Source organism: Oryctolagus cuniculus, chromosome 6, assembly GCF_051225735.1.
Source record: "Oryctolagus cuniculus isolate XC-2025 breed Fujian yellow rabbit chromosome 6, ASM5122573v1, whole genome shotgun sequence".
NCBI lineage: Eukaryota > Metazoa > Chordata > Mammalia > Lagomorpha > Leporidae > Oryctolagus > Oryctolagus cuniculus.
In genome coordinates, this window is record NC_142872.1 from 79,883,358 (window position 1) to 79,949,953 (window position 66,596).

Consider the following 66,596-nt stretch of genomic DNA (forward strand, 5'->3'; position numbering starts at 1 on the left):
ATATGTTTTCATTTTTCTTAGGTATATTCTAGAATTGTAGAGTCATAGAGTAGCTCTATGGTGAACTAGTTTCCAAAATGGCTGTGCCACTTAACATTCCTACAGTGTGTGAATATGCAAATCCAGGTTGACTGACTCCAGGAACTATATTTGTAGACACTACACAAATACTAACTATATTCACATACTATATTGAAATGATTTAGAAAATTTTATTATGGTAAAATAAGCATAACTCAAAAATTACCATTTTAACCAGTTCTAAGTATATGTTAAATGTCATTAAGTACATCATATACATTGCAACAATTACCATTATCCATTTCCAGAAATTTTTCATCATCTGAAACTGAAATTCTATACCCATTAAACAGCAATGCCCCAAGCCTTTGGTAACCATAATTCTACTTCCTATTAATTTACCTATTCTAGATACCTCATATAATTGGGTAATACCATATTTGTCCTTTTATGTCTGGCTTATCGCACTTAGTATAATGGTTTCAAGGTTCACTCATGTTGTAGCATATGTCAAAATTCAATTCTCTAAAAAATTTCTTGGGATGGGCATTTGGTGAAGTGCTTAAGCCACCACGAGGGAATCAGAGTGCCTGGATTCAAGTCTCAGCTCTGCTTCTGATCCAGTTTCCTGCTATTGTGCACCCTGGGAGGCAACAGATGATGGCTCAAGTACCTGGATCCCTGCCATCCACGTGGGTCACCTGGATTGAGTTCCGTGCTCTTGAATCCATCCAGTTCAAAAACATTGTCATCATCCTAACAGGAATCATATCCCACCCTCGTGACCTCATCAAATGAACTCATCATGACCTAATCAAATGACCTCCCAGGAAACCCTCCTCCAAATACCATTGACATTTGAGTTTTGGGGTCAAGTTTCCAACACATAAAATTTTATAGGTCGTATGCAAACCAAAGCAGTTTCCATGGACTTCCTATATACAGGATGGTGCCACTTGGGGAGAGAGAGAGTTTGACTTCTCCCTTTCCAGTCTCGATGCCTTATTTCTTCTTATTGCCCAATTGTTCTTTCTGTTACTTTGCATACAATGTTAATAGAAGTGTTGAGTTCAGGCATCCTTTTCTTCTTTTATCTTAGAGGAAAATCTTTCAGTCTTTCACCATTAAGTGTTAGCAGTGGGTTTTTCATAGATAGCCTTTTATCATGCTGAGTTTCCTTCTATTCTGTCAAAAAATTTTGTATGTACAATTATATTTGTTTGTAGTTTTCATGTGATGTCTTTGGAATCCATGAAATAACAGACAAACAGAATGATTTGGAAGTGTTCCCTCTTCACATATTTTTAAAAAGATTTTGTGAAGAGTTGATATCCATTCTTGGGTAAATGTTTGGCAGAATTCACCAGTGAAGCTGTCTGATCCTAGGCTTTTCTTTGTTGGGAATTTTTTGGTTATTAATTCTCTTTATTTGGTACACACCTTTGCAGCTTTTTCTTTTCTTATTATATTTCAATAGCTTGTGTCTTTCTAGTACTTTATCCATTTCATCTAGGTTATCTAATTGTGTATGTTGGTACAAGTTTTCACAATGTTCTCCCGTAATGCTTTTTATTTTATTTATTATTTATGGTAATAATTTTTCTTAATTTTTCCTGATTTAATCATTTGCTCTGCATGTGGAAAAAGACACTTTTTATATTATCTTATAAATGTTTATAGATCATTACTTTTTTTAAATATAAGGAATCATGCATTTGGGTCCAGTGTTGTGGTACATCTAATTCAACCACCTCTTGCAAACACCAGCATCCATATTGGAGATATGCTCTGCTTTCCAATCCAGCTCCCTGTTAATGCACCTAGGATGGCAGTGCATGAAGGTTCAAATACTTGAGTTCCTGCCACCCACACTGGAGATTTGAACACAATTCCTGGCTCCTGGCTTTGACCTGGCCCAGCCCCGGCCACTGTGGCCATTTGGAAAATGAACCAGCAGATGGAAGAGCTCTTTCTCTCTCTGTCTCTCCCTCTCCTTCTCTGTCACTCTGCTTTTCAAATAAATAAATAAATCTTAAATAAAAATAAAAACAACCATACTGTTTTTAAATTTACTTATTTATTTGAGAGGCAGAGATACAGAGAGGAGAGGCAGACAGAGATCTTCCATCTGCTGGTTCACTCCCCAAATGACCACAATGGCTAGGGCTAGGCTAGGCCAAAGCCAGGAGCCAGGAGCTTCTTCTGGGTCTCCCACATGGTTGTAGGGGCCCAAGTACATGGGTCATCTTGCACGCCTTTCTCACATACATTAACAGGGAGCTGGATCTGAATTGGAGCAGCTGGGACTTGAACTGGTACCCATATGGGATGCTGGCACTGCAGACAGAGTCTTAACCTATGATGCCACAATGCAGGCCCCTAGACTAAACATTTAAAATAAACCAGAATAATAGACACACACCACACAAATGCCATAAATTTTCACTGAGTCTGCCAACATAAGATTTCTGCTTTTCTGTGCACACTTTCAAAAAGCCCTGCCTTTCCCCTCTCATACCAAGCTGAGGGTCACGGTTCTTTTACTTTCTCATGTGCAGTGTGATGTGCACACAGATTCATCATTCACAGGATATTTTATAACACAAGACAACAGGTCTCCAGGGCTGAAATTTATGATGTAATGGGTGTTGCGAATGTTGCTGATCTTAAACTTAAGGAGCAGTTCTGGTCTGGGGAGGTTGGTCTCTTTTTATGTTTTCTCCCATGTGCAGGTGTTGTATGTGGGTCATGATTAATCTTCTCTTCTGCGGACAGAGAAGGTGCTGGAGGGGAGAGTTGAGAATTTGCTCTGTTGTGCATACAGAACCATGAAAGGCAGAGAATTTGTCCATAGCCCAGTAGTTCTTAAGGACTGATGCTGGCTGGCAGTGAGCATGGCTCCTCGCCAGAGTCACCTGGCCTGGAATAAGATGAAGTTTCTGTCACAGGAAGGGGAGTCATTCATATACACGCCTGCTTACTGTTTCTCATTGCTACACATCATCTCTAGTATCTCTGTTGCTTCACTGCCTTGACTGCAGAATTTACTGGGTTTGGGGAAGCTACTGTTGTAGCCTCCTGTGCACCTCCATGTTGGCCCCTCCCAAAGTTGGGCGGTGGCCTCAGTCTCAGAGTGTGCATCTGCATACCTTAAGCAGGTATCTGGGACACACTGCTCCATGTAGGGGCCCATGAGCAGGGACTTGGTCTCATTTCCTATTTCTTGCAGAGTGTGGCCAGCTCAGCTCCCAAATGTTGAGTTGAATGGATTCTCTATGCCCTTTCCTCTTTCAACCTGTAGTATTTGGCTACCCATATGCAGCAGACATTGAGAGTGAGCTGTTGCCTTCTGCTCTGACAAACTAGAATGAGGGGCCCTCAGAAGTCAAGGGTAACAACCTGAGATACTTTCCAACAACAAAGGGCTCCAAATCATCCTCCCCTGCCCTTCTCATGTGGAAAAGTAGAAGTTTCTTCACCACTAAAGGAACTTTGCCATCTCAACATGGACAAGACTGCCACCTAGTGAACCAATGTGAACACCCTTTGGGGAATTTCTAGGTTTGACCTTGGTCCTACTTAATTAGGACAATTAATTATTTATGATTCACACATTCAACAAACCTGATGTGCTCACACTCCAGGCACAATGCTAGACATTGGAGATGCTGAAGTTGGAAAGGCAGGGCTACTTTCCTGGAGGCACACAGAGACAGGAGAAGAAAAAGACACTCATGTGAACAAGTCATTAGAACACAGCAGTGGAGGGTACTTCAAGTAGTCTGTACACAGTACTCTCATCTGTCCTTAAGGGAATACAACCTCTATCCGGGCACAATAAACCAAGTCTTTGGTTGATAGTTCTTGGTGATCAGCAAAGGAAAAAGAAGAAAAAAGACAGCCAAACCCAAATAGATTTCCACTTGACCTGAAAAATATTGTTGGGAATCTACAGGATACTATTAAAAAAACCAACATTCGAGTTCTAGGAGTTCCTGAAGGCATGGAGAGAGAGAAAGGATTGGAAGGCCTTTTTAGTGAGATACTAGCAGAGAACTTTCCAGGTTTGGAGAAGGACAGAGATATCCTAGTACAGGAAGCTCATAGAACCCCCAATAAACATGACCAAAAGAGATCCTCACCACGACACGTGGTAATTAAACTTACCACAGTGAAACATAAAGAAAAGATCCTAAAATGTGCAAGAGAGAAACGTCAAATAGATTTCCACTTGAGACACTTCATAAGTTAGATCCGATTATTATCTCCTTTTTTAAGACATCAACTTTCCCAAGTTTCCTACACTTGTATTTTCAGTAACTCTTAGCATCATAAGGATGTAGAACAAACTCTTACTTCTTGAGACTATATGCAATACACACAAGGTACTTTTAAATGTTTATAGAAAATGCATATTATGAAAGGGCTGCTTGGATTTCAAAAATTTTTGCACCAAAATAAGCTTATCTTGTAATTCCACTTTACATGAACATTTTGAAATATCTTTGTGCATAAACAGGCAAACTACTTAGGAAACACAAACCCCAGAAATTCTACCCTCACAACCTAGTGTTAAACATGGTTTGATGCAAGAGTTTTGTGGGTGGAGGGAGAAGGGTGCTGTCATTGTGGTGCAGGGGGCTAAACAATGCCAGCATCCCATCTCAGAGTTCCAGTTTGAGTCCTGGCTACTCCATTTCCGATCCAGCTCCCTGCTAATGCACCTGGGAAAACAGCAGAAGATGGTCCAAATACCTGGGCCCCTGCCACCTACATGGGAGACCTGGATGGGGTTCGTGGCTCTTGGCTCTCGTGACCATGTGGGGAGTGAAACAGCAGATAGATGACCTCTATTCCTTTGTCTCTGTCACTTGAACTTTCAAATATAAATAAATAAAAGTTTGGAGTGCACAGCCCAAATTGGCCATTTACTCTGGAGGGCTGTGAAAATTGTAAGCCTCAGCAGGCATACGCAAACTGGCATGAGCGAGAGAACCTCCTTCAAGTGGCTGCTGTGCTGTGTATGAGCAAAAAGCACACAAGTCATGGAGCAAGGGCAGGAATGGGGTAGAGCTGAGCAACCCTGGCACTGGCCCTCAGACTGCGACCAGGAAGCATGACCCTGCAGAACTCCAACTTCTTCCCTCATGCCACAGAATCTCAGAGCAGGACTAATTGGACTGGGTCTCCCTGCAATTGTGGTGGTCACAGGTGAGTCACTGCCTACTCACTTGCTTTTTGTTCTGTCCCTGAAAAATCTAGTTCATTTCTCTGGGCCAATAGGCTGGGCGCCCGCTACAATTTAGTGCTGGCCACTTAAGAAGACAAAGCAAAACCTAGCAACTTTGCTCTTAGGATGTTTCAACAGGGCTGCTCTGGGCAAGGAGTAAGTGGAGTTACTTTCACATAGAGTGGTTACAAAGGTAAGGACTGAGCCCTCAAGGAAATTGATTCAGGGCAGTTGGTTTTTTGTTAACACTTAATTTAACACCACCAGTTCATTTCAACTAATCCCTTGAAGAAAGGGAGAACAATATATTTAATATATGTAAAATATATTTATACATTAAAAAAACCATTTATTTATTTATCAGAAAGGCAGAACGACAGAGACAGAGAGAGGGAGAGAGATATCAATCTTGTGGTTCACTCCACAAATGGCTGCAACAGCCAGGGCTATGTGAGGCTGAAGCCAGGACCCAGGTAGCAGGGACCCAAGCACTTGAGTCATCTGCTGCTGCTGTCCAGGCGCATTAGCAAGGAGCTGGATCAGAAGTGGTGCAGGTGGGACACAAACTGGCTCTCTGATATGGGATGCCAGTGTTGCAAGTGGCAGCTTAACTCGCTGTGGCACAATGGTGGCCCCACATTTTTAATATTTAAAATTATGTTTATATATAGTTAAAGCCTTCTAATTTATATGCAACTAGAGTATAATCAAACTGATTGTCATTTGCTGCACAAATATAAACTAAGCCCCTGCTACTCCCAGTGTGGTCCGTGAGCACACAGTATTGGCATTGCTTGGGAGTATCTTAGCAATTCAGAATTTCAGATGGCATTCTTCAGCTTCTGAATAAAAATCTACATTTAACAAGACCCCAGATGCCTTTTCTGTACATTAATGGTGGAAAAACATAGAAGTTATGGTGCTTGCATTATTACAATACCACGTTAAGGACACAAGGGGATGCTATTCCCTCAAATTTCGTGTACTTCATGGTTGCCCCACCACTGTAAGTTGTTTTTGCTCTCTTTTTTTTCATTGACATAACACTTTACACTTTAAAGGAAAACAGGATAATACAAAAATATTACGTAGTCTATACAAGTTATGTTTTATGAATAATTGTGTCTTAAAAGGTTTAAAATCTATTAAAGTATAATAGATCTTATTTTTTTATAGAAAGACTTTTATTGACCTAAAAGCCCAGGCAAATATTTGAAAGTGATATCATATTTATGGTATAGGTTGTGCTGTAACTACAATTAAAATAAATAAATTAAATTGAAACACTTTCTCTTTAAAACGTGTGTGCTTGGGTGTGGGTGTGTGTTTGTAATTTATTTCAGGAAGTACACTCATTAAAGAAATGTGAAAAAATGTAACAACAAGGATGGCATCACTTCACAATGACATAAATAAACTATGTTGAACCTTTAACCCATTAGGCAGCATCATCAAAGACATTTAGCCAAGGTCACTGGTAAAAATGAACTTCCTGCTTCTTTCCTTTAGGATAAACAAAGAAATCTATAAATTGAGACTTCAAGCTTACAGCTACCGTAACAAGAGGGAACTGGCAACAGTGAGTTGCCCTGGCAGATAGCCTTAGGCCCGGGTCCTGGCTTTGCCACATGCTGACAGGCATTGGATCTTTTATGTAGGGTCCAAGGTTGTAGCTTTGAAGTGGATTTTCTGCCTCCAGACATTAGGATCAGTTTCTCAGAGAGAGGGTCCCAGTTTGTGTTGTGCTCTATTTATACATTATTTCTATCACCTCAGCTGATCAGCCCGTGGCCCTCCTTCAGTCTGTGCAGGGTTATTTATCTCTTGGATTAATGTATAATGCAAATGTGGATGGATGAGACACTCCAACAGAGAAATGAGAAATCCAGAGTAGTAGTTCACAGCACACAAAATCTACATGATCTTCCCAAGCCTGAAATCCCAACTCAGAATCCTGTGCGAATGAGAACGTGTGTAACCAAATGTTCATATACATTATGTGTGCACTGTATTCCAGCATGGCTCTTAAAGTACTGTTTAGTGTTATTTTAAAATTTCTATCTGTTGGCCCATGGTTATGTTCCAAGCCAGAAAAAGTGTCCTTTTTTTTTTTTTTTTTAAGATTGACTTATTTGAAATTGCCGTTACAGAGAGGCAGAGGCAGAGAGAGAGAGAGAGAGAGAGAGAGAGAGGTCTTCCATCTGCTGGCTCACTACCCAGTGGCCACAACAGCCAGAGCTGGGCCAATCAGAAGTCAGGAGCCAGGAGCTTCTTCTGAGTCTCCCACGTGGGTGCAAGGGCCCAAGCCCTTGGGCCATCTTCCAGTGCTTTCCCAGGCCACAGTAGAGAGCTGGATCGGAAGTGGAGCAGCCAGGACTTGAACCGGCACCCATATGGGATGCTGGCACTTCAGGCGGTGGCTTAATTCACTACACCACAGTGTCGGCCCCAGTAGTGTCCTAATAACGGAAGCCTGACAAAGTGGCCTACGCGTGCAGAGGGAAGTCAAGTGCCCTTGTGGACTGCTGCTTTTCAGTGCACCTGCTTCCTGGGACTGTGCTCTTTAATTCTCATTTTATAGATAAACCTAAAGACAGCAGAACTATGTTCCTTGTAGCCAATGAGTTCAGAAAATCAGAATTTAGAACAGTCTTCCGAGATTCCCCTTAGAAACACTGAATTGCGCCAGGTGCTAAAGGGTTAAAGTGTCTTCAATTATTCAACAGGGATTGTGAAATAAAGGCTTTTGCAGTTGGGCAGAGTAGCACTGGAGCCAGGCTGAGCAGTGCCACCCACCTGCTTCCGCCCACCTTCTGCCACTCTCTGGTGACTCACAGGGCAGGAACTGGGGCCTGGGTGGGGGGTTTCTGCCTGGGCTTTCTTTGTAGCTGCTCTGTGGGGAGAACCTTTTCAGGCTCTCACAGGGAGAGAAAAGTGTAGTAGGTGTCAAGGTCAGAAGTAGAATCCAGTGTTCCCAATCCTGTCAGGACACAAAAGAAAATCACCTTGGCTGTTTTTGGTTTCTAAGTACAGTATATAATAACTGAGCTTAGTTTAAATCATTAGAGATGGGAAAATGGGGGGGGGGGAGAGGAAATGTTATTTAGCAACTTGCACTGAACCATAAGGAATGCACCTCGCAAGCTATGGCTTCTTTGAGCTGGTTTGAGCCTGGTTCTGTCACTACCATGGACATAGGAGGAGAGCAGAGGGTGGGTGTTTGCCCTGATGGTAAGATGCCTGTGTCCCACATCAGAGTACCTTCGTTCAATGCCTGGCTCTGGCTCCTAACTCCAGAAACCTGCAATTGCAGACCCTGTGGGGCAGAGGTGGTGGGTAAAGTAATTGGATTCCAAGCCACCAACATGAAATTGAGTCCTGGCTCTCAACTTTGACCCCAGTCCAACCCCAGTAGTTGTGGGTGTCTTCAAACAGATAGAAGTTCTCTCTGTGTGTGTCTCTGACTGTGATGTAAATAAATAAATTAATTTTTTAAAAAAGGTGGAGCATAATCTCACAGCTAGCTGGCAGACCTAAAGAAAGACCAGTTTGCTTTCCTATCCCTGCCCTAAGCTTCCCTATATTATAAATTCCTGTTGAGAGCACATACACGGTGGAGTAGTTGAACTCATCTCACCCTGTCTTCCAGCTCAGTTCTACAAATCTAAGAATAGGAGGCTTAATTTTGTTTTGGAGTGTGTGTGTTTTATTTATTTGAAAGGCAGTTACAGAAAAAGAGAAGGAGAGACAGAGAGAGATCCTTTTGGTTCACTCCCCAGCTGACAGCAACTGCCAGGGCTGATCCAGGCTGAAGCCAGGAGCCAGGAGCCTCATTTGGGTGTCCCATGATGATGGCAGGGGCTCAAGCACTTGGGTCATCTGCTGCTGCTTTTCCAAGCTCATTAGAGAGCTGGATGAGAACTAGAGCAGCCAGGACATGAACTTGCACCCATCTGGGATGCTGGCATCACAGGCAGTGGCTTAACCCAGCATGCCATTATGCCAGGCCTCAGGGAGCTCAATTTTGAAACATTTAATTTACTACACTATTTCTTGAAACAAATAAAATTATTGACATTTATTGAGTACTCACAATGTGCCAGGCTGAGGTCTAAGTTCCTTTTTATTTTTAAACAGATTAATTTAATTTAATTTATTTATTTATAAAAGGTAGAGAGACAGAGATAGAGAAAAGGAATCTTCTATCTGCTGGTTCACTCCCCAAATGGCCACAACAGCCAGGTCTGGGCTTGGGTAAAGCTGAGCCAGGAATTCCATCAAGGTTTTCCATGTGGGTGGCAGGGGCTCAAGTACTTGGGCCATCATCTGCTGCCTTCCTAGGGCATTAGCAGGGAGCTGGATCAGAAGTGGAGCAGAAAGGATTCAAACTGGTGCTCTGATATGGAATGTTGGCATTGCAAGTGGTGGCTTCCTCCACTGTGCCAGGCCACTGGCCCCTAATAAGTATCTTTAATGAACTATAAAGTAAAAGTCTGAAATCATTAGAAAACACTGTCTTTATTATGTCATCTTTTAATTGACTTTCTTTTTAGTGGTTCATAAAATGTCAAGGCATCTTAGAATTAATAATGTTTTAGAGTTGCTGAAATGAAGCATTTTTAGGGTAATTTTTATAGGTGGGGAAACTGAGGCCCAGAAAGGCTAAGAAGCTTGCTTAGGGCTGCACAACTACATAGAAGTAAGATAATTCCCCCTGGAGCCGTGTTGTGAATAACCATGCTACATGCTCCTTACCCACCTCCATCTAGTTCTACAAAGTGATTCTTCCTGGGCTCCTTCCATCTGGCCTGGCTCCTTCCTGACCATTTCTGAACCTAGATCTCCAATCTTTTCAGACACCTGAGAAATTCAATGCACACCGTCTGTTCTGCTTAGGTCAGCCAGGGCCAGTTTCTGTTGGTGATGACCACAGCAGGGACTGTTGAATGATGGCAGTATCATGGCTGTCTAGATCTCAACAGGAAGTTACTCTGTACGATGGGGTTTTAATATCAGAGCACTTACAAGAGGAAGTGGACTTAAAAGACGAGTTTAGGGGTAGGTGTTTGTTGAAATGCTATTTGAGACACCTGCATCCCCCACTGCAGTGCTGATTTCAGTCCTGGCTGTTTCCTATTCTAGCTTCCTATTAATGTGTAGGCTGAGATGCAGCAGGTGATGGCTCAAATACTTGAGTCCCTGCCCCCAGGGAGACCCAGATTAAGTTCCAGGCTCCTGGCTCTGGCCTGGCTCAGCTCTGGCTGTTGTGGGTGTTTGGAGAGTGAACCTGTGGATGGAAGATCTCTCTGTCTCTCAGTCTTTCAAAGAACATGAAAGAGACTCCTGTGGCTGGGACAGGGTGAAGACCTGTAGCCTGTTAAGTGGTATAAACTTAGTTGGAGCCACAGCTGATACCGCTAGCTGCCTCCAAACTTCTATTCCCAATTACAATTAAACATGGAGGATTCGTAGTGCGAATGGCAGCAGGTCATCCAGTGCCAACATTGTGAGAAGAAAGAGCTACAGGCACACATCCAGGGTATGAAGGATGAGCAGTAAGAACAAGAGCAGAAAGCAGCTGCTCCTAGACGTGACCCGGCTGGAGGCTGAGATGGATCAGGAGCACCAGCAGGAACCGGAGATGTTCCTAGAGCTGCTCTGGAAACGCCAACTTGTTTTTCTCCCGGAAGGTCTGGTCCAGACGGATCTCGAAAACCAGCCACCAAGCGTCACCTTGAGAGCACAGAGAAGCCGCGAGGGCGATCCTCGAGCGAGAGCATCAGAGGAGGATGGCTGTGCCGGAGATGGAGCGACTGGCTAGCTGCCATCGTGGGGAAAAGAAGCTGGCCGCGGTCCTGCGTGCCAGAAATCTGGAGCTAAAGAATCTCCCAGCCGACGGCCCTTGCATATACCACGTGGTCCAAGACCAGCAATGTTCTCTGTGACAGTGGCTAGCTTGCATCTCCGCACCTCTGAATACATGCAGAAGCACTTCGACGACTTTCTTACCGTTCTGCAACACCCCCAACATCCGCGATGCCCTCCCCCTCAACGACTTCATGAGATACTGCGAAGGCATTGTGAGACCGGCAACGTGGGGAAGTACCCGCAAGGGGAGGACTCTGTCCCACGTCCTGCAGTCCCCCATCGAGGTGCTCCAGGCTGATTTGCCCGCTGTCGTTATCGCGGAGGAATACTAGAAGCCGCCAAGGCTCATCTACCTGCGCCACGCCTGCGACCTGAGCGAACGCTACAGCTCCAAGAAACCGGGACAGGCTGCGGGCGCCATGGCTGCCTTGGCGACGCGCCTCTTCTGGGCCCTCTAGACGCTGCCAAACCAACGCTGCCACCGGTGCCGTTGCGTCTCCACAGTAGGCTCGTTTCTCTCTCTCTCTCTCTCTCTCTTTCTCTCTCTCTCTCCCCCCCTCTCTCCCTCTCCCCACTTTGGTTTGTTTGTGGTAGTTTTTCTTAAAATTCTCCTCCAATGCCACCCCTCACCCCCTTCCTCCTCGCGGGCTCCTCAGTCTGAGAAAACCCACCTCACCGCGTGCTTCCTGAGGGCAGTCGGGTTGCCGGCACAGCCTCCCCCTGAGAATCCCTCGTGTAGCAAATAGCTGTGATAAAATCCGAAATTTTGGCTTTGACAATTCTTAATTTGGGAAAATATTAATTTACTGGAATAGCGCGATATCGAAAGATTTTTCCCGATTGTATTGAATTACTTCTATAAAATTAGAGTTTGTGTGAGTGAAGTGCTTTGTAAATTCCTTTCGTTGAGTTTTTTTTTTTTTTTCCTTTCTTTTTAAATCACAAGGTGTTCTTTGGTTTGCTTTTATTTATTTTGTTGCTTGTTTCTCTCAGGAGATGTGGCCAGTTCCGAACAAGAGCTTTGGTCCTATTTAGTTTCGTTATAAAAACTTGTGTGGTTTTGAGTTAATTTTGTTGTTTATATGTTTGCTATACCCTAAATCACGTTTGGTCAATTTAGAAGACAACTCTACGTGTTAATGCAAGTAAACTGATGGGGTAGGTAAGGTTTACTATGATACGGAAAAAATTTCATTTTAGTTTCTTTATTCTAGCAGTTTTTCCATTTCTTTATCTCTACAACTAGTTTGAAGCAAAGAAAAACCAATAGGTGGTTTCACTTACTGAAAGCCGTGAAGATCTAAATCAAGTAAGCTCCCTTTATTAGAGATGTAAAAGGCTATGACTTTATCTGATTGATCCACTTCATGTTACCTGATACAAGTAAACAGCTGACCTTAATAGTTCCTAATGCTTAGAAATACGTTAAAAGGGGGATTTTAAAAATAAGTGGTCAATCCATCTTGCATTATCAATAGCTGACATGAAATAAAAGCAGTGAAAAATATACCTTTGTTCACTGGCACTGCAGCTCACTCGGCTAATTCTCTGCCTGCGGCACCGGCACCCCGGGGGTTCTAGTCACGGTTGGGGCGCCGGTTCTGTCCCGGTTGCCCCTTTTCCAGTCAAGCTGTGGCCCGGGAAGGCAGTGGAGGGTGGCCCAAGTTCTTGGGCCCTGCACCTGCATGGGAGACCAGGAGGAAGCACCTGGCTCCTGGCTTCGGATCGGCTCAGCGCACCGCCCTCAGTACACAGGCCATAGCGGCCATTTGGGGGTGGGGGGTGAACCAACGGCAAAGGAAGACCTTTCTCTGTCTCTCTCACTGTCCTACTCTGCCTGTCAGAAAAGAAAGAAAGAAAGAGAAAAATATACCTTTGTTGATGTTTGAGTTTTGTTGAGATATTAAAAAAAAAAAAAAAGATTTATTTCTCTGCTGTGGCCTGGGAGGGCAATGGAGGATGGCCCAGGTGCTTGGGCTCCTGCAGCCACATGGGAGACCAGGAAGAAGCACCTGGCTCCTGGCTTCAGATCAGCGCAGCATCGGCCGTTGTGGCCATTTTGGGGGTGAACCAACGGAAGGAAGACCTTTCTGTCTCTCTCCCTCTCACAATCTGTATCTCTACCTGTCAAGTAAAAAAAAAAAAAAAGATTGATTGATTGATTGATTTGGAAGACAGACTTGCAGTGAAAGGAGAAAGAGATTTTCTTTCTGATGGTTTAGTCTTCAAATGCCTGTAACACCCAGGACTGAGCCAGGCTGAAGCCAGGAACCTGGAGCTTCATTCTGGTCTCCCACAAAATGCAGGGGCTCAATTTGGGCCCTCTTCCACTGCTTTCCTAGGCACACTAGCAGGGAGCTGGATTGGAAGTGGAGCAGCTAGAACTCGAACCAGCTTCCATGTGGGATGTCATGTCACAGGCATCTTGAAATCTTGAATTTGTTGAAAGAAGATTAGAAAGTTATTTCCAGTGAACAGGTTTTCAGAAATTTAATCTTCAGCCTCTGTATTTCAGTGAAGTCACTTAAATTCATTTAAAAAGCACTTTGTACCTCCCAAATGTTCTAAACATAAAAGCATGTTAACTCAAAGTCGAAATCAGGAATGCAAGTTGTTTAAAAAATAAAATGTTAAGAAAAAAAGTAAGATGAAAGGATAAATAATTGTTTATTTTAGTGCAAGAATTTTTGAAATCCTTGAATAGTTTTTTCTTATTTTTTAATTAATTAATTTAAGAGGTAGAGTTACAGAGAGGGGGTGAGACAGAGAGAAAGGTCTTCCATCCACTGGTTCACTCCCCAATTGGCCGCAACAGCCAGAGTTGCACCAATCCGAAGCCAGGAGCTTCTTCCGGGTCTCCCATGTGGGTGCAGGGGCCCAAAGACTTGGGCCATCTTCCTCTGCTTTCCCAGGCCATAGCGGAGAGCTGGATCAGAAGCGAAGCAGCCGGGATTCGAACCAGGGCCCATATGGGCTGCTAACATTGCAGGTGGTGGCTTTATTCGCTACACCACAACGCCAGCCCCTTTCTTCTTTAAAAAAAAAAATATATATATATATATTGTATTTATTTGAGGGACACTGAGAGCCAGAGGGAAAGGCATCACTGCTTCTTGTCAGAGTATGCAATAGCAAGAAGCTGAGGTCAGGAGCAAAGCTGTCATTGAACCAAGGTACCCTGATATGGAATGTGAATGTCTCAACTGATGTTCAACTGCTCGGCCAATTAAAATGCCTCCTCAGCTTTTTCAAAATTCACATTTGCCATGAACTTCTTGAATACTCCTTGAATACATGGATTTCAAAATTTTTTGCACCAAACCAAATTTATTTTTAATTGCATATTCCATCAGTCTTTTGAAGTATTCTTATTTTCGTAGGTTGAGAATGAATGAACTCTGTAAGCTTGGGAGGTAGCAACAGGGGGCCGTAGGTGGGCACCTTTGTTTTTGTCTCTTTTCTCTCAAGCTCTGCAGCCTTGGTGATACTGTTGGACTTTCCAGGTTTCCCCTGGAACTCAGCTCACACATCCTTGGTACATTTCCGTCACTCGTCATCAGTGCCATTTGCTTAGCCAGGCAGGTGCTGCTGGACAGTGTAGAGGGTTGGTGCCATCATAATATTCAGATGGGGGATCCTGGGTTCTCTCTGTGGTAATCTAGACACCCATACATTTATTTTTATATTTAACTTGTTTAGCCTTCCCCCTTAGGCCAAGCCTACCAGGGCAGGGATCTGGGCTGTTTCATTCCTGGCACTAAGTGCTCAGAGAACATCCATTTACGTGATGCTTTCGAGCTCCCAATTCTACAGTTATTTTACAAATGTTTTATGGGCTACAGTTGGGAGAGCTCATGTTCTCTATTACAATGAGAGATAGGCAGACACCCCTACCACTCGACTCCAGTTTCTAGTGCTGTCCCCCAGACCCAGGTCCCTGTGTGGATACCCTTGCTCAGGTCCTTTCCTGAATATTCCATGGAGAAGACGTCAGTTGTTTATTACAACTAAATGCATGTGTTTTTAAATGTCCGTTTCCAATGGTTCAATCTGGGTTAGGGGGCTGACTGGGAGGGAGTTGGGCTGTGAATGAAAGTCAAGGTTGAACCCAGGCATCCTGGGAAAGAAGAAGCAGTGAGTGAAAGAAAACAGAGCAGCAGTGCAGCCAAGAGTGCACCTGCCAGTCAGGGTGGCACTGCCCTGGGAGACGGTAGTGTAGTCGCACTGAGAAGCCAGTGCCTCATGTGCCTCCTCCCATGCCCTCACCAGTGAGAGTACTGCCCAGGCTGGTAGAGTGCTGGGGCTGGGTTACTGAACAGAGGGATCCAAAGCGAAGACATCTCTGAAGATGTTGGATAAGGAGGGAACCTGAGATCATGTCATGTGTGGTGCTGCTTCATCCCCATTGTGTACAAAGGGGCCCTGCTGACTTCTCCAGGAACCCCATAGAAGTGGGGACTGGGTCACACCCAGGCATGGTCTTAGAAAGGAACCTCTGCTATCCTGGAAGGAGGCTCTGGACATGAAATCAAAGACAAACTGCTGGGCTTTCGCTTGGCAAAGCTGTTAAGGCACCATCTAACATGTCCACATCCCACATTGGAGTGCCTGGTGCAGGTCTCAGCTATTCCACTCTGATCCAATTCCCTGCTAATGCATCTTGTGAGGTAGCATGTGATGGCTCAAGTACTGGGAACCCTGCCAGCCACATGTGAGACCTAGATGGAGTTCCAGGCTCTTGGCTTTGGCCTGGCCCTCCCAGCTGTTGTGGGTATTTGGGGAATGAACCAGCAAATGTAGGATCCCTCTCTCCCTCTGCTTCTCCCTCTCTCTTCTCTCCTCTCCTACTTCTCTCTCCTTCTCTCTCTCCCTGTGATATATATATATATATATATATATATATATATATATATATATATCTTCTATCTCCATTACTCTTTCTTTGTTAAAGAATATGGATTACTTTAAAGTTCCTCAAAAGAGCTGAAGCTCACCTCCAAATTCAGTTGGGTACATCGTCTGCCAGCAAGCAAGCCCTTTAACCCATCACAGGTTTTCTCATTTACAGGCGATGACACTGGCAGCTTCTAGAACGACAATGTGTGTGTGGAAATCCTTGGTACTGTTGGGCATTCAGGATAAATCGAGGAGTGGGGAGTGATATTTGGAAGAGGAGACTTAAAGGCAGTTTTGCCTTTGGTGATTTCTGGGCGCATTTTGGAAGCATTGTCTGAGTGTGCAGCTCCGTGCTGCCTCCCCTCTCCCCTCTGCCCCCAAATTCCTGACATTGCATGGATCGTAGGTGTCCCAAGCTAGAACAGCTCCGTCTGTTGCACACCTACGTGTCTGGCTTCTCTCTTTAGTGATTCTTACAAAATATGACTTTTTGGAATGGTTGTTGAAAAGAGAAAAAACAAAAAAACAAAAAAACAAAAAACAAAAGCTTGGCGTGTCAGGCCTCCCATAGGGCCATAGGGCTGAGAAGTCAGGTTGCCAGGGAGTGAGCAAGACCCCACCCCAGCTTGAGCAACTTGGAAGGTGTGTCAGGGCACTTAATGATCTTCTGCTCATTTGACAGCCTACCTCCCTCACACAGAACTGTGAACCGGCTGGCTGTTTGCTTTATAAAACCCACAGACCCTCTTACAAATGATGCTATTGACTGCCAGGAAGCCTTAGGCAATTGCTCTTTAAAAAAAAAAAAAAGATAATCTCTTCACAAAGGTTCTATTTCTTCCTCTGGCTATTTGGTGTCAAGATGACAAGTGGCTTGTAGGTGTGGGGTGTGTGTAGGAAGTCTCCTACATGGTCACACTGAGAATGTTTATTGTAGAAAGGGAACTTTTGCCCTGTGAAGTCACCTCCTCCGAGCCACCAGTAGCGCTCTGATATTCTATCACAGGAAATGCCTGGTGGTCCACAAAGGCAGTCTTCTGTGTACAGCTGCAGAGAGAGAGAAAATACTCGCTGAATGCGACAGTGAGGTCTGGGGACTGGTGCTTCGGGCTGGCTCAGCACCTGGGCCCTGTGACATGCAGACTGGGGGGCTCTGTGAACAATGTCAAGATTATTCAAGGAACAAAGGTCAACTGACCTCTCGTGGTTATGTATTTAATGTAAAGAAAGAGAAGTGAGAGGATGTCCCTCTTTTGTGTTCCTACAAGGTAGTTGGGAATTACATTTAGACTTGGGTTTTTGAAGCTGTAGTGACTGAACATATTCTCCCTCCATCCTCTTTAGCACTTGTTATTAATTATCAAAACCTCAGCTTGAAAGATTGGATATTTATTTATTTGAAAGGCAGAGCAAAAGAGATGGATACATACACACACACACACACACACACACACACCCTTGTTGGTTCATTCTTCTACCTGCTGGTTCATTTTTCAAATGGCCACAACAGCCAGGGCCAAAGCCAGGACCCAGAACTCCATCTGAGAACCCGACATGGGTGACAGGGGCCCAAGAACTTGGGCCATCTTCCGCTGCTTTCCCAGGCACATTATCAGGGAGCTGTATTGGAAGTGGAGTAGCCAGGACTCGAACTCATGTTCGTATGTGAGATGTCAGTGTCTCAAGCAGTAGCTTAACCTGCTGTTACACAACACAGGCTCTAAGTTTAGATAAATTCTGAAGTATCTAATTTTGAGTGAAAAATGTCTTGTATCAGTGATTTCACTAAAAGCAGTAAAATGCTCCCAATACTTTACAGTGGCCACATTCCTTAACTCTCTGGGCCTCATCTATATGAAAAGGAACTTCCAGAATCTGCTGTTTCAAATTTATATCCCTGGGATTTTAAGTCTTTCTATGTCTCTACCTAGAAAGGAATAGGCATATGTAACACTGACTGGGTGGCTCACCCAGAACTTGTGGACATCATGGTACAAATGTCCTGGCTCAGGAATAGAGAATTGGAATGAGCAGTGCCAGTCTGAAAGATCAGTGCGTGTTGAAATAAAGACTGACTTCTCTGAAATTATATTCCTTCATGTGAGGTTGTTTCTGGGATTTTTGAAGACCACTTCAATAGCTGTTTTTTTCCTCTGGAGTCCCTTGTAATGAGACTGTTCATTAACCCTTTAATGCTTTCTGCCAAATTTTGTTTGGGTGCCTCCTGTGTGCCAAATTGCTCCCTTGATTGGTTCCCTGACTAGGAGTCTCTGTTGACCAAAGTTCTGGCAGGATCTTCTGCACTCTCTTCCCAGCAGCACCTGGACCATTGGACTTCCTGCTCTACCTGTGTGTTACCCTGCTTTTGAAAGAATCTCATAAAGTTGGTTTAGACAGAATCCCCCACCCTCAGTATCTGGCCAACTGCCTGCCCTTACCCCTCATCCACCATTCCCCTGGGGCTTCCTGGTCGCCCTGGCCAGCCTTCATTGAGAATCCAGTCATCTCCACATATCCAGAATCCCCCTGACCTCTGAGGTTTCCTCTCAGTAATTTTCCATCCACTGACCCCCAATCTGCCCCTTAGGCATAAATCTTACCTTTCCTTGTTGTGTTCAAAGTTTAGCCTGTGTCTCTTTTTGCCTGTTATTTCCAGAGTTAAAATAGTTCCAGAGTAAAATCTGTTTTTACCACTTTAACAACTATTCATCTCTGGTTTTCTCTGAACTGCCCTGAAGACAAAATCCTCATTTGATGTCTTAAAATCTGTTGCACAATTGGCCTGAAGAATATTTCAGTGTCCCCGTTCTTCCCTTCACAGGAAGGTGGAAGGCCCAGGAGTGGCATAAATTCACAATGATGGGGCTGGGAGGGAGCATTGAATGGTCTTTGTGGCCCGCTGTTGGCAGCCCACATATTCTAGCCACACAACTGGCGGCTGCTACACACCTCCCACTAGCCACAACAATTCATGGAAATTAATAAATGCATTTATTGGGAGAGGTCATGGGTAAAACAGGAAAATCAGTCCCCCAGCTTCCCAGACAAATACTCCCGGATCGAGTTTCAATAGAAACCAGCAGGCTCCCTCAGAGCACAGAGTATTTATAGCAAACAGAAGTGGTTCAAGTTCTCAGGTAGTTCGACAAGGTTAAGTACAGTGCTTGTGTTTGTTTAGTTAACAAATGTGTTTGGAGGAGGTTTGTCTCACAGAATTAACAAGTGCTAGACATTCTGGAGTATGAGAAGACAGTTAATGAGCTATGGTCCTCGCAGACCGTCATCACAGAGAAACAGAATTATACGTGCTTTAAAATGACAAGCACAGACCGGCGTTTAGCAAAGTGCTTAAGATGCCAGCATCCTACATTGTAGTACTTGGGTTTGATCTCTGGCTGCTGTTCCTGACTAGCGAGTCGTGCTAATGCAGACCCTGGGAGGCAGCAGTGATGGCTTAAGTACTTGGGTACCTGCCAAGACACCAATAGAGTTCTCAGTTCCCCCTTTCTGTCCACCCTGGTCCCAGCTGTTTGGGGCATTTGCAGAACAAACTGTGTTTCTGTCTGTATCTCTTTTCTCAAATAAAGAATTAAGTTTTTAAAAATGATATGCAGGCCAGCGCCGCGGCTCACTAGGCTAATCCTCCACCTGCGGTGCCAGCACCCCAGGTTCTAGTCCTGGTTGGGGTGCCGGATTCTGTCCCAGTTGCTCCTCTTCCAGTCCAGCTCTCTGCTGTGGCCCAGGAAGGCAGTGAAGGATGGCCCAAGTGCTTGGGCCCAGCACCCGCATGGGAGACCAGGAGGAGGCACCTGGCTCCTGGCTTCAGATTGGCGCAGTGTGCCGGCCATAGTGTCCATTTAGGGGGTGAACCAACGGAAAAGGAAGACCTTTCTCTATGTCTCTCTCTCTCACTGTCTAACTCTGCCTGTCAAAAAAAAAAAAAAAAAAAAAAAAAAGCAAAGGGCACTAGAATAAACACTAGAATAAAGTGTCCTTAGAAGCCAAGGATGGGGCCAGTGCTGTGGAGACTGGGTCTCCGTCTGCAGTGCTGACATCCTTTAAAAAAAAAATGACATGCAATTCAATGGGGGTTTGAAAGAAGTTTTCAACAAATGGTACTGGAAGAAGTGGATACCCACAGGCAGAAGAGTGACGGTGAATCTCTTCTGGATGACATACACAAAATTCACTCAAAATGGATTATAGACCTAAATGTAAGATCAAAAATTCTTAGGTTTTTAGAAGACAATGTAACCTTGAAGTAAATGTAACCTTGGATTAGTCAGTCGTCGCTTAGTTACATCACCAAAAGTTCAAGTAATTGTTAAAAAATAGGTGGATGGGACCATAAACAAATTAAACCTTTTTGTGCCACAAATGATGCATCAGGAAAGTGCAAAGAGAACACACAGAGTGAGAGAAAAGTTTGGAAATTATACATCCGATAAGAAATTGATACCTATGGCATTTAATGAACTCTTAACATGTCAACAACAAAAAGATAATAAGCTAAATGAAAAGACAGGTGACATTTTTGAATAGGCATTTCTCCAAAGAAGGGATGCAGATGATTGCTGAGTACTTGAAAAGCTGCTGAGCATTGTTAGCCATGAGGGAGATCAAAACCCCAGAGGGCTGGCTATGTGGCATGGCGGGTAAAGCCTCCGACAGCATCCCACGTGGGCTTCAGTTAATTTCCCAGCTGCTCCACTTCCCATTCAGCTCCCTGATAATGTACCTGGGAAAGCAGTGGAAGATGGCCCAAATTCCTGAGCCCCTGCACCCACATGGGAGACCCAGAAGAGGCTCCTGTCTCCTGGCTTCAGAGCAGCCCAGCCCAGGCCATTGTGACCATTTAGGGAATGAACCAGTGGATGGGAGATCTCTCTGTCTCTTTCTTTCTCAGCAACTCTGCCTCTCAAGTAAATAAACCTTTTTATAAAAAGTTTCTACATACAGAAGTGGCCATCCAGCTCCAAGTCTGCCTCAAGATTGACCACTTTGGGGGACCTTTCTGGGGTTGTGCAGGCAACATGATTGGGGGAGAGGGAGTGGGAAAGGGGAGGGTTGTGGGTGGGAAGGACGGTATGGGGGGAAGCCATTGTAATCCATAAGTCGTACTTTGGAAATTTATATTCATTAAATAAAAGTTAAAAAAAAAAAAGTCAATTAAGGTGCCACTTCAAATCCACTATTGTGATGTCTATCGTCAAAAAGATAACAATAACAAATTCTGGCAAGGAGATGGAGAAACTGGAACCCTTGTACATGGCTGGTGGGAAGGTAGAATGGTACAGCTGTTTTGGAGAGCAGTTTGGCAGTTCCTCAAAATGTTACCTACATCAAGTTACTGTAATGAGCCCACAATCCCATTGCCATATTTATACTGAAAAAAATTAAAGACGTTCACCAAGGACTCGTACTTAAAAGTTCCTAGGCATTATTCATAATTACCAAAAATGTAAATAGCCCAAATAATCATCAGATGATGAGTGAATGAGCAAAATGTAATATATCAGCCTGTACAATGGATGGTACTATTCAGCCATTACAGGAATGAGGTACTGATACACGCTAAAATGTAGAAGAACCTTAAAAACATTTTTTGAAGTAAGTAAAGGCAGTCACAGAAGAACATATATTGTATGGCAATTCTTTTTACATGGTACATCCACAGCAGGAGAATCTATATAGACATATAAGCTTTTCATTTAGCTTATCATGAATGGCTTTCTAGGGTATAGGTGTGTGGTTGTTGAGGGATTGATGGAATGACTGTTAATGGTTTTCTATTTGGCATGACGTGAATAACCCCAAACTCAGCCGTGATGGTTGTACAACTGTGAGAAAATACTTAAACCAAATTGCATAGTGTAAGTGGGGGAATTTTATAAAATGTGAAGTATATCTCAATGCATCTTTAAAACAATTGACACATAAGTAGGTAGGGGATAGGTCATTACTATGCACATTTTAGACCTGCTACATCCTATCCTCTCCTTTCCTCCCCCCTCACCAGATCCTGGCCCCAGACTGTCCAAAGAAGGCCTTATCCTGCTGGGCTGTAAGAAAGGGAGGGGCTGTTTGTCTACCTCTTCCTGCTATTTGTCTGAGTCCCACAGACAGAGGAGAGTCCAGAAGAAATCCCCCAGGCTGCTTTTGGTAACAGAAAAGGGCGATCTAAAGTATTAAAATAACTTACATATCTCTTGTTGTACCCTTCTTTCTGGAGTTTTCAAGATGGTTTTTACTTCCTCAAAGAATCTTTTTAAAGTATTTATATAGTACAAATTGATGCTATAAGAAGACTTCAACAAGTCTGTGGAAAATGGAATTAAAAGATAAGTTGGGATGAGTGCTTGGTCTAGTGGTTAGGATACTAGTTGGGATGCCTGAAACCTACAATGTTGTGCCTGGGTTTGAGTTGCAGCTGTGTTTCTGTCTAGTCTTCGACTAATGTACACTCCAGGAGGCAGCATGTGATGGCTAAAGTAGTTGGGTCCTTGCCATCCACTTGGAGGCTCTGGATTGAGTTCCCAGCTGGCTTTGACCTGACCCAACCTTGGACATTATGGACAGCTTGGGAGTGAGCCAGTGGATGGGAGCTCTGTCTGTCTGTCTGCTTCTCTCTGTTTCTTTGCCTCTCAGAATAAATTTTTATAAATGGAATTAAAAGATAAGTTGGGGGCTGGCATTTAGACTAGCTATTAGACACTGCTTAGGATGCCTGCATCATGTATTGGAGGGCCTGGGTTCAGGTCTTGGCTCTGTTCCTGATTTCAGTATCCTGTTAATGCACACCCTAGGTGGGAGCAGATAATGGCTCAAAAATTTGGGTCCTTGCTGCCCAGATGGGTGATCTAGATTAAGTTCTCAGCTCCTGACTTTGGCGTGGCCCAGCCTTTGTTTTGTGAGCATTTAGGGAGTGAATCAGGTGATGGGAGCTCCGTCCATCTGTCTGTCTCTATGAACTTTAAAAAAGTATTTACTGGGGCTGGCTCCGTGGTATAGTGGGTAAAGCCACCGCCTGCAGTGCCGGCATCCCATACAGGTACCAGTTCTCCCACATGGGAGACCCAGAAGAAGCTCCTGGCTCCTGGCTTCAGATCAGTGCAGTTCAGGCCACTGCGGCCATCTAGGGAGTGAACCACGAATGGAAGACTTTCTCTCTCTCTCTCTCTCTCTCTCTCTCTCTCTCTCTCTCTGCCTCTCTGTAACTGACTTTCAGAGAGAGAGAAAGAGCAAGCACTTCCATCTACTAGTTTACTTCCCAAATGCCTACAACAGCCTGGGCTGCTCTGGGGCTGAAGCTAGGAACTGGGAACTCTATCCAGGTGCCCCACATTACTGGTAGGAAACCAATTACTTGAGCTATTATTGCTGCTTTCCAGGGCCTGCATTAGCAGAAAGTTGGATTAAGGTGGCAGAGCTGGGCTTTGTACCTAGATAGTCCAATGTGAGAGGTAGATATCCTAACTCTTAGGCTAACTGCCTACTTTGTGAACTCTTTGAAGTTTCTACATATATATGACACTCTGGTTATTTTTCTTTTATATATTTAAAATATACATACACATTCACATTTTTGTTACTTCATTTTGCTATTCCAAAGTCTTATTTTGTTAGACTAACAAGAACTTTGGTTCTTAGGACTTGCTGAAACTTTTCCAGAACTACACTGTCCTGTCCATCTTCCAACTGTCCAACCTGACTTCCTTCAGAGAGCAGGAGACCACATTGCACTAGGACAAGGCCTTCAGCTGTTCCTGGCAGATAAACCGAGCTTGGTTGGTCCTTGACCACTCTTAGGGCTGTCAGTGCCTTACCACTATTGACTCTTTTTCATTTCAGTGTTGTTGTTCCAGTCGTGTCAGCCAGCCCCTTTCAGACCATTGTGGCCTGTGAAACTGATCCGTGTCCTGTGTTTGGTTTTCTGGGCCATTTGCATTCTGACAATGGCAGGATTTTTTTTTTTTTTTTTGAAAAAAAAAAAAAATCACTCACTAGTGGGCTGCTAGTCAAGGTATTTGATGGGGCTTCTGTGTTCCTTGCCATTCACAGGCATTCTGTGATGTTGAATATTAAAACCACCTCCTCAAAAATTGTCTGAAAAAGATTTCTTTTTTTTTTTTTTTTTTTGACAGGCAGAGTGTATAGTGAGAGAGAGAGACAGAGAGAAAGGTATTCCTTTTGCCGTTGGTTCACCCTCCAGTGGCCGCCACGGCTGGCGCGCTGCGGCCGGCGCACCGCGCTGATCCGATGGCAGGAGCCAGGTGCATCTCCTCGTCTCCCATGGGGTGCAGGGCCCCAGCACTTGGGCCATCCTGCACTGCTTTCCCCAGGCCACAGCAGAGAGCTGGCCTGGAAGAGGGGCAACTGGGACAGAATCCAGCGTCCCGACCGGGACTAGAACCCGGTGTGCCGGCGCCGCAAGGCGGAGGATTAGTCTACTGAGCCGCGGCGATGGCCTGAAAAAGATTCCTAACTCTACTCTCACTAGGCAGTTCTGTCACTGATTTTGGCTGTCCTCAGAAAGGAGTGATGTTTTCTTGGTTGTTTCCTGGGTAATGAGTAGAACAAAAGAGGTGGGAGTGCCCATTAAGAACCATGAAGGGTCTTATCCTGTTTACAAACAAGCAAGTAAGCCTGTCATAATTTCATGGGCGTTGTCAGAAGACATGAGACTCCTGGGTCAGAAACAAAGGACTTTACCACTCTTGGCAACAGCAATGAACAGTGTTCACATTTTGCACAAGTTTCCCAAGCCATAGTAATGTGATTTAGGTTTAGGGGTCAAGTGAAATATGACCATGGTGTAGTTTATGTACATGAAAGAAATCTGAAGTTAAAAGAACCCAAATATTCAATAATGGGCAATGAGCCTCTTGATCTTTGCCCCAGAAGAAAATGCTATTACAATGGAAAGTTAATGCTATGGTTTGGCTGTTAGTTTGATTGTTTCCCAAAGGTCTTTGTGTTTAAAAGTTGGTCCCCTGGGTGATGCTATTGGGAAATGGTGGAAACTTTACTTAGATCAGGTGCTCTAGGAAGGTATTTCTTGCATGATCTCTTGAGTTCACTTCAGTGGGTTGTTAATAGAAGTGGAGATGGGAGCCAACACTGTGGCGTAGCAGCTGTATGGGCGTTGGTTCAAGGCCTGGCTGCTCCACTCCCAATCCAGCTTTCTGCTATGGCCTGGGAATGCAGTAGAAGATGGCCCAAGTGTTTAGGTCCCTGCACCCACGTGGGAAACCTGGAAGAAGCTCCTGGCTCCTGGCTTTGGATTGGCGCAGCTCCAGCTGTTGTGGTCAATTAGGGAGTGAACCAGTAGATGGAAGACCTCTCTCTCTGCCTGTCCTTCTCTTACTGTAGCTCTAACTTTCAAGTAAATAAATAAATTAAAAAGAAGTGGGGATGATGAAGGGTTGTATGTAAAAGGAAGAGAGAGAGAGAGAGAGAGAGAGAGAGAGAGAGAAATAGATACTGACTTTTCATTTGCTGGTTCACTCTCCAAGTGCCTATAACAGCCAAGGCTGAACGAGGCTGAAGCCAGGATCCTCGGATTCCACCCAAGTCTCCCATGTAGGTGCCTCTCAGGATGTGCATTAACAACTGGATCAGAAGCAGAACACTCAGGACTCACGGCACTCTGATGTAGGATGTGGGCATCCTAAGCAGTAGCTTAACTGCTGTGCCACGACACTTGCCTTCTCATTGAGCTTTAAGCATGTTTTTATTTTCTTTAAATTTTACAAAAAGTAGACAGTTGTTCCTTGGCCAACACAACTTGTGCACTTGCGTTTGCTTGTATTTGCTCTCTACATCTTTGTGTTTCCTTTTGTTTTTTGTCTTCTTTGTTTTTTTATCACATGAAATGGTTGAATGGTGATTGAAAATTGCAGAAAGATGTTAATTTGAGGCAACAAGAGCATTCATAAAATATGAAGTTACTGAGACTCAACTGAGCCATGGTTCAAGAGTAAGGCAGATAGGACCTGTGCTGATGATCTAGGTTTTTTATTTTATCTTATTGTGGTATAAACAGCCTAACATAAAACCATTTCATCTGTATTTGAGCATGCAATTTATTGACATTCAAAATATGAAATATATTCACTGTTATACAACCATCACTAATATTTGTTTCTAGAAGTTTTTCACCATTTCAAACAGAAACTCTACCCATTACACAACAGTTTCCCATTTCCCCTTTTCCCCAGTGCCCATGGTAACCACCATTCTACTTTATGTCTCCATAGATTTGCTTATTTTAGGTACCTCATTCAAGTGGAATCCTATAATATTAGTCCTTTTGTATCTGGATTTGTAGCATAATGTTTTCAAGGTTAGCCATGTTTTAGTATGCATCAGAATTTCATTATTTTTAAGTCTAATAATATTTCAATGTATGTTATTTAAAAATTTATTCAGCAGTCAATGAAACTTGGATTGTGCCTGCTTTTTGGTTATTATGAACAATACCTCTATGAATCTTCATGCACAACCATCTGTTTGAGTCCTTGCTTTCACTTCTTTTGAGTGCATATCTAGATGTAGAATTGCTGGATCATCTGGAAATTTAACATTTTAGATTTAACTTTTTGGGGAACTGCCAAATTATTTTCTTCCATAGCTGCACTATTTTACACTCCCACCAGCAAAGCAAGAGGGGTCCAATTTCTCCATATGCTTAATATTTTTCATTTCATTGTCTTTTTTTAAGAAATTAATGGCCATCCAAATGTGAAATCCACATGTGAAATTCACATCCTAGATGTGAAATGGTATTCCTTTGTGTTTTAGATTTGCATTTCTCAAATGACTAATGGTGTTGAGCATCATTTCCTGTACTTACTGGCCATTTGTATATTTTTCTTAAAAATACTCATTTCTAAATTGGTTGTTTTTATTTTATTGTTGAATTTTAAGAGTTCTTTTTATATTCCAGATACTATTTTGCAAATACTTTCATTCATTTTGCCTTTCCACTCTGTTGATAGTGTCTTTCAATGCAAAAAGTTTCTAGTTTTGATGAAGAAGTTTATACCTTTTTCCTTTTTTACCTGTGCTTTTGGTTTTATAGCTAAGAAATCATTATCAAACCCAATCTTATGAAGATTTTTCCCTAAATTTTTTATAAGAATTCTTTAGTTTATATTTAAGTTTAGATCTTTGTCTGTTTTGAGTACAAGGATCAAGTTTCACTCTTTTGTGTGTGAATATCCAGTTTTTCCAGCACCATTTGTTTCAGAGAAAATCCTTTACCTATAGGGTAGTTCTGGCACTCTTTCAAAGATCAGTTGTCCAAGTTGCTGGGCTTTCTGTTCTTTTCGATTGGCTTGCATGGCTGTCCCTTAGGTCATCACCATTTTGCTTTGAATCTTAAGACTTTTTAGTAAGTTTTGAAATTAGGAAGTATGAGTCTTCCAATTTTGTTCTTATTTTCTAAAATTGTTTTGATTCTGTATCCTCTGAGATTCCATAGGAATTTTAGGATGGGTTTTCCTGTCTGTGAAAAATGTGGAATTTATGTATTTTAAAAAGTGAATTGGCAGGGCAAGTGTTTGGCCTAACAGTCACACTGATTATGATTCTGCATCCCATATTGGGGTACTTGTATTTGAGTCACAGCTCTGGCTTCTGACTCCAGCTTCCAGCTAATGCAGAACCTGGGAGACAGCAGTGATGGTTCAAGTAGCTGGGTCCCTGCTACCCATGTAGGAGACCAGGACTGAGTTCCAAGCTTCTGGCTTTAGTACAGCCCAGACCTTGTCATTTGGGAAGTGAACTAGCAGTTAGGTGCATGCTCTGTTTCTCTTTCAAATAAATAAATAAAAATTAAGGTAAAACTAGTTTGGTTTACCCACAGCTCCTCCCATATAACCTGTAAATGCTAATAATGGAACTATTTGGAAGAATTATTCGTGGGAATCAGAACATCATGCCTTCCAACCCATTTTCCATAAACTTCCTTTAGGTGTTATACATTTGGCCACAAATGCTTAAAAATGACAAGTGATTTTTATGCCAAGCTGTCAAAGATGTTCATAATTGGCCATTGTTTCACTTCTACTGTTAGTTGTCTGTCACAGTTGTGTAAAAATTCAAATCAAAGGCCTTTCCTTCATGGATATCTTAGGAGGAGCACAATGACTTAGAAACTCATTGAACCTCAAAGGAACCTGAAGGAGCCCCTGTGCTGTCTGCTGACAGCATGCGCAGGGATCCTCAGATACCTTTTCAAATCTGTCTCAAGAATTTTGTGATCAGCAGTGAGAGGACATTGCTGCACTCTGAAAGCTTCACACATATCCACGGCTTTTCTGAGAGTTCTGCAGGACTTCTTTGCAACTCTGAGTTAGTTGCAAGGGAAGAGTCAGCCCTTCCTTCTTGCCCACAATAGATAACACATGGCAGGCATCTTTAATGCTAGGAGTGGGCATAGGGAATGTCTGGCACCTACTATAGAGTTAGGGGCATGACTTGAGCTGTAGACTAATCTGCAGGTGGACAGAAAGTATGTCCCACGATATGTTCAACCTCATTCTGAATTGGTAAACGTCTGTCAGTAATACCACTTTGAAACTACTTTGAGAGTTTGTTTGAAGTTCAGTAATTGTGCTATAGTTTTCAACATCTCCCTGTCACTGTTTCTGGCACGACTAGGATTTAACTTCATGGTGGCAGATACCTTGCAAATTCTAATTTTATTTTTAGATAAAAGTGTGATGGTCTAATGTTTAGTTCTAAAGTTTTTACTCTAACACCACGATGTTCACATAGAGTACACATAATTCTTGGCTTTTTTCCATTGTCTGACAGCCCATGTACTAATAGGTGAGGAAAGTCATCACTTGGCACCAGGTTGCACAGCTGAGCTGCCTGCTCCTTGTTAGTCCATCCTTCCAAAGGAGCAGACCAGTGTTCATCTACCCAAAGGCTCACGGCAGCTCAGCTTCTTTGCATGCACATGTGTGTTCATATGTCCTACACCTGGACACAAAGAGTAGTGGTTTTTTTGTTGCCACTGGTAGCTTCTTTCTAAAAATGAATGTTTTTAAAATTTTATTTTGAAATAGGAGAGAGAGAAATAGATCAATAGTCCATCTACTGGTTCACTTTCCAATGCCTACAACAACCAGGGTTGGGCCAGGCGAAAAGCCAGGAGCCTGGAACTCCATCTGGGTCTCCTCCATGACTGGCAGAGATCCAAGTGCTTGAGCCATCATCTGCCACATTCCAGGATGCACATTAAAAGGAAGCTGGTTTGGAAATTGAGTACCTGGGGCTTGGACTAGGCAGTCAGATAAGGAATGTGGGTGTCACAAATGGCGATGGAACCAGTGCACCAAACACCCACTTCTGCCATTGGTATCTTGATAGGAATTTCATTGAATCTGTAAATAGTTATGAGTATTTTAATGCTTTAAACCATACTAAAACAAAATGAAATGTCTTTACTCTTACGTCTTCTTTAGTTTCTTCTTTTCTTCTTTAATTTTGTTTCCAATGAGTCTCTCCCTTAATTAAATCGATTCCTAAGTATTTTGTTCTTTTTGCTGTTTTAAATGACAATTTTCCTTCATTTTCTTTTCATATTGTTCATTTCCAGTGTATAGAAGTGCAACTAATTTTTTAAAAAGATTTATTTATCTATTTGAAAGGCAGAATGACAGAGAAAGAGAGACAGAGACAGAGATTTATTGTCTGTCAGTCAGCTCATTCATTCCCCAAATGGGTGCAAGCACCAGGTTGGATGAGGCTGAAGCCAGGAGCCAGGAATTCCATCCAGGTCTTCCATGTGGGTGACCGAAACTCAGGTACTTAAATTATCATACCTCTCTGCTTCCCAGGTATATTAGCAGAGAGCTGGATTGGAAGTGGAATAGCTAGGACTTGAACAGTTAATCTGATATGTGATGTAGACATCCAAAGTGACAGTTTAACCTGCTGTACCATAACACTTTTCCCACAACTGATATTTTAAAGATTTTTTTATTTTTTATTTGAAAGGCAGAGAGAGAGAGAGAGAGAGACTCTTCTGTCTACATCTGGGTTGCCCTAGATTGCAGAGGCCTAAGCATTTGGGCCATCTTCTGCTGCCTTCCCAGGTGGAGTGGATTAGAAGGGAACTGAATCAGAAGTGAAGCAATCAGGACTCAAACTGGTGCTGTAATTTGGGATGCTGATGTCACAAGATGTGGCTTAACCTGCTAAAGCACAACGGTGGCCCTGGCAACTGACTTTTCTGTGCTAATTTTTTTATCCTGCAATATTGGAATTCATTGTTAGCTCTAACTGTGTGTGTATGTGTCAGATCTTTAGGTTTTATACATAAAATATCTTCTCATCTGAGAACAGTAAATTATAGTTCTCTGTTCAGTTTGAGTAATTTTTGTTTCTTTTTCTTGCCTAACTGATTTGGGTAGAACTTGTAATCCTATCCTGACTAGGAGTAGTGGAAGAAGCCGTCTCTCTTGGTAATGATCATAGGGGAAGAGTTTTCATACCATCTTTTCACCGTTGAATATCTTATCACCCTTGTTGAATATCATGACCATATATAGAATTCTTTAAGAGTGTGACATCAGCTGTGAGCTTTCAATGTATGGCTTGCTTCACACTGAAGAAGTTTCTTTCCATTCCTAGTGTACTGAGTGTTTTCTATCATGAAACATTATTGCATTTTCAGCAGATTTTTTTGTGGCACCAATTGAGTCAATTGTGTATTTTTATTCATTCATTCTATTGAAGTTTTGTCTGTGGGTTTTTATTTATTTGAAAGTCAGAGTGTGCCCAGGAAAGGGACCAATCTTCACCTACTGGTTCACTCCTCAAATGCCCCCCAGCAACTAGGGCTTTACCAAGCCAAAGTCAGGAATTCAAAACTCCATCCAAGTCTCCCATGTGGGTGCAGGAAACCAAATACTTGAGCAATAACCTATGGGCTCCCAGGTTGTGCATTAGCAGGAATCAGAAGCAGAACTAGGCCTGGAATTCAGTTACTCTGATACATGATGTGGGTGTCCCAAGTGGGAACTTAACTGCTGTGTCACAGTGTGTCCTCCATTTGTTCTAATAATGAAGCAAAGTACACTGATAATTTTTGTCCATTAATCCATTTTTTTGCATTCTGGGGGTAGATTCTACTTGGTCATGTTATACAATCCTTTTAATACATCACCAATTCAGTGTGCTAATTTTTAAAAAAAGATTTATTCATTTATTTATTTAAAAGCAGAGCGTGAGAGAAAGAGGCCGCACAGTCTGTTAGTTCACTCTCCAAATACCTACTATAGCCATGTTTGGGCCAGGCCAAAGCCTGGAACCAGGAACTCCATCCTGGTCTCCCACATTGGTGACAGGGGCCCATGTACTTGAGCCATCATTCATTGCCTTCCCAGGAATATTATTAGGAAGCTGGATTGGAAGCAGAGCAATTGGGACTTGAACCTGTACTCTGATATGCGATACTAGCATTGCAAACAGTGGCTTAACCCACTGTACCACAATGCCAGTTCCTTGGTTTACTAATATTTTGATAAAGATTTTTTATTAATATTCATAAGAGATATTAGTCTAAGTTTTTGTCATATCTTTTGTTTCAATATCAGGCTAATGTTGATCTCATTAAATGGCTTAAGAAGTGTTGCCTCTCTTCAGATTTTGGGAATAGTTTCAGAAGGATTGGCCTTAATTTATCCTTAAATATTTGTTATAATTCACTAGTAAAGACATCCGGTCCTCATATCTTTGTTATTGTTTTGGGGAGGTTTCAAATTATTGATTCAATCCCCTTACCAATTATAGATCTATTTTTATTTTTTCTAATACTTTATCAGTCAATTTTGGTAGATTGTGAGATATTAGGAACATACCCATTTCACCTAGGTTATCCCATTTTACGGTTTTCAGCATAGTTTGTAAGATAATCGTGAATTAGGGGCAGGTTGTGGTACAGTTGGTTAAACCACTGCTTAGGATGCACGCATTCTTTATCAGAGTGCTGGGATCAAATCCAACGTGTGCTTCTGATCCAGCTTCGCACTAATGTGCCTGGGAGGCAAGTGATGGAGCACGTACTTAGGTCCCTGCCACCCATATGGGATACGAGGATGGAAGTCCTGGCTCTTGACTTTGACATGACCCAGCCAGTATTGCAACGCAGCCAGTGTTCTGTGAGGATTGGTGATTATTTACTAATGTCTTAATGATGTACAATGAGATAAAAGGGGAGTTCCTTCATCTCAGGCATGGAATTTAGGGCCTACTTACAGGGTTCCACTTAACATTGAAAAGTCAGAGGGAAATGGCTGTTAGCCTTTGCCATATTGAGCAAAATTGTGAAGGAGCCAATTCCCTCATTTTTGCATTAGTTTAGATTTTGAAAAATATTTTATTAGCATATTACTTATTTTAATTACTAAATGCTTTGGGGCCCCCATAATTGTTATTATGCCCTGGAAAGTTGCCTCTCCCACCCCACCCTAGATCTGCCCCTGATGGAGAGGCAGTTAGTTGGTAGATAAGGAAGGAACGCTGTGGGATGTGAGCTTAGGGCATGGCATTTGCTGTTACAGAGGGGATTTGAAGAGAAAGTCTTAAAGGCCACTTCTGGATGTGTTAGTCTGCATGGGCTACCGTATAAATTCTCACAGCTCTGGAGGCCAGAAGTTCAAGTTCAAGGTACCAACTGGCTTGGTTTCTGATGGGACCTTCCTTCCTGGCTTGCAGAAGGCCACTTTCTCTCTAGCTTCTTCTTTGTGTGCTTGGAGAGAGTGAGCTCTTATAAGAACAGCAGTTCTATCTCATGAGGGCCTGCTTTATAACCTCATTTACCTCCCTGAAGGGTGGGCATTTGCCATAGCAGTTAGGATAGCAGTTAAGAATACCTGTGGGCTGGCGCCGTGGCTCACTAGGCTAATCCTCCGCCTTGCGGCGCCGGCACACCGGGTTCTAGTCCCGGTCGGGGCGCCGGATTCTGTCCCGGTTGCCCCTCTTCCAGTCCAGCTCTCTGCTGTGGCCAGGGAGTGCAGTGGAGGATGGCCCAAGTACTTGGGCCCTGCACCCCATGGGAGACCAGGATAAGTACCTGGCTCCTGCCATCGGATCAGCGCGGTGCACTGACCGCAGCGCGCCAGCCGCGGCGGCCATTGGAGGGTGAACCAATGGCAAAAGGAAGACCTTTCTGTCTCTCTCTCTCTCACTGTCCACTCTGCCTGTCAAAAAAAAAAAAAGAATACCTGTGTCCCAGGAGTCACAGTGCACTTACTACCCATGTAGGATCTATGTCCTTAATGTGTTGTACTATGAGAATTAATGGTAAAAATAGTCTTCAAACAGTTCTTTATACTTTGTGTGTCTGTGTGGGTGCAAACTGTTGAAATCTACTTAGTATATACTAAATTGATCTTCTGTATATAAAGATAATTAAAAATGAATCTTAATGAAGAATGGGATGGAAGAGGGAGTAGGATATGAAATGGTTTGCGGGTGGGAGAGTGGTTATGGGGGAAAAACCACTATAATCCAAAAGTTGTACTTTCAAAATTTATATTTATTAAATAAAAGTTTTCTAAAGAAAAAAAAAAGAAAGAAAGAAAGAAAAGAAAGAATATCCGTGTCCCATATCAAGGTGCCTGAGTTTGATTCCTGACTCTGGCTCCTGATTCAGCTCCCTGCTAAATGTGCACTCTAAGAGGCAAAGGCAGTGGTTCAAGTTATTGAGTCCCTACCACCCATATGGGAGATCTGGATTAAGCTCTAGCTCCTAACTTCTGCCTAGCCTTGGCCATTGCAGGCATTTGAAGAGAAAATTAGCAGATGGCAGCTATCTTTTTCTGTTTCTCTGCCTCTCAAATAAATAAGGTAGAATATTTTTCCCCAGAAACCTCTTATTTAAGGACTACAGACTTCATGCATTTCGTAAGTACAACTTTAGGAATATAGTGATTCTTCTCACAGTATCTACCCTCCCACCCCTCTTCCTCCTCCCTCTCCTATTCCTATTCTTATTTTTAACTAAGATCTAAGGATGAAATACTTTGAAAAGAAAAATTATCTCCCTAAAAGTGTTATTGCCAAATATAGTCACATTGGGGATTGGGATTCCAGTGTATGAATTTTGGAACTCAGTTTGTAACTGTGGGTACTCCAGTTCCATTCAGATCATGCTGCCCCATGTGGTGGCCTGGACTGGGATGTGGATTTTGGCACTCCCTGTAATTAGGTATGTGATCTTGGGCCAATCACTTACCCGTTATAAACCCCAGTTTCTCCATTTCTAAAATCAGTTAATATTTGGTGCTTTATCGAGAGATGAAGGGACTGATCTGAGACAAGTCTGAAATAATTATCAGTCTGTGTCAGATTCTCTCTCTCTGACAAACTAAGTGGAACTCAGGAAGCAGAAGCTGGCACTGGAGTTAACAGGCAGTCTGCTCCTTGACCTTGACAGTGGCATTACACAGACACTGCTAGTTTTCTGAGTTTCAGTGGCTGCACACTCTTATCCCACACCATATGAGATCTTCAAGCAGACATTGGGCAAGAGTCCCAGGCCTCACAGATATCTTTAAGACAACCAGGCCCTTCCCATGGTTGTCAAGGGGGAGGGAAAAGTGCCGAGTCATGGGTTGGTTTCCTTCTGCTTGTGTGTGGTTCTTATCGTGTTCTCCAGGAAATGTCCGCACACCCAGCTATTAATAATGATGATGAAATGAAGTTTTTAGCTAAATCCGGGGTGGAGGTGAGGGTCACCTGCCTGACTACCCTGCACCTCTATCTCCCCAGGAAGGAAGGGACCTCTCTGGAGGCAGACTCAGGAGATATGAATGCACACAGCATGCTGAGAATCCCTCCAGTTCATGCCACTGGGTGACCTCAGCCTCAAGGAGTTCACGGTTACATTGGCAATGTCCCTGTTGTCATTGGCAGATTTTCCTAACCACTTCCAAAATTCCTTAGTAGGCAAAGAATTCAGATAAGGAAACAGCACCTGGGACCTTAACAAAGAGTAAAATGACAGGTCTCATCCTACTGCAGGAAGAATTTTTAGTTTAGATTAGTAGAGGATCAATTTTATCCCATCAAAACAGATGCAGTGTTTTCCTGGGGCTCTTACTGTAATTCTTACTTTCCTTGTACTTTTCTATTAAAGATTTATTTTTTGTTTATTTGTTTGATTCAAAGGCAGAGCAACAGAGAGCCAATGAAACAGGTGGGGGGGGTGGAGAGAGAGGGAAGAGAGAAAAGAAAGAGAGAGGAGAGAAAGACACACACACAGAGGTTGATCTTCCATCTGCTGGTTTACTCCCCAAATGCTGTAGCAACTCAGCCTGGGCCAGGCTGAAGCCAGGAGACAAGGAATTCCATCCGGGTATCCCATGTGAGTGTCAGGGGTGCAAGTGCTTGGGCCATCATGTGCTGCCTTCCCAGGTGCATCAGCAGGAAACTGGAATGGAAGCAGAGCAGTCAGGACTTGAACCAGGCACTGTGATATGGGATGCTGGTGTCGCAAGCTTGGACTTACTCTGCTGCAGCACAGTGCCAGCCCCATGTTTTCTGTTGGAGCAGAGATTTCACAGATGGGTAGTTATCCCTTCCTGCACTCCTTCTCCTGCCCACCCCTTCACTCCTCAATTGACATAAACAGTGTTGATGATACAGAAGTGCCAGATAATGATTTCTGTTTGGTGTGTGCTCTAAATTTTCTGGATTTTTTTTGGTTACTGTTGAATCACCATAGAGGATTTGGATGTATGTTTTTTCCAGGAGATGAAGAACAGCATAGTGGTGTCTCTCAAAAATTAGGCTATCTGGGGCAGTGACTTGCTTTGTTGAGCACAGAAGCTCATTTGTGTATCCGCAGCCTAAGTGGAACCACTTAGGTGATGGAATATATATTATGCTCTAGTTGCCCAACAGATTCGGCCCTAATGGACATAAGGGAAAATTCATTTAAACTATTTTTGGTCTCTTGCCCTTATTGAATTCATACCTGAGAAATTTTCATAACAGAATTGAGTTTCCAGCATTTAGAGCCGGTTGATCATTAACTGAAGGAACCTAGGAAGAATTCCTGTCCCAATCCTGCTCCAAACTAAGGAGCCAAGGCATTGAAAAGTAATAAAGCAAGGAACTTTGACACCTCACTCAACACCTGAAAGTGCACTATTCAGTACAGGTTCCACTTGCCACATGTGACTTTTAAAAAATTATTATTATTTTGGTTTTTATTTATTTATTTATTTATTTTTATTTTATTAGAGAGAGAGAGAGAGAGATCTTCCATCTACAGATTCACTCCCCAAATGCCTGCAGCAGCTAGAGCTGGGCCAGGCAGAAGCCAGGAGCCAGGAATTCCATCTGGATCTCCAATGTGGGTGGCAGGAACTGAAGCACTTGAGCCATCATCTGTTGTCTCCCTGAGTGTGCATTAGTAGAAAGCATTAGTTTTAAGTGGAGTAGCTGGTATTTGAGCCCAGCACTCTAATATGGGCTGCAGGCATCCAAGTGACTACTTAACCATTGTAGAAAACTCCTGCCCCTAAATTTATTTTTTATTTATTTGAGAAGCATGGAGTCAGATAGGCACAGAGAATTACTATTTGCTATTTTACTCCCCAAATGCCTGCCATGTCCAGAGCTGGGCCAAGGTGGTCACCAGGGGCACAATCCAGATCTCCAACGTGGGTAACAGAGATCCAACTGCTTAAGCAATCACTACTGCCTCCGTGGTCTGCATTAGGAGAAAGCTGAAGTTGGGAGCTGGAGCCAGGAATTGAATCCAGGCACTCTGATGTGGGATGCAGTATCTTAATTGATAGGCTAAATACGTCCCCATTGTCTTTTTCATGTGGCTTTTAAAATTTAAACTTACATTAGTTAAAAATAAAAAATGCAGTTCTTTAATGACTATGGTTACTTTTCAACTATTCAGCAGCTACCTGTGGTCACACTGAGCAGGCAGATATGGAATATTTCCATCATGGCCTGTGCTGTCTCCTGAGAGGGGAATTGGGGGTCCTGCAGTGTCAGGCACTTGCGCGGAAACCCTTTGAATGTGGTGAAAGGCAAAACAAACCTTGCATGGATGCAGAGTAGACATCAAGTTTCCTTTAGAAAGTTTTATTATGTGGCCAGCGCCGCGGCTCACTAGGCTAATCCTCCGCCTTGCGGCGCTGGCACACTGGGTTCTAGTCCTGATCGGGGCACCAGATTCTGTCCCGGTTACCCCTCTTCCAGTCCAGCTCTCTGCTGTGGCCAGGGAGTGCAGTGGAGGATGGCCCAAGTGCTTGGGCCCTGCACCCCATGGGAGACCAGGATAAGTACCTGGCTCCTGCCATCGGATCAGCGCGGTGTGCCGGCCGCAGCGGCCATTGGAGGGTGAAGCAATGGCAAAGGAAGACCTTTCTCTCTGTCTGTCTCTCTCACTGTCCACTCTGCCTGTCAAAAAAAAAAAAAAAAGTTTTATTATGTAATCTGACTCTGTTAGCGTCCTGTCTCATGGTTTTCCATGTCAGTCTATTTCTCCCATTATAATCAGCAGGCTGAGAATCTGCCTTTCCCAGGCAAAAGAGAGTGAAGTCCATATCTACTCCAATTTCAAGTTCCTGAACCGCCCCTGGACAAGCTCTCAGGCTGCTTTTCATGGCAACCTTCAGCCTGAGTTTCTGAAGCACAGTCCCTGTGGGGTGCAGAAAGCTGCCCCTCCCCTCCCACTGTGAGGACCAGACCCTGGCATCTCCTCCTCCCCAAGGCTTACCTTGGATTTATAAAGCAGAGGTGTACACTGGAGGAGAAGGGCTCTAACATTGGCTGCTGTATCCTCTGTCGCTTCTTGTCTGGTTTTTTTTTTTTTTTGTAAGATTTATTTATTTTCAAAGAGTTACAGAGGAAGAGACAGAGAGAGAGATCTTCCATATGCTGGTTCACCCCCAAGATGGTCCCAATGGCCAGAGGTTGGGTCTGGGCAAAGCCAGGAGCCAGAAGCTTCATCTGGGTCTCCCACATGAGTGGCAGGGGCCCAAGCACTTGGTTTATCATCTGCTACTCTTTCCAGGTTATTAGTAGGGAACAGGATTGGAAGTGGAGCACCCAGGACAGGAACTGGTGCCCACATGGGATGCTGGTGTTATAGGCAGCAGTCTTACATGCTATGCTACAACACTGACCTCCTCTGTCTCTTGCCCAGTTACTTAACTTCCTTGAAGTAAGTTTTCATCTTTGCTTTCTTTAATTTGTGCAGATGGGGTAATAGCATCTACATGTCAGAACTGTGGTTAGAACAAAGGTTTCAAAGGTTTAGTATAGTGTAGGGCCAAGGACACAGTCTTTGGACCTAGTGGGAACCACAGAAAAGGACAGTAGTTGAATTTACGCAAGATGTCCTTAAGTTTTGAAGAAAATGGAGTTTTGGGGCTGGCGCTGTGGCATAGCGGGTAAAGCCGCCGCCTGCATGGGCACCGGTTTGAGTCTTGACTGCTCCACTTCCGAACCAGCTCTCTGCTAAGGTCTTGGAAAGCAGCAGAAGATGGCCCAAGTTCTTGGGCCTCTGCACCCGCATGGGAGACCTGGAAGAAGCTCCTGGCTCCTGGCTTCAAACTGCCTCAGCTCCAGCTGTTGTGGCCAATTGGGGAGTGAATCAGTGGATAGAAGACCTCTCTTTCTCTCTCTCTCTCTCTGCCTCTCCTCTTTCTGTGTAACCTTCAAGTGACCTTCTCTGTGACCTTCAAGTAAATAAATAAATCTTAAAAAAAAAAGAAAATCCATAAGATCCCTGTTAAATATAAGAGTGGGAATAAGAGAAGGAAGAGATGTACAATTTGGGATGTGCTCAATCGGACTTGCCCCAAATGGTAGAGTTAGAAACATACCAGGGGATTCCAATTTAGTCCCATCAAGGTGGCATGTACCAATGCCATCTCACTAGTCCAGGTGATCAATTTCTGTTCACTATTGATCATAATGATAGGACTAAGAGTCAAAAGGATCACATAAACAAGACTAGTGTCTGCAAATACTAACTGATAGAACAAAAAAGGGAGAGAACAATCCAACATGGGAAGTGGGATACACAGCAGACTCAGAATAGTGGATGTCCAACAGCACTCTGGCCTCAGAATCAGCCCTTAAGGCATTTGGATCTGGCTGAAAAGCCCATGAGAGTATTTCAGGCATGGAAAGCCAAGACACTCTGGCAAAAAAAAAAAAAAAAAAGAAAAAAAAAAAGAAAAAAAATGACCTAAATGAAAGATCTCCACAAGTGAGATCCCAGTGGAAAGAACAGGTCATCAAAGAAGGAGTACCTTTCTCTGAAGGGAGGAGAGAACTTCCACTTTGACTATGACCTTGTCCAAATATGATCAGAGTCGGCGAACTCAAAAGGCTTCCATAGCCTTGGCAACTCATGACAAGAGCCTAGGGTGATTACTGATGCAATAAACAGGAGTGTCAAATTGTTAAGTCAACAACAGGAGTCACTGTGCACTTACTCCTCATGTAGGATCTCTGTCCTTAATGTGCTGTACATTGTGATTTAATGTTATAACCAGTACTCAAAGAGTATTTTTCACTTTGTGTTTCTGTGTGGGTGCAAACTGTTGAAATCTTTACTTAATATATACTAAACTGATCTTCTGTATATAAAGATAATTGAAAATGAATCTTGATGTGTGTGAATGGAAGGGGAGAGAGAGCGGGGGGTGGGAGGGAAGTTATGGAGGGGGGAGCCATTGTAATCCATAAGCTGTACTTTGGAAATTATATTCATTAAATAAAAGTTAAAAAAAAGAAAATGGAGTTTCCCTTTTCTTTTGCAAAGCAATGAAAGGATCTCAGCGACTTCATGGCTTAAACATCTGTTGTATGGAGCAGAAGAACTTCAAATAAATGTACCAGCTACAACATCCAAATTGCCTTAAATACTTTTTTTTAATAAAATGACTTATTTACTTATTTATTTGAAAGAGAGAGAGAGAGACAGACAGACAGACTGACTTTGTATCCAGTGGTTCAATCCCTAAATGCCCAAAGGGCTATAGCAGCCAGGGCTGGGACTGCCTGAAGCCAGGAGCCAGGAACTTCATCTGAGTCTCACAAGTGGGTTGCAGGGACTAAAGCATTTGGGTCATCGTTCCCTGCCCGCCATGTGCATTAGCTGGAAGTGGGATTGGATGCAGAGTAGTGGGGGCTCAAACCAACACTGATATGGGATGAAGACCTCTTGCAAGTGGCGGCTTAACTCACTGCATCACAACACCTGCCCCATTGAATGCTGTTGATAATTTACCTAAAGTCATCCCCTCTTATTTTCCTTAATGTCAGAATCCAAGTTTTGTTGTGTGGGATCTTCTGTCTGGGGTTCCCTGCCTGGGGTTCCCTACCAAAATGTTGAATCTTCATTGACCCAAGTCTCATGTTATTATTTGCCTTGCCAGTGCCTCATAGAAGACTGGTCATGTAACATGTGATAAACTAGACATAGAGGGAGTAGGGGAGGGCTCGTTCTGTGGAAGAGTTGCTGCCCATGGAAATGACAAAAAGAAATGGAAAATTGGGTCCTGTTCTTTTGCTGTTGTGTCTATGTGGCATCCACTGTTGTGCCTATGTGGAATGACCCTATGGCCCTCCTGTGTCCATGAGGGGACAAGCTTCATACCCAAGGCCAATAAACCCAGATGGCAGAGGGAAGGATGGGACTAAGACATTGTCAACCTTAACCCTCCCTCACTAGAATCACCTGATTTACAGACTTCTTGGTGAGATAATATATTTATCCTTCAAATTAAAAGTGGGATTTTTTATTAGTTATGGTAGACAGCATCCCAAACCATGTGTAATGCAAATAACCAGTATGTTTTCACTTTAGTTATTTATAAATGTGTCTTCTATTCCCCACTCAACTCTGTTTTCTTCTTGGCTATCTTTCATCCTTGCTTATTCTTTAGTTCAGCTTCTTGCACATTGAAAGTACTAATACATAATTTTGAAATTAGTGTAGAAGTGAAATTCAGCCCTTGAAATTCCAAGCTATTCCCAAGAGAGCCTTTACCACATGATACTAGATAGAGGACTGATAGGAAGGGAAGGACTGAAGATTGTTTGTGTTGGGGGAGATTCCACCATTTCCCATTCTGTATGTGGTATAGAATTCAGAGATCCTTCTGAGAACCCTGACTTAAGAACCTGATATTATCTCTGCCTCTTTGATCATACCAGAAGAGTTGCCAGGACTTCATGTATTACTTTGGTTTTTAAGTTTAAGCAGAGTAATTTGGTTCTGGGAGAAAACTGCTTCAAACAGTCCAAGCAAATGGAATTGGTCAGAGACAAAAAGGTCATCCAATTCTTTCTAATGGGAACAATAGATTTTTTTTTTTTGACAGGCAGAGTTAGTGAGAGAGAGAGACAGAGAGAAAGGTCTTCCTTTTTCTGTTGGTTCACCCCTCCAACCAAGTGGCTGCTAAGGCAGGTGCGTTGTGGCTGCTGCGCTGTGCCGATCTGAAGCCAGTAGCCAGGTGCTTCCTCCTGGGCTCCCATGTGGATGCAGGGCCCAAGGACCTGGGCCATCTTCCACTGCCTTCCCGGGCCACAGCAGAGAGCTGGACTGGAAGAGGAGCAACCAGGACAGAATCCGGTGCCCCAACTGGGACTAGAACCCAGTGTGCCAGCGCTGCAGGCGGAGGATTAGCCTAGTGAGCCACGGCGCTGGCCATAGGCACAAAATCTTTTCAAGAGGAGAGTCTACTAGGGAAACAATTCAAGATCAAAGGCTTCTTCGTAGATGGATAGGAACAGGTGATCCTGTTTATTTATTTATTTGAGAGAGAGAGAGAGAGAGAGAGAGAGAGAGAGAGAGAGAGAGAGGCAGACAGAGAGACAGACTGACTTTGTATCCAATGGTTCAATCCCTAAATGCCCAAAGGGCTATAGCAGCCAGGGCTGGGACTGCCTGAAGCCAGGAGCCAGGAACTTCATCTGAGTCTCACAAGTGGGTTGCAGGGACTAAAGCATTTGGGTCATAGAGTTTGGCCCAGTATCTCCAATCTCCCAGTCCTTTCCTGGCCTGAGCAGGCTCTGCCTTCCCAACTGGTGAAGACCCCAGTCCCCTTCTCTCCACATCCTTGCAGTGGTGCCCTGTCGCCCTTCTAGGAATGGCAATGGCATCCTGAAGATGTTAAAGACCCTTGGAAGACTCTAGGCTTTGTTTTCAATTAGTAATCACTTCTGATCATCTGAAAACTCATTGTCTCACTGCTGACAATTCTCAGTGTCATGAAATGTTGGTTTCTGTCCTGTGAGATCTCCTGATTTACCACCACTCCACACCATTCTGCCCAACAGGCTCTGGGGCAAGTTGGTAGAGCTTCCTGCTAGAGTTGTTCTTGGAGGAAGGTGCAGGCTAGGAACGAATGACTTTCTGCTGGGTATGAGGCAGAGGGCTTGTGCACCTGCACAGATGTGAAGAGCTGTGCATCTGCAGGGGCCCCTGTGGTTTCATTGTCAGCCTGGGGCATCTTCCCCTGGCTACTGTTCTCATCTGAAAAGAAAGGCAGAGGTGTTTCAGGATGCATTCTCACTGTGATGCCTTAAGTGATGACATCCCCACATTGAGAAATCATCCCTCTTTCATCTAAATTTATGAAGAAGAAATACATTGGATGAAGAAAAGTGTATACCAAAGAGGAGAATTCAAGAGAACAAAGTCAGAAAAGAGAACTTGGTGAAGAAAAAATGGAATAGAAAAACAAAATGAGTGGTTCGAGGCTTAAAAAGCATGCAAGAAAGGACCTTAAATAGCTCTGAGACCAAAAAAATAATTCACATGTAAAATGAAAATAAAAATAGTCCATAAAATAGAGAAAAAGTGATAAACCAAAGTGAAAAGACTAGTGTAATCTAAGAAGTGACACATGGTAACTGGACTTCTTTTCTGAAGATAAGGTTTTTCCTTCTCCCTTTTACAAATGATTTATTGCCTATTGTCTAGTGATTTTTTTGTTACAGATTTGCACATGCTACAAATATAGTGAAATAGCTCTCATTATTTTAAGTGATGGTTTTTATGGTCCATTTCCTTATAGAATCTAGAATTTAAAACTCAGCAGGTCTATTTGTTTGCCAGCACTGCCATAACAAAGCACTAGAGACTCAGTTACCCAAAACAGGCCAAAGTCTGATGCACAGGGCAATGTCTAGAAATGCTGGTTCAGTTGTTAATCACTCTCTCATCATCATGTTGTACTTTTACCTAAGGATGAAATGAGGTAATGTGAAACACCACCGCCCACATGGGAGGCCTGAAGGCTGAGTTGTTCAGCTGTGTGGGAAGTGAACCAGCAGATGGGAGATCTCTCACTCACTGTCTCCCGTGTCTCCCTCTGTCTTTGATCTTCTTCCTTTCAAACAAATAAACAGATGAATATTTTAAAAAACAAAGCTAAACAAAAATTTCTGTTTAAGTCTCTGAGTCTCTAGTGCTGTGTTATGGCAGCACTAGCAAACAAATAGGCCTGCTGAGTTTTATAGGTTTCAACTCATTTCATCCTTACATTCAAACCTATGAGATGTGGAAATGGAAAAAAAAAAAAAAAACAAAACAGTTAAACACCACTAAAGGAAGCAATCAACCTAATCCTGAATGTGGAACATTTCACAAAATGAGTGATATGGTTTCTCCAACAAAACAATGGTATGCTTTTTTAAAAAGAGAGAGGGAATTATTAGAGAATATAAATGAATTAAGAGACAGCAACTACATCCAATGTTTGGGTATTGTTTGAGTTTTAATGTGATTCAACAATTGTAAAAATACATCTGTGAGACAGTTAGGAAAAGCATCTATGGACTATGGACTAGATGATGTTAAAGGATTCTTGTTAATTTTGCTACTTGAGGGGCTGGCACTGTGGCTGTGGTGTTGTAGGCTAAGCCTCCACTTGTGGTGCTGGCATCCCATATGGGCACTGGTTTGTATTCCAGCTGCTCCTCTTGTGATCCTGCTCTCTGCTTATGGCCTGGGAAAGCAGTGGAAGATGGCCCAAGTGCTTGAGCCCCTGCACCCACATGTGAGACCTAGGAGAAGCTCCTGGCTCCTGGCTTTGGGTTAGCCCAGCTCCAGCCATTGCAGCCATTTGGGGAGTGAACCAGCAGATAGAAGACTTTTTAAAAAAAAAAAAGATTTATTTACTTGAAAGGCAGAGTTACACAGAGAGAGAAGGAGAGGCAGAGAGGGAGAGAGTGGTCTTCCATCCGCTGGTTCACTCCCCAGTTGGCCTCAATTGCCAGAGCTTCACTGTCCAAAGCCAGGAGCCAGGAGCCAGGAGCTTCCTCTGGGTCTCCCACGCGGGTACAGGGCCCAAGGACTTGGGCCATTTTCTACTGCCTTCCCAGGCCATAGCAGAGAGCTGGATTGGAAGAGCAGCCGGGACTGGAACTGCCGCTCTTATGGGATGCCTGCACTGCAGGTGGCAGCTTTACCTGCTGGCCCCTGGAAGACTTTTCTCTCTGTCTCTCCCTCTCCCTGCCTGTAACTCTGCCTCTCAAAGAAACAAATCAAATCTTTAAAAATAAAATAAAAAATTTGCTACTTTTTACAGTGGCATGGTGATCATGTTAAGAAATGCATATCTTTGGGTTGGATGTTGTGGGCTAAACTGCTGTTTGTGATGCCAGCATCCAATATCACAGCGTAGGAGTCCTGGCTGTTTGGCTTCCCATTCCACTCCCTACTAATGTGCCTGGAAAGGCAGTGGAAGATGGCCCTAGTGCTTGGACACCCTGCCGCTCACCTGAGAAACACCGATGGAGCTCTAGGTTCCTGGCTTTGACCTGGACCAGCCCTGGCCATTGCAGCCTTTTGGTGAGTGAACCAGCAGATAGAAGATTTTCTCTCTGTGCCTCTCCCTCTCTTTGTTACTCTGTCTTTATTAGTTAGCAATGTGTGAAGTGGCATGGTGCCTGGCATTTGGTTTAAAAGAATCAAGAAAAAAGCATTTGGGACAAGGTGACTTTTTTGTCAAAGGTATGTTTGACGACAACAACAACAACAAAAAAGAGAAAGAAATAGTGGTGTATACCAGTATTATTGCAAATTTTCACTGTTTCACATTGTTTTATTCCTTTATCAAAGCAATGGTTAAGAAAGATATATTTAGTATAGTTTTAACGGTCTATGATTATTTTAAAATTTACCATGTATGAGTGAAATAGACATCTTTTCTTTTGATTGTTGTTTATATTCCTTCCCTATATTCCTGCTGCATTGTGGTCTTTTTACTTGTTAAAGTCTTTATTTAGTGGAGCATTAAGCCTTTAACTATAATGGAAATTAAAACTTAAAAAGAAAGGAGGGAGGGATGAAAAGAAGTATCATTACATTCTTAGGATTGTAACTATTAAGTACACTGAACTGAATCTGTTCTTTTGTATTAATATCCTATTAAATGAGAATTGATGAGAATTGTGTTGTGATTACCACGCATTTGCTGTGGCCCTTAGAATCTAGTGTATAAATAAATTCCTTACAAAAAAAGTATGTTTGGAAAGTCACAGAACTCATAGAAGTAGAGACCAGAGCAGGGGTTATCAGGGGCTGGGAGGTAGGGAATGTGATGTTGCCCAAAGGGGACAAAGTGTCAGCTATAAGATGAATACGTTGTAGGGATCTAATATACATACAGCATGGGTGGTGGTAGACATGTTAATCCATGTGGTAATCTTACACAATGTATCCATACATCAGATTATCACATTATATACTTTGACTTTAGGCAGTCTTTGTCTATGAAATATTTTAAATTAAAAACAGAACACTAAAATGTTTGATAATGTCTCTGATAAAAAGAAAAAGAAGTCTGCAGATTATATTGTTGCTGTTTCACAGGTAAGGAAACTGAGGCTAAGAGAGATTTAGTAAGTGCCTAGGAAGAGCTGAGCTGGGACTAGTCTGGCTTCAGAATATAATTCCAAGTGGATATTTAAAATATTATATTCAGTGACCAAATGATGATGCTCTTCTCCCCATTCTACACCACCTTCTGAGTACACTCCCGCCATCCCCACTTCTGATGTGGAAACAGCAGTGCAGAAGTCGGGTCTCCCTGTCATGTCCAGGAGTGCAACCAGATTTCTCGGCTTTGGGTCAAATGCAAACAATGGAACTGCGGCCCAATCATGTCCAGTTTAAAGTGAAGGACTTAGGGATGGAATTTCTGGTTTGGGGTCCCCTGGATCATGTCATTTATTTCTCTGGGCCTCCAGTGTCTATGGTATAAAATGGACAGTGCAACCTCATGTGTTGTGCCAGCATCCCAGGGCACCCTGAAGTGTGCCAGAAATGAGACTTGACTAAAGAGCTTGGTAAGTTGCAAAAGTGCCATGGCAACACTGCTGGCCCTTTCTGTTTGAGCAGTGTCATTTGTCAGTTGGCCCAAGCAGCCCTCAGAAGAGGCAATTTTGGAGGTACAATAGGACATAGGGAGGTTTTTTTTTTTTTTTAACCATGTCATCAGATTCCTAGTCAGCTGCCTTCAATGGCTTGAGATAAAAGTGAGGGCATAGGTGGAATCCACTCAGCCCGTTCAGGGAGGCGGTGTGGCAGTGCTGACCTTTCTCTTGGCAGCTGGGCTGTGGATGGTACACTTTTAGCCCGAACTTCTCAGAAGCAGCCTGCGTTATCCATTAGGGCCTGTCTATCCAGTTCAAGTTCACAGTGATAAATCTCACAGCCTCTAAGGGTCCTCACAAAGGTGGGTGTGGTGTGCTGATAGCAGGCATGATTAAGTGCTTTCCTGTGTCAAATATAGCTGTAATATACTACAAACAAGCAGTCGAGCTTTATACAAACTGATCTGGCTGCTATCAGTTGCTCTGACATTTTATACTAATACTTAAAATAAATCTAGAAACAGGAAAGAAAGTACAGAATTATTGTTTTCAGCAGCCTGTGAGAGCTTATCTTCAAAGTGGCAGAGGTTCCATTGTATGTGGAGAAACTGCTCACTGCACTGGCATAAAGGTTAGATGCAGGGACTCCACGGCTGCGACGAATCCGTTTCCCACGTGGGTGCTGAGACTGGACTCAGCAGAGTTCTTACCCTGTCCTGGAGCTTTGCTCCACTGGCATTTTCTTCTTGCTCATCCGAGGACTTTTCAGTCCAGCTGAAAGCACCAAACAGGCTTCAAGAAGCAATTAGATTTTCCCATAAAATAGGCAAACCAAACCATCATGATTTCCCTCTTGAGGGTCTGAAGGAATTTTCCTTTTTAAAATATTGGTCTTGACTTCTGTTTGTGATGCCTTTGCATGTATGTATTTCACGACTGAAAAAAAGAAAAAAAAAAGAGTTTCTTGGGGTATGCATTTGGCACAGTGATTAAGCTGCTGCTTGGGATGCCACATCCTGTATTGGAGTGCCTTGGTTTGAGTACCAGCTTTGTGCTCCATTCCAGTTTACTGCCAGTGTGCATCTTGGGAAACAGAAGGTGATGGCTCCAGTAGTTGTGTTCTTCTCATCCAGTGGGAGACCCTGATTGGGTACTCAGCTCCTGCCCTTGGGCAGACCCAGTCCTGTTGTTGTGGGCATTTAGGGAGTGAACCAGTGGATGGAAGATTCTCTCTTTTTCAATTAAAATATAAATAAAAGAAATTTAAAAATGGCTCCTGCTCCTCTAGATATTCCTTTTGGAATGAGAGTCCAAGGCAAAAGTGCCCCATGAAATAGAAATCTGAGATTTTCAAGAGGAGGTAGGCATTATCTAGCTCTTCCCATAATTCTCAATTCTGGCAATGCATTAGAATCACTTGTTTGAAAAAAGTTTGAAAAAAGCATTGATGCCTGGGAGCACCACCATTGTCCAGTTCAATTGTTCTAGAATATTTCAGGGATAAAGATTGAGGCATTGGTTTTTAAAGATTTATCCAGGGATGAAGATTGAGGCATTTAAAAAAAAAAACCTCTCTAGATAATTCTGATGGACAACAGAGTAGAGAATTTCTCAGCTATTTCCATGGCTCATTAGACAGAAGTGGCATCTGAGAACCAGAAAGAAGCAGCTAGTGGGATGTTATAAATACTTACCCAAATTTGCACTCATGGGTTGGGTTTCTTCTTCAAAGCTTTATTTCATAACTCAAATTAGCTTACTTTTATACAATCATAACAGATTTTTTTCTTTTGCCATTTCTGGAAACTCCTTTATTTCTTGATTCCTCCTTCCCTTCTCTAAACAGCTTTGCATAGATTTGGGTCATGAAAGACTTTAGCAAGGTTGATGTTCACAATTAGTTTGTACAATCAAACCACTAGTTAAAAATAACACAGTAGAGATAACACAGAATAGAGTGGAATTGAACTTGGTGGCAACTTCAAGCACTGCCCCTGATGTTGTTTGTGAGGAAGAAGAACGTAGTTACTCCCTCAGCACCGATGCCCTCATTTTCAGTGCATGTTTTAAAAATCGTTTTCTATTAAAACCGTTTTCTTTTTTTTTTTCTTAAAGATTTTATTTATTTATTTGACAGGCAGAGTTACAGACAGTGAAAGAAAGAGACAGAGAGAAAGATCTTCCTTCTGTTGGTTAACTCCCCAAACAGCCGCAACGGCCGGAGCTGCACCATTCCAAAGCCAAGAGCCAGGAGCCTCCTCCTGGTCTCCCACGGGGGTGCAGGGGCCCGAGCATCTGGGCCATCTTCCACTGCTTTCCCAGGCCATAGCAGAGAGCTGGACTGGAAGAGGAGCAACTGGGAATAGTACCGGCGCCCATATGGGATGCAGGCGCCACAGGCGGAAGATTAACATAATGTGCCACAGCACCGGCCCCAAAAACCGTTTTCTAATGCAATACATTGCTATGAAGATATATATCCAGGATTTTCTGTAATAGTCTTATTTTAAATATCTTTTTTTAAAAGATTTATTTATTTTATTCGAAAGGCAGTGTTAGAGAGAGGGAGACACACACACATACACGGGGAGGGTGGAGGGGAGACAGAGAGAATCTTCCATCCACTTGTTCACTCCCCAACTAGTGACAGCAGCCAGGGCTGGGCCAGGCTGAAACCAGGAGCCAGGAGCTTCCTCCAGGTCTTCCACATGGGTGCAGGGGCCTAAGAACTTGGGCCATCTTCCACTAGTTTCCCAGGTACATTAGCAAGGAGCTGGATTGGAAGTGGAGCTCCCAGGACTCAAACTGGCACCCATAAAGGATGCCGTCACTACAGGCAGTGGTTTAACCCACTGCAACATAGCACCAGCCCCAATATTTTATCTTTTATTCACATTGAAAGTAAAAAGGATCCAGAAATCTCAATGATTTGGTATACAAATTATTTCTTTCAGACTATATATACTATATATACTAGAAAATGTTATAAAGTACACAATTAGCTCTTGTGGTTCAGATTTTGATTTGGAGAAGATGATCAGTCCACAGATATGAAGGCATTTTTAAAAAATTCAGCAAAAATGGAATTAAAGGATGTTTAATGGTAGACATTGTATTGCAGCAGTTTAAGCCGCCAATATGGGATGCTCACATCTCATGATTGCCTGATTGGAATCCCAGCTACTCTGTTTCTGATCCAGCTCCTTGCAAATGTGCCTGGGAAGTAGCAGATAAAAGTTCAAGTGTTTGAGGCTGTGCCACCATGTGGATGGGATTCCTGGCTCCTGACTGTGGCCTGGCCCAGCCCCAGCTGTTGCAACCATTTGGGGAGTGAACTAGTGAATAGAAGATATTCTCTCTCTCTCTCTCTCTCTCTCTCTCTCTCTCTCTCTTTCTCTCTTTCTCTCTTTCTTTTCCCCTCCTCCTAATTTCTCTGTCACTCTGCTTTTTAAATACTCAAACACATTTTTTAAAAAAGTTTATTTTGGAGGCCAATGCTGTAGCACTGTAGGTAAAGCTGCTGCCTGCAGTGCTGCCTGCTGTTTGAGTCCTACTGCTCCACTTCTGATCCAGCTCCCTGCTAATGTGCCCGGGAAACAGCAGAGGATGGTCCAAGTCTTTGGGCCCCTGCACCCATATGGGAGACCCGGAAGAAGCTCCTGGCTTCTGGCTTCAGATTGGTCCAGCTCCAACCATCACAGCCATTTGAGGAGTGAGCTGGCAGGTGGAAGAGTCTCTCCCTCTCTCTCTCTCTCTCTCTGTCTCTGCCTTTCTGTAATTGTGCCTTTCAAATAAATAAATAAATCTTTTTTTTTAAAAAAAGTTTATTTTGGTGCAAGAGCACTTTTGAAATCCATGCAAAGTTTTTCATAATAGGCATTTTCCATGAACTTTTTGAAAATAACCTCACACACTCTATTCCTCAACTTGCCCAGGGCTCTAAGGCAGAGGTGTGGTTCCATAAGCCAGAGTGACAGCTCTGTGTGTAGCCCACCAAGGCTGCCAATTGGCCTTGTGTGAGTTGGAAAATCTTTTTTTTTTTTTTAACTTTTTTTTTTAACTTTTATTTAATGAATATAAATTTCCAAAGTACGACTTATGGATTACAATGGCTTCCCCCCCATACCGTCCTTCCCACCCACAACCCTCCCCTTTCCCACTCCCTCTCCCCTTCCATTCACATCAAGATTCATTTTCGATTATCTTAATATACAGAAGATCAGCTTAGTATACATCAAGTATGGATTTCAACAGTTTGCTCCCACACAGAAACATAAAGTGAAAAATAATAGATGATTTTTTTTTAAATGATGATGAAATCAGAGCAGACCTATTGTCATGTTTAATCCCAGTGAGAGTCAAGTTGGGAATTGATAATTTCTTTTTTTTTCTTTTTTTTTTTTTTTACAGAGGATCAGTTTAGTATGCATTAAGTAAGGATTTCAACAGTTTGCACCCCCATAGAAACACAAAGTGAAATATATTGTTTGAGTACTCGTTATAGCATTAAATCTGAATGTACAGCACATTAAGGATAGAGATCCTACATGAGGAGTAAGTGCACAGTGACTCCTGTTGTTGACTTTACCAATTGACACTCCTGTCTATGGCATCAGTAATCTCCCTATGCTCCAGTCATGAGTTTCCAAGGCTATGGAAGCCCTCTGAGTTCTCCGACTCTTATCTTGTTTAGACAAGGTCATAGTCAAAGTGGAGGTTCTCTCCTCCCTTCAGAGAAAGGTACCTCCTTCTTTGATGACCTGTTCTTTCCACTGGGATCTCACTCGCAGAGATCTTTTGCCAGAGTTTCTTGGCTTTCCATGCCTGAAATACTCTCATGGGCCTTGCAGCCAGCTCCGAATGCCTTTAGGGCTGATTCTGAGACCAGAGTGCTATTTAGGACATCTGCCATTCTATGAGTCTGCTGAGTATCTCACTTCCCATGTTGGATCACTCTCCCCTTTGTTTACTCCATTGGTTAGCGTTAGCAGGTACTAGACTTGTCTATGTGCTCCCTTTGACTCCCAGTCCCTTCACCATGACCAACTGTGAACTGAAACTGATCACCTGGAACAGTGAGATGGCATTGGTACATGCCACCTTGATGGGATTGAATTGGAATCCCCTGGTATGCTTCCAACTCCACCACTTGGGGCAAGTCAGCCTGAGCATGTCCCAAATTATACATCTCTTCCCTCTCCCATTCCCACTCCCATGTTCAACAGGGATCACATTTCAGTTAATTTTCAACACTTAAGAATAACTGTGTGATAATTACAGAATTAAACCAGTCATATTAAGTAGAACAGATAAAAAAAACTACTAAGAGGGATAATGTATTAAGTTGTTCATTAACAGTCAGGGCTATGCTGATCAAGCCACCGTTTCCCATAGTGTCCACCTCACTCCCACAGGTTTCCCTCTTGGTGTTCAGTCAGTCGTCACCGATCAGGGAGAACATATGGTATTTGTCCCTTTGGGACTGGCTTATTTCACTCAGCATGATGTGTTCCAGATTCCTCCATTTTGTTGCAAATGACTGGATTTCGTTGTTTCTTACTGCAGTATAGTATTCTAAAGAGTACATATCAAAAAGTAGCAGGAAAAGCCAACCAAGCTGCTCTTGACCACCATGGACATTGTTCCTTCTTCATACACTTTGGTCATGAAACCTCGTCCTTGCCCTGACTCTTCCCAGATCCCATCCTCTGCTGTTGCAGCCCCTGGTTCTGTGAGCTTTGTTATACATTATGACCCCCAGTCTCTTCACTGCCTTTCCTGCTTCATTCTTGTAATTTCATTCACTATCTATCCACCCACAGCATCCTTAAGGGCCCCATTCTCTACTTCAAATTGCCGCCCCTCAGTTTCGTTGCCTGCCTCCCTGTGTTACTCACTTGCTCTCTGCATTCCTGGTCACTGGCTGCACTTGGGATCATGAGTGGCTGCGTCCCAACTATCAAGGTCCTGGTTCCATTGATCTGGGGTGCAAAATGAGCATGGGAACTTTTCTAGGTCCCCCTGATGATGTTAATTTGCAGCCAAGCTGGAGAACCTCTGTTTAGCCTCTGTGAAGTACTTGCTGTTGCCAAAGCTCGCGTGTTCTCTTATCTCCTGGCCTTTGCATTGGCTGCTGTCTTGGCCTGGATGTCCTTCCCCACCTACTCTCTTGGCTACCTGTCCACTTCCTCTTCAGAGGAGGCTATCAGAAAGTTCAGTGTTAGCTGTGGGGCAGGGCAGGCCAAAGGCAGATTCAAGGGAGATTCTACACTTAAAGGCCAGTAAATCATCATTTTGTAAGAGTCTGAGAGGAAGGGCGTCACCTGGAGAATGGCCCACCCCCACGGAAAATCAGCTTTGGCTTTTAATTCTGGCTGATTGTGGTTGAAGACCATGCTCTAAAATACAAAGGAAGATTGGAACTGAGATACTTTGAAGACCTTGGAGGCCATTCCATTGTGAACTTGTGTGTCCTCTGCAAATTCTTTGCATAGCTCTCTTGTAACTTTCTTCCATTTCTGCATGTTACAGACAGGCGGGGTCCTCAGACCTCTGGATGCAGTTCACCTAATTGTGAATATAAGGAGTGGAGGCAGGGAGGCGGGTGTTGAAACACTTAAATACTTAAATGTAAGACCTAAAACTATGAAACTAGTAGAAGTAAACATGAGGAAAATGCTTGAGAACATTTGATCTAGGCAAAGGACTTTTGGGGTGATAGAACCCCAGAAGCAAGGCAACAAAACCAAAAATTGAAAATGGAATAAAAGAGCTTCTGCACAGCAAATGAAATAAAGAGATAACCTACAGAATGAGAGAAGATATTTGCAAGCTATTCTCCTGGCAGGGTATTAATATCCAGAAAATATGAAGGTATAAGGATCTCAACTCAACAGCCAGAAAACAAAACAAAACAAAATCCAATCCAAAAATGGGCAGATGACCTTTGTGGGAGACCTGGATGGAGTTCTGGACTCTGCTTTGGCCTGACCCAACACTGGATTTTGCAGCCATTTGGAGAGTGAACAGTGAGTGGTTGGAAGAACTGACTGCCTCTCTCTCTCTCTCTCTCTCTCTCTCCCACACACACTTCCAATCCCCCTCTATCCCTCCCTGTCACTCTGCCTTTCAAATAAATGAATTAATGAATAAGTAAATCTTGGAAATAAAAAATGGTCAAATGATCTAAATTGACATGTCTCCGAAGAAGATATATAAATGTGGGACCGGCGCTGTGGTGTAGTGGGTAAAACTGCTGCCTGCAGTGCCGGCATCCCATATAGTTCGTGTCCCGGCTGCTCCACTTCCAATCCAGCTCTCTGCTATGGACTGGGAAAGCAGTGGAAGATGGCCCAAGTCCTTGGGCCCCTACACCCATGTAGAAGACCCAGAGGAAGCTCCTGGCTCCTGGCTTCGGATCAGTGCAGCTCCAGCCGTTGCAGCCATTTGGGGAGTGAACCAGCGGATGGAAGACCTCTCTCTCTCTCTCAGCCTCTCTGTAACTATGTTTCAAATAAACTACATATTTTTAAAAGATATACAAATGGTCAACAGGTATATAAAATAATGCTCAGCAACACTAATCATCAGGAAATTAGAAATCAAAACCATAGTGAAATATTATCTCAATCCAGTTAGAATGGCTGTTAATGAATAGGCAAAAGATAATAAATACTGGCAAAGATGTGGAGAACGGAGAACTCTCATACATGTTGTTGGCAATGTAAAATAGTACAGCCCTTAGGGAGAACATGGAGTTTATTCATAAAACTAGACATAGAAATGTCATATGATCCAGCAATTCCGCAGGCGGAGGATTAGCCTATTGAGCCGCGGCATCGGCCTTGGAAAACTTTTATGATGATAAAACCATACATGGATTTAAAATTCTTGTGAAAAATAAAGCTTACCTCTAAATCCAGTTTTCCACAAATGTTTTGAAGTACCCTTATATTTGTCTAATAAATAACAGACCAGAACAGCTGATTAATGAAAGCAGCTTCAAATTTGTCATTTACTTCAATGCCCTAATTATATTTCATACTATCTTTTCTCCCACAAACATTCTTGACACTTTAATCTTGTGGTTCACACAAGAACTTACAGATTTTTGTCTTAGAGGACTATAGAAGACATTTAAAGAAAAACTCAAGCTCATGGAACTAAAGGAGAATTTTAAGCCAGTCCCACCCCAAACGTGTACAATACAATGATTGTTCTGTGTAATCCCAAGTGTTCATAGCACCAGATAAATTCAAATACCTGAGTCATAAGAGCATGAGGCCCAGGTTCATTCAAATATCCCAGCTCTGCTGTTGAGTAGTGAATGACCTTGAGGGCATATCTAACTTCTCTGCACCCCAGTTTCCTCCTATCAGAAATAGATTAGACAGTGGTGCCTTTCCCAGGGGTTGATCTGAGATTTAAGAGTTCCTGATGAAGCACTCCCCCAGGATGTGGGAAATGCTTAGTAAATGTTAAGGCAGAAAATAAAGTGGTTAGGATTTTTCTTCTGTTAGAGTCTCATCTTCATGTTAATAATGCCAATTTTTAAAGGGATTAAACACTTCCTATGTATTAAAGATGGCACAATAATGAAAGGTCCCTGTCCAAGGCCAAGTCCAAGTTCAAGGTCTCTTGTCAAATGGACTCTCTCTGCTTAACTGACATGCCCCCCACAAAATGTGTTTCAGACCCAGGAGTGACATTAGAGGTCAGTGGCTCTGGGCCATGGGACTAGCTTTGTGATTCACTTTCAGGTACCATGTTTTTCCACAACAGGAGGTTTCCCTATTGTATTGACCAAGGCTTCCCTGCTCATACCTGACCACATGTTAATATATCCTGTGCCACATTTTACCATCTTATAGTGCCTGGATTTAAATATCAGAAACATTTATCATTTCTAAAAAGACAAGTTTGTAACAAAAATACAGGAGAATTTTTTCATAAAGAGCAGTTTTCTGACCTCATCTTCACAGCTATCCCCTGCAGTGCTTGGGTGTAATTTACAGATGAGGGATAAGAATAATAACTACATGGAGGAAGGATAGGGATCACTGCATTAGAAAGGAAAGTATTGCACAACTATTTCAAAGAATGGATCTGCAAGCTTAACAAGTTAATCAAACAAGTTATTCAAGCTTCTTATTGGAAAATAGAAACCTGGAGTTTTTTAATGCTGTAGCTCTAGGTCCAGTGGTTAGTGGTCCTTTGTTGTTTACAGAGAGGGGGAAAGCTCTTGTAATTGAACCATCAGTGCTAAGGAACATCTAAAATAATAACTAAAACTTGTTCATAAAAAGTGAGAAATTCACCAAAAGAGAGAATTGGTTAACTTTCAGATATTTAGGGTTAATGCTGTTCCCCTTCCCCAAGTTTTTCTTCTCTTTAATCCACTCACAGTAGAAAATGCTAGATAATGGCCATGCATATATCCATAGTGGATTACTTGTCTAACTCTTACTTTTTTTTTTTTAACACAGTGTCAGACTTAAAGCCACTCATTTTTATTTAACCACATCATCATGGTGATGGCCCCCTAGCATGTGAAATCTTTGGGTCTAGCACCCATGCCTGATTGAGGCCTCACACTGAACAAACCAGGGCCGTTTCTCAGACTGAATTTCACCAGGTGCCTTTGGGGTTGCAGCTGTCTCAGGCTGCACAAGCAGCAGGGACGGGGAGGCATGGTGATGACATTGTTCAGAGATAGCCATTGATTAGATGACCCCCAGCATTGGGGGTCGGATCTGTCTGGGTTTAGAGGATTGCTTTGCTGTGACACCACCTGTAGAGCCAGGACAATGCTTAATGAAGCTTAGACCTGCAACCTTAAGCTGGACAGCACCTAAGCTAACCAGATAACCTTTGGGAAGATTCTTAACCTGACTCCCTCTGAACCTGCAAGGAAGTCACTGTAAGATTAGAAAACGTAATTACATCTGATAAAGTGATTGCTAAGACATTGTTTGAAGAGGGGACTTTATCAGCCCTATTGTGTGAAGGTTAATGGAGACCTGAATCTCCTGCCACAGGTCTTTCACCTCCCAGAGAATCAAATCTAATTCTGTCAGAATGTTTAATAAGAAGCTCAACAGCACTCTAGAGTTCCAACACTTTACTATTTATTCCCTTTGATATAAGCTGGCCACAAGACCCTAGTTTAGGCTATATGGCTCTTGATTGATTCAGACATTGCCTGGCAGCAAGTCTTCTAGTGCCCCCTCAGTACATCTCCCTCCCTTGTGTGTGATGCAGAGAGCACTGACTTCATTCCGTTCACTTCTTGTGTCTTGTTTCTCTGACTCTCTCTTCCGCTAGACCAGAAGACCCTTAAAAGAAAGGCCCTTGCTTATTTTGTATTCCCAGAGTCCAGCACAGATTTGTCTTCCATGAATCAATGCCACAGGCTTGCTGACCCGGAATAACTTGTTTGGAGGACCCTTGAGTCTTCCCACTGGTCCCTGTAGGAAAGGCAGGTAAGTGTTGTGCAGAAGAGCAAACCCATAGAATGAGCTGGGAAAGGAGAAGGGAGTGAGAGCAGAAGCAGACGAGAAAATCCCTGTGGTGGAAGGATACTACTGTTTCATGCTGGAATATCTAAACCTAACTCCTCATTTTGCAAGCTGGGAAACAGAGCTTGAATAAGGTCATGCACATGTATTATAATGTTGAAGATAAGGCAGTGATTACAGAAATAGCCTGCATATTTCAATTCTTTTGCAATTAGATTTAAAAAAGGTAATACTTTAATGAACAGAGGATTGGGTGTTTAGCTAAAGAATTGAGACAAAAAGCTGGACACCTAAAATGACAAATTAGACACCTAAAAACAGTGGACACTTTAAGATCAGGCCAGAGTTTATAGACACCTTCATCTTGTTCATCCAGAATTAGGTTTGCTCCCGTGGTGCTAACAGGAGGAATATTTACTGGGATTTGCTGTTTCCCAGTAGGTTCTCCACCTTCATAGCCTATTTCCACCTTTGCCCCAGAGCTTAGACTTAATGAGCTCCCTGCTGGGCCTGAGTAAGCTCTCAGGGTATCCCAGACAGGACACCTCACCGCCAGGGGGGAAGAAGAAATACAATTGCAGCAGATATGGAAACAGTTTTCAAGTAGCCAGCATAAAATGGTGGGGGGAGGGTAAGAAGGATTACACCTGTTATTAAAGGCTCCTAAGAGGTGTAACCGTGGACACAAGATCAAGTACCATCCTTCTATAAAGTTTTGTCAATCAACAGATGACTTACTTTTATGAGGGTACTTTAAAAAGCTCATGGAAGATGGGGCTAAAAGGTAAGTTTAATGTAGTGCAAAAAATAGTTTTTCGTACTATACATTTTCTGTGGATTTTTAAAAATCTTCCTGTGTGCATGAATTTTGGAATTTTGCACACAAATAAGCTTATTTCTAATTCCATCTTCATGAATTTTCTGAACTGTCTTAACATAAAGCTGCTTCACCTGCATTAAGTCTCTGTGTTCCATAACAGTATTTTTAGTAAGAAAAACAGGACAGTCCGGGTCCCAATTTTATGTGTGGAAGAAGAGACCCTGCAGAGAGATTGAGCAACGAGCCCAGGTCACAAAAAGACAGGTGTCAGGGCTGGGATGCTTTTTCCTCCAATTACACTTCACAGGTTCCCTGAGCAGACAGAGAACGCATTTTAGACACCAAAATTAATTCTCCCCAAAGGGACCAGCCTAAGAGACTATCCTAAGAGTCTCAAGACCCAACATGTCTTTCTGAGCAGCCCTAGCCTGGCAGGCATTGTTGTTTTCAAGCATTAGTACCAAGATCAGTCTGTTTCATGATTCTAAGACAAAAGGGCCTGGCTTTGTGATGCACTGCGCTGTGCTAAGCTGTCACCTGCAACAATGACATCCCATATGAGCACTAACTTGAGTCTCAGCTGCTCCACTTGCGATGTAGCTCTCTGCTAATGTCCCTGAGAAAGCAGTGGACGAAAGCCTAAGTGTTTGGGACCCTGCCACCCATGTGGGAGACAAAAGATGGAGTTTCAGGCTCCTGACTTGGACCTGGCCCAGCCCTGGCCATTGTGGCCATTTGGTGAGTGAACCAGTGGAGGAAAGATTCTTTCTCTCTCTCCCTCTCTCTCTCTAACTCTGCCTTTCAAATACATCAAATAAAAAGATTCAAAGACCACAGCAGGAAGACGGCGGCAAAGAACATAACCGCAAAATCATTGGTTATCATCAGTTTGTCCTTCTTGGAAGCATCTAGGTTTCATTTCTCTACTGCTTTGGAGAAACCATCAACAGGCAAAACCTCCCCTATGGAAACCATCACCTGCTCCACTTTGGAGGCAACATACAAAGATGATTTCCAAGCCATTTGCCATCATCTCAATGCCTTTTTATTAGTCGTTTCCAGTTAGCTTGTTCTCAAATCCTTGTACAGACAGTGGCCATAGAAAGACATCTCATGCCCCAGACACCTGTATGCAATAAGAGCACCTTGTTACCACATAGTTGTTGTTTTAATTGTTTTAGTCCAGAGTTTAGAATCCACTTAGTAATTACTGTCTATTCCAGGTTTTTCAGAGCAAAATAGTCTCTTGCAATTGAAGCTGGCCTTTAAATTCCTTTTAAAATTCAAAGACCAAAGCATTTTCTGATTTCTACAAAACCCCCATGTGGAGCATCCTTATAGTTCCCAAGGTGGCTTTGCATATAAGCAGCAGGCATTGTCTTGGAAATCTCAGACACAGTTTTTCCTGGGTCATCCATCTCTCTGGAAAGAAGCACCATCATCTTTATATATAATGAACATTTTAACAAGGATGAGTGTGTTCCCAAAGCAGACCCAAGAGTCTTTAAACCCTCCTTACCTGCACCCCAGCAGAGAGACAGTCCAGGCATTGAGAGCAGAGCACTCCTCAGGGGGACAGTCCTGGCGACGGAAAAAGAAGAGAGAGATCTGGAAAACTGGGATTTAACCAACTCGTCCTTGCATCTACCACAATGGGACATTGTTCAGCCTTGGCTGCATGAAACAATAGCCTTCGATAGGACCTAATACCCATGAGGGGGACAGCTTAACATCCCAGCCACTCAGGCATGCAGGGCTCCCTTCAGTTTGCTCTGACTGCACACAATGTGTGCCTTACAGATTATTGTGCCTAATGCTTTTCCTGCTCTCACTCCCCTACCTCTTTACTTCCAGTTGGTCTTGGGGGTTCCTTATCCTCTCAGAATATTGAATGAATTGTCAGGGGACTCCACTGTTGAAATTCATTGCACTGCTTATCCTGGATGTTTTAAAATGAAATGCACCATTACATGTATGGATTGTAAGTGCAAATCAGTTTGAATGATTTGTATCCTATTGTCTCCAAGTGGGTCATCAGCTCCCAGGCCAAATTGCTATCGGCTGAAGAAATCTGCTGTGTGCTAACAAAGGGTCTGGCTCATTTTTAGAGTGGAATGCATTATAAATACAAAGCATGAGAATCCTCATAATGTTTCCCAAGGATATAATCTCCTGAAGAGAAAAATTAAAGGTATAATTATCCTCATAAAAAAGCTTGCTGTAGCATCAGCTTGAATCTGATATTAATACTCAATGTCACAAAAGTTTTTACAGGGTGATCCATTATGGAGCTATTTTATGGGATAGCCTGAGAACTTTGCTGGTAAGTAAATAATGTTGCATGAAAAAGTAGAATAGAAATAGTTCATTCCTTAACAGTAACTCTGAAAACTCATGTTTGCATGTGGACCAAGATTGCAAAGGTAATAACTAGAAGTAAAAACATTGTAATAAGAGAATTGTGGCTCCCTAAAATCTTGTTTTAACATCTTAAATCATTTAATCATTTTTAATTAATTATTATTCCAATAATAAGAGGACAGTTGCTGTGGGAATGACAGTGTGTTCAATGGATCTGGAATATAGTGAATGCAGTGAATATCAGGGCCCATTTTTTTTTTTTTACTCTTGCAAGTTATATTCACCTGTGGCGAGTGTTCAGCGACTGCTAGGGCTAAGGTTTATATTCTGACTTGGAAGTTGTCTCTGGGGACTTCTTGAATGTACAGGGAGAGGTTCTGCAACTATGGGTCACCTTTGCTTCTCCCTAAGAACTTGTATAAAGAAGGGAGGAGGATATTAGCAGGTGGCAGTCCCTACCAGATAATGCCTAACAAGCCTGATTGTCCATCCAGTATTAGATGTTTATTATAGAGAAGGGCCAACAAGGATTCGGTGCTAATTAAAATGCCCATGGTTACACAGGGAGTAAACAGATAGGGCCTGAGTCTGAGCCCAGGTGTAGACTGCAAATCTTTATTCTTCCCACCACACCCATGCCACCCAGGGTGTGTCTCTGTGGAGCACAGCTTCCTGCTTCCCAGGTGAAATCTAACTTCCTTAGAGAGGAATCTTGGACTAGTAGAAGCAAAGAGAGCAGCGCTTACATGTTCCTAAGCACTTGATGCTCACTTGTGTGTTCTCATTTAATCATCTCAATTGAGTGACCCATATTTTTAGAGTGGACTCTAGAGCGTATAGAAGTTACCAAACCTGTGCTGGGCCACACTATCTGTAAGAAGCAGAGCCAAGATTTGAATGTTTGGCCTCAGAATGCCACCAGTGATCAAAACTACCTGTCAAGAACATTTCCTACATTCCTAATATCTAAGGCAAATCAGAGGAGAAATGTGTCATCAAGAAACATCAACAAATAAAAAGATTTCCTTAGATTCTTTAGGTATCGTTCACCAAAGAATGTATTGAAGAGTAGATTCTCCAAGGAGGGGGCCAAAACTTATCAGGGAGATAAGCTCCTGTGGCTTTCCTTTTGATATAAGCTTCCCCACTCCCAACTCAATGACTGCTTGAAATGCAAGGTTAACCCTCCCCTCAACTCTTCCCTGAGAAAAAAAACAGATTCCTCTCTTTCTACCTTCTGGTAAATCTTCCTCAATTCAGAGTGGCTTGTTTTACCTTCAGATGAAAAGAACTAGAGATCTGTAGCAGAAGCATTCAAGCCTTTTTGCCTCTGACTCACAATTAGAATACATACATCCTGAATACGATCCAGGATAGAAATGCATGTGTATACACACGCAGTTGAAACTAAAGTTATCTAAAATGGATGATTTATCCTTGTCCACTTCAGTGTGTTTTTATTTTTTATAACAAATCTAATTGTAATCGTCTAAATTGATTGTAGTGTCTATGGATTGAAAAACACTAGTTAGGAACCCTAACTTCAGGTTTTCACAGTCCAGTTAAAACTATGGCCTCAAACACGTGTCTCTAGAACTGTCCTCTCCACTGTCATGTAACTGGCTGCTTTTCTGGAGGGTTAAGAAGGATTTGCGATGCAGACGTTCTACCCCAGTGTACATTTCTGCAATCAACTCTGACAGCTTCGCAGGGTTGGCCCAAAGCCTTCTCTAGTATGCACAGCATACAGCTCCCCCCAGCACTCTTGAAGAATAGAAACTTTCTATGAGTTTGCTGAATAAAGTGAACAAATATACTGATAGAGTTCTCCGTTATTTGAAGGTGCAAATTGGTAGCTTTGGGATCTGCATGGGAGGAAGGCCTACACTTCCGGGAATGGAAAGTTCCTACCTGTACTTCCAGGGAAGAAAAGTCCTTGTCAAGGTCCCTGTGGGTGCCTAAAGGTTAACCAATGAGGATCAGACCCGCCTCAACCTTTAACCCCCATGCCCTTAATCTGTAAAAGGAGCTCTCCCGATCTCTGACACACGACTTCCCCGGCCCCTGCTCTGTTGGGGCCATGGAACCTCGCCCGGGAGCAGAACCCCAATAAAAGCCTGTGAATTAATTGATTCGTCTGCCTGAGAAGATTTGTTATGCGCCGGACACCTTGCACAAATCTCATGTTCAAGGAAATGGAGGAACAGAGCCCAGATTCGTTATGAGCTGTGACACTTGCCAGGCTTGGACCTACTGTGAGGAAGAAGGTGGGACCAGGAAGTGCTCATCATATCAGCTAGAGCTGCACACCCCACAAGGGAATAGGTGCCCTCATCCCCTGTCACTAGAATGTGTGTTTGTAAAGGAAAGCTTTCTTTGCTGTGTGGATGCATTTAGTTTGTTAAAGAACAAGATGCTTTGTTATCCATGTGGTGATGAAAGCACGAATGTTCTGGAAAATTATCTTGTCAGAGTTCACTACTCAAGCCATAAGCATAAGGAAGGAAATGCTGGAGAGTTTGAAGCTGTATGTTCCTGAACATGGCTTTATCCCAAAGCTGTATGTTTCAGATCAGAAAGCCAAAGTTAAAGGCGGAAGCTCTTCAATGTTCTTTCTTGGTAGATTTGGGATCTTTCACTACTTGTGTTATCTATACTCCCTGGTTTTTCTACCTCTCCTGATACTACACTTTAAATATAAAGTTTACTTATTTGTTTATGTAAGTGGGAGAGAGAAAATGGGAGACAGGCAGATAGAGCGAGCTCCCATCTGTTGATTGATGTCCTAATTGCCTGCAATAGTTGGGACAGAACTGAGGTTCACATGGGTGACAGGAACCTAACCACTTGAGCTCTCAGCACTGCCTCCCAGGGACTTGCATTATCAGGAAGCTAAAGTCAGAAGCCAGAGTCAGAAACTGGACCCAGGTGCTCTGTTGTGGGACATGGACATCTTAACTGGCGCCTTAACCCGTAGGCCAAATGCTTGCTGGTGATCCTATACTTTATCCACTTAATGACACACATTGTCATACAGTGGGTCCCAACTTCTGTTGAGGATATGTGGTTCTAGCTATTTTTGAGAAAGGAAGAAAAAAAGGGAGTATGATTTGGGTAAGAGAACATGTCAAATGTCAAATCTTCTGTGAAATACAGAAGGGGGACTTGCCAACCTTCTACCTGGCAAGCTGCATTGATCATTGTTGTGTCTATGCTATCACTGGGCGGTGTTCAGTGCTTTATGTAGCCCACTATATGATTTTTTTTTTTTGACAGGCAGAGTGGACAGTGAGAGAGAGAGAGAGAGAAAGGTCTTCCTTTTTGCCGTTGGTTCACCCTCCAATGGCCTCCGCGGCCAGTGTGCTGCGGCCGGCGCACCACGCTGATCCAATGGCAGGAGCCAGGTACTTCTCCTGGTCTCCCATGGAGTGCAGGGCCCAAGTACTTGGGCCATCCTGGGCCACAGCAGAGAGCTGGCCTGGAAGAGGGGCAACTGGGACAGAATCCGGCGCCCTGACCGGGACTAGAACCCAGTGTGCTGGCGCCGGAAGGCGGAGGATTAGCCCAGTGAGCCACGGTGCCGGCCTCCACTATATGATTTTAAAATGGAGCCATCATAGAATAGGTACTTACAGGGCAAGAAACAAATATTTGGAATAAATATCCCAGGAAACTCAGAATGTATATACTCATTTACCCATACATCACACATACATGATTTCTATATCGACTATGCTCCAGGAAATGGAACACAAGATGAAAAATATAATAGACTTTTTTCTTTTTTTAAATATTTATTTGAGAGGAAGAGAAACACAAATTGAGACATACAGAAAGAGAGCTCCCATCCATTGATTCATTCCTCTGCCCTGGTCTCCCACATGGGTGGCAGGGGCCCATGTATCCAGCCATCCTGTACCACCTTTCTAGGAGACTTAACAGGAAGCTGAATCTGTAACAGAGCAGGAAACTCTAACCAGCAAGCTGGTCTGCAATGCCAGTATCACAGTTGGCAGCTTAAAGTGCCACAATGCCAGCACAATGACACACTTTTCTTACTGTCAGCACAGTAGATAAGCAGAGGACTTTTATATGTAATATATAATGTTGGCCATAATGGAGACAGGGACACTAACACAGTAGTATGGAATTTCACAGGTGGGTTAGAAATTCTGAGAGGGTTGTAGGAGGATTTTCAAAGAAGCAACATTAAAATGAGATCTTTGCCTAATTGCATGGAAAATCCTAAGGAATACACAAACAACTGTAGTCATTCTTCGGTATCTGAGAGGGAGAGATTCAGCATCCATTGACTTCAATCCATCAAGTCCTTTATATAAAATAGTATAGTGTGTATGTGTGTATATATATATGTATATATAATCTACAAATGTCCTATATACTTTATCTCCAGATTCCTTAAAGTACCTAATACAATGTGAATACGATATAAATAATTGTTATATTATGTTGTTTGGGGAATAATAAGAAAAAAAAGTCTGTACATATTCAGTATTGATATAACTTTTTCTAAGTTTTTTTTTCTTTTGTTTTAAAGATTTATTTTAGTTATTTGAAAGGCAGGGTGACAGAGCGAGAGGAAGAGACAAAGTGAAAGAGAGCTTCCATCCACTGGTAAGCTGTCCAAAGGACAGCAATGGTTGGGGCTGGGCCAGGCTGAAGCCAGGAGCCAGTAATTCCATCTGGTCTCCCCTGTAGGTGGTAGGGGCCCATCTTCTGCTACTTTCCAATGCACAGTAGCAGGAAATTGGATTGGAAATGGAATAGCCAAGACTTGAACTAGTGCTCCTATATGAGATGCTAGTACCACAGAGCTGGTCCCTCCAAGTATTTTCTTTCCTTTTTTCTTTAAGGAATAATTTTATTTATTTGAAAGAGTTACAGAGAGAGGTAGAGCAAGAGAGAAAGGTCTTCCATTCTGCTGGTTCACTCTCCAAATGACTGCAATGGCCAAAGCTGAGCCTATCCAAAGCCAGGAGCCAGGAGCTTATTCTGGGTCTCCCATGTGGGTGCAGGGGCCCAAGGAGTTGGACCATCTTCTATTGCTTTCCAAGCCATAGCAGAGAGCTGGATCAGAAGAGGAGCAACTAGGGCTAGAACCAGTGCCCATATGGGATGCTGGCACTGCAGACTGGGGCTTTAACCCACTGTGCCACAGCGCCCCCCCCCCCCAAGTATTTTCTATCTGTGGTTGGTTGAATACCCATATATGGAACCCATGGATAGAAAAAGCCAAATGTACTAGGAGAGTGCATAAATTCATCAGTGTTGTAGGAAAAAAAAGTCAATATAAAATTATATTTCTGTATACTAACAACAAAACAATAAAACTATGAAATTAAACTAAAATCTATAGTCCATCGTGGTAACTAAAACAGCATTGCAAGATAGAAATTAAAGAAGACATAAATGAATAGTGAGATATATTTTATTTTTGGGTTGAAATACTCAATACTACTAAGTATTCAGTTTTCCCCAAATAGATTTATAAATTCACTGAGTTAATTGAAACCCACCAGTTTTCTTTTTTAAAATTCATTTATTTGAAAGTCAGAATGGGGCTGGCATGTGGTGTAGTAGGTAAAGCTGCCGCCTGCACTGCCAGCATCCCATATAGGCACCTCTCTCTCTGCTTTTGTCTCTCTGTAACTCTACCTTTCAGGTAAATAAATAAATCTTTAAAAAAAAAAAAAAGAGTTACAGAAAGACAGGGAGAAAGAGAGAGAACTTCCATGTGCTGGTTCACTTCCCAAGTGGCCACGGTGGCCTGGCTGAAGCCAATAAGACTGAAAATACCAAAAGTTGGTAAGGATGTGGAGCAACTGAATCACTCATACGTTGCCATTAGGTATGTAAAATGGTAGAGCCACTCTGGAGAACTGCCTAGCATTTAATACACCCATGTCCTTCAAACTAATGATTGCTGAGAACTATGAAAACCTATGTTCCCAAGAGGACTTTTAGAAGAAAGTTCAAAGCAGATTCATTTATAGTGACTGCAAACCAGAAACAACTCAACTGGTCAACAAGAGAATAAGTAAACAAACTCACTTAATGACAAAATGGAATACTAGACAACAGTGAAAAACAATGATCTAGAACTATAAACACAATATGGGTAGATCTCATCAATATCAAGTGGTAAAATTGATAAGATTCGGGCTAGTGTCAAGGAAAATTCCAATTTGGGGATCTGGATAGACATTAAACAAAATGAGGAAGAGAATTAAGAAGAAAAGCTGGGAGATTCACAGGAGAGAAAAATAATCTCGGGGGAAGGTGTTTGACTCAGTGGTTAAGACAGTTGCATCCCATAGCTGAGTTTCTGGGTTCTAGTTCCAACTCTGCTCTTGATTCCAGCATTCTGCTAATGCACACCTTGAGATGATTCAAGTTGCACTTGGGTCCCTGCCACTTACATGGGAGACGTAGGTTGAGCTCCCAGTACCTAACTTTAGTCTGGCATAGCTCC

General features: G+C 42.9%; 1 long non-coding RNA gene across 1 annotated transcript; it reads left to right on the plus strand.

Annotated features, from left to right (window-relative positions):
• Nucleotides 1–10,334: 10,334 nt before the first annotated feature.
• Nucleotides 10,335–60,066, plus strand: LOC149126198 (uncharacterized). The gene is made up of 3 exons (XR_016235647.1): nucleotides 10,335–11,622; nucleotides 56,777–56,886; nucleotides 60,008–60,066. It is a non-coding gene; the product is annotated as an uncharacterized LOC149126198 (long non-coding RNA).
• The last annotated feature ends 6,530 nt before the right edge of the window (nucleotides 60,067–66,596 follow it).